The sequence below is a fragment of the Capra hircus genome, chromosome 3, assembly GCF_001704415.2.
Source record: "Capra hircus breed San Clemente chromosome 3, ASM170441v1, whole genome shotgun sequence".
Classification (NCBI taxonomy): domain Eukaryota; kingdom Metazoa; phylum Chordata; class Mammalia; order Artiodactyla; family Bovidae; genus Capra; species Capra hircus.
This window is the reverse complement of record NC_030810.1, coordinates 103,901,687-103,953,681: the sequence shown is the minus strand read 5'-3', so window position 1 is coordinate 103,953,681 and position 51,995 is coordinate 103,901,687. Positions and strand designations below refer to the sequence as shown.

The following is a 51,995-nucleotide window of genomic DNA, read 5'->3' as shown; positions in this document are numbered from 1 at the left end:
GTCGAACGTGACTGAGCACACACATATTGTTTACATATAAAGCTGAAAAGAATCATACAGTTGATATCCGTGTACTGCCATCCGGATTAAGAAATGCAAAACCATACTGTAGGGTTACTATGTTCGACCTTTGAGCTGCCTTGGACAAACTTACCCTTCCTTCCTTCTTAATTCACTCTTTCGGCTTCCGCACTGTCCCACTTTCCTCCCAGCTTCCTGGTCTCTCCTTCTCGGTCTCTTTAGTAAGTTCTTCCTCCTCAATATAGTATTTCAATGTTGAAATTGCTCCCTCGGCCACATTTTTCTCCCAAACATTCTCTCCCTATCAGCACGTACAACTGTTTACCTGACATCTCACCTTTGAGGTCTCATGTGCAGTTCAAATTCAATGTGTTCAAACCTGAACCATCCTCTTCCTCTCACTACTTCATCTCCCTCCTGTCTTCCCTTCCTCGGGGACTTTCCCACCCACCTCAACTCCTCCTTCTCTTCTCTGTCATCCAGTTCCTGACACCACTGCAGCCCAGGTGTCAAATCCGTCTGCCTCTCTGTACATTCATCACACTAGTCCACATCTGTCACGCCCCTCTGTTTTTGCTTGGAACACTTATTGCCTTCCCATCGGCACCGTGTCTATTGAGTCATCGCTGTATCCTCAGGGCATAAAACAATTTCCTGGTACAGAGTAGACACCCAATAAATATTTATTACATGAATAAACAGATGAATGTTCATGACCTTATTCAAGGAGTCTTTATTTTAATCAAAGTGGAAGAGAGAATGAAGGCCATATATGAAGAACCCACAGCTAATATCATATTTACTGTTGAAAGAAAAAAAGAAAGTGAAGATGCTCAGTCATGTCTGACTCTTTGCGACCCTGTGGACTGTAGCCTACCAGGCTCCTCCGTCCACGGGATTCTCCAGGCAAGAGTACTGGAGTGGGTTGCCATTGGTTTTCCCTAAAATCAAGAAGAAAATGAGGGTGCTCACTTTTGCCACTTCTATTCAGCTTAGTACTATGATAAGTGCTAGTCAGAGCAATTAGGCAGAGACACGGAATTAAAGACATCCAAATTGGAAAGGAGTAAGTAAATTTACCTCTGCTCACAGACCATATGTCCTTATTTGTTAAGAAAATTCTAAAGATTTCTCTCTGTCTCACACACACACACACACACACACACACACACTTATTAGAGCTAATAAATACATTCAGCAAAGTTGTAAGATTCAAACTTTACACACACGAATCAGTTGGATTTCTATATACCAGCAATGAACAATTAGAAAAGGAAAGTTTTAGAAAAACAAGTTTATTTACAATAACAAGAACAAAAGTAAAATATTTTACCGACAAGGCAAAAGGCTTGTATACTGAAAACTACAAAGCATTGCTGGAAGAAATTGAGACCTAAAAAAATGGAAATACAGCCTGTGTTCATGGATTTGAAGATTTAATACTGTTAAGAAGACAATACTACCCAAAGTGATCTACAGTTTTGATGCGATTCTTATCAAAATTCCAATGTCACTTTTTGAAGCAATAGAAAAACCCATCCTAAAATATATATGAAATCTCAAATGATCTGAATACTCAAAACAGTCTTGAAAAAAAACAAAAAAAAACATTGAAAAACTTACACTTTTTAATTTCAAAACTACTATAAAGCTATAGCAATCAAAACAGTGTGGTACTGGCAGAAGGTCAGACATACAGATCAATGAGATAGACTAGACAGCCCCAAATAAATCTTTATATCCATGGTCAACTTATTTTCTTCAGTGTTATTGAAGAGTATATAATTGATATGGTCAACTGATTTTCTGACAAGTGTGCCAAGACCATTCAACAGGGAAAGGACTGTCTTTTCAACACGTGGTACTGGGAATACTGGATATCCACATGTAAAAGAAAGAAGTCAGGGGAATTCCACAGTGGCCCAGTGGTTAGGACTCAGCACATTCACTGCCATGGCCCAGATTCAATCCCCTAGTGGGGAAGATCCCTCAAACCTCACAGTGAGAAAAAAAAAGGCTCTTACCTAACACCACATACAAAATTAATTCAATATGAAGAAAATGTACAAAAACGACTTCTCTGGTGGTTCAGTAGTCAAGACTCCACACTCCCAGTGCAGGGATCACAGACTCAAACCCTAGCCAGGGAAGATTCCACAGGCTGTGGGGAAACTAAGCCCGCGTGCTGCAACCACCGATGCCCGTGCACCCTAGAGCCCATGCTCTGAAACAGAAGAACCCAACGCCACAGCTACAGAAAGCAGCGAAGACCCAAGGCAGCAAAAAATCAACCAGTAACCAAGAAGAAGTCAGGAGGAATTCCCTGGTGGTCCAGTGGCTAGGACTCGGCACTTTCTCTGCCGTGGCCTGGGTTGCGTCCCTAGTGCGGGAACTAAGACCCTGCAAGCCTCGAGGTGTGGACAAAAAGAAAAGAAGAAGAAGAAAGAAGGACTCTTACCTAACACTATATACAAAAATTTAACTCAAAATTAAGAAAACATACAGAAAGGACTTCCCTGGAGGTCCAGTGGTTCAGAGTCTGAACTCTCACTGCAGAAGTCATGGGTTCAATCCCTGGTCAAGGTACTAAGATCCCACATGCCTCACAGTGTAGCCAAAAAAAATACAGAAAAATCTTCATGATATTGGTTTTGGATATGACATTAAAAAAAATAAGCAAACAAAAGGAAAAAAATAGGTAAATTAAACTTCATCAAAATTAAAAACCTTTGTGTATCAAAGGCCACTATCAAAAGAATGAAAAGAGAGCCCACAGAATGGGAGAAAATATTTGCATATCATATGTTTTATAAGGGATTAATATTCAGAATAGATATAGAAACTGTTACAACTCAACAACAAAAAGAAATAATCCAATTCAAAAATGGGCAAAGGGCTTATGTATACATTTCTCCAACAAGCACACCGAAAGATATTCAACACCATTGATCATAAGGTAAATGGAAATCAAAAGCACAGTGAGATACAACCTCACACCCATTAAAATGGCTACTATCAAAAAACAGAAAATAACAAGTACTGGTGAGGATGCGGAGAAACTAACGTTGAGCATTACTAGTGGAAACAGAAAATGATGCAGCCTTTGTGGAAAAGTTGGACAGGTCCTCAAAAACTAAACAAAGAGTTACCATCAGTTCAGTTCAGTCGCTCAGTCGTGTCCGACATTTGCAACCCCATGAATCGCAGCACGCCAGTCCTCCCTGTTCATCACCATCTCCCGGAGTTCACTCAGACTCACGTCCATCGAGTCCGTGATGCCATCCAGCCATCTCATCCTCTGTCGCCCCCTTCTCCTGCCCCAAATCCCTCCCAGCATCAGAGTCTTTTCCAATGAGTCAACTGTTCACATGAGGTGGCCAAAGTACTGGAGTTTCAGCTTTAGCATCATTCCTTCCAAAGAAATCCCAGGGCTGATCTCCTTCAGAATGGACTGGAGTCCAAGGGACTCTCAAGAGTCTTCTCCAACACCACAGTTCAAAAGCATCAGTTCTTCGGCGTTCAGCCTTCTTCACAGTCCAACTCTCACATCCACACATGACCACAGGAAAAACCATGGCCTTGACTAGACGGACCTTAGTATGCAAAGTAATGTCTCTGCTTTTGAATATGCTATCTAGGTTGGTCATAACTTTTCTTCCAAGGAGTAAGCGTCTTTTAATTTCATGGCTGCAGTCACCATCTGCAATGATTTTGGAGCCCCAAAAAATAAAGTCTGACACTGTTTCCACTGTTTTCCCATCTATTTCCCATGAAGTGATGGGACTGGATGCCATGATCTTCGTTTTCTGAATGTTGAGCTTTAAGCCAACTTTTTCACTCTCCTCTTTGACTTTCATCAAGAGGCTTTTTAGCTCCTCTTCACTTTCTTGGTGTCATCTGCATATCTGAGGTTATTGAAATTTCTCCCGGCAATCTTGATTCCAGCTTGTGTTTCTTCCAGTCCAGCGTTTCTCATGATGTACTCTGCATAGAAGTTAAAAGAGCAGGGTGACACTATACAGCCTTGACGTACTCCTTTCCCTATTTGGAACCAGTCTGTTGTTTCATGTCCAGTTCTAACTGTTGCTTCCTGACTTGCATATAGGTTTCTCAAGAGGCAGGTCAAGTGTTCTGGTATTCCCATCTCTTTCAGAATTTTCCACAGTTGATTGTGATCCACACAGTCAAAGGCTTTGGCATAGTCAATAAAACAGAAATAGATGTTTTCCTGGAACTCTCTTGCTTTTTCCATGATCCAGCGGATGTTGGCAATTTGATTTCTGGCTCCTCTGCCTTTTCTAAAACCAGCTTGAACGTCAGGGAGTTCACGGTTCACGTATTGCTAAAGCCTGGCTTGGAGAATTTTGAGCATTACTTTACTAGTGTGTGAGATGAGTGCAATTGTGCGGTAGTTTGAGCATTCTTTGGCATTGCCTTTCTTTGGAATTGGAATGAAAACTGACCATTTCCAGTCCTGTGGCCACTGCTGAGTTTTCCAAATGTGCTGGCATATTGAGTGCAGCACTTTCATAGCATCATCTTTCAGGATTTGAAACAGCTCAACTAGAATTCCATCACCTCCACTAGCTTTGTTCGTAGTGATGCTTTCTAAGGCCCACTTGACTTCACATTCCAAGATGTCTGGCTCTAGATTAGTGATCACATCATCATGATTATCTGGGTCGTGAAGATCTTTTTAGTACAGTTCTTCCGTGTATTCTTGCCACCTCTTCTTAATATCTTCTGCTTCTGTTAGGTCCATACCATTTCTGTCCTTTATCGAGCCCATCTTTGCATGAAATGTTCCCTTGGTATCTCTAATTTTCTTGAAGAGATCTCTAGTCTTTCCCATTCTGTTGTTTTCCTCTATTTCTTTGCATTGATCGCTGAAGAAGACTTTCTTGTCTCTTCTTGCTATCTCTGGAACTCTGCATTCAGATGCTTATATCTTTCCTTTTCTCCTTTGCTTTTCACTTCTCTTCCTTTCACAGCTATTTGTAAGGCCTCCCCAGACAGCTATTTTGCTTTTTTGCATTTCTTTTCCACGGGGATGGTCTTGATCCATGTCTCCTGTACAATGTCACGAACCTCATTCCATAGTTCATCAGGCACTCTATCTATCAGATCTAGGCCATTAAACATATTTCTCACTTCCACTGTATAATCATAAGGGATTCGATTTAGGTCATACCTGAATGGTCTAGCGGTTTTCCGTACTTTCTTCAATTTCAGTCTGAATTTGGTAATAAGGAGTTCATGATCTGAGCCACAGTCAGCTCCCAGTCTTTTTTTTTGTTGTTGACTGTATAGAACTTCTCCATCTTTGGCTGCATAGAATATAATCAATCTGATTTTGGTGTTGACCATCTGGTGATGTCCATGTGTAGAGTTACCATATGATCTGGCAATTTCACTCATTACATATCGAGAAGAACGGAAATCAGGAACTAGAACAGATATATATATACACTCATGTTCGTATATGAGTGTTTTACAATAGTCAAAAGGTGGAAGCAACCCAAATGTTCATAATTGATAAATGGATAAACAAAATGTTACAACATAGATGAACTGGACCACATTATGCTAAGTGAAAAAAGCCAGACACAAAAGGATAAACATTACAATTTCACTTACATGCTGCTGCTGCTAAGTCGCTTCAGTCTTGTCCGACTCTGTGTGACCCCACAGACGGAAGCCCACCAGGCTCCCCTGTCCCTGGGATTCTCCAGGCAAGAACACTGGACTGGGTTGCCACTTCCTTCTCCAATGCATGAAAGTGAAAAGTGAAAGGGAAGTCGCTCAGTCGTGTCCGACTCTTAGCGACCCCATGGACTGCAGCCTACCCGGCTCCTCCGTCCATGGGATTTTCCAGGCAAGAGTACTGGAGTGGGGTGCCATTGACTTACATGAAGTACCTAAAACAGGCAAGTTCACGGAGACAGAAAATAGAATAGAGGTTACCAGGGTCTAGGGGAAGGGTGGAGTGAAGAGTTGTTGTTTACTGGATGAAGAGTTCCCGTTTGGGAGGATGAAAAAGTTCTAGAAATAGACAGTGGTAACGTTTACACAATACCCTCAGTATACCTAAAGCTCAGATGGTAAAGAATCTATCCGCAGTGCAGGAAACCTGGATTCGATCCCTGGGTCAGAAAGATCCCCTGGGGAAGGGAATGGCAACCCATTCCAGTATTCTTGCTTGGAGAATTCCATGGACAGAGAAGCCTGGTGGGCTGCAGTCCATGGGGTTGCAAAGAGTCAGACACAACTGAGTCACACACGCACACGCACGCGCAGACACACACACACACACACACACACACACACACACACACATCACCTCCCTTGGAGCTCCAGCTTATTTCAGCTCACTGTGCAGATCTTAGGACCTGTCAGCCTTCAAATCACATGAAACAACTGCATATAATAAATCGCCTTATTAAAAGAGATTCTTATGGGATATAAAGAGAGATAATACACACACAGCAAATATATGCATCTATCCATATGTGGATAGCAATGTAAGTCACAGACCCTAATAGCTCCATTTCTCTGGCAAATACAGGCAGAAATGGAGTTGAGAAAAAAGTGAACATCATTAAGGGTTTGGGAGTTCCTATTCAGTATGAGGGCATCAGTTTCATAGCAGAGTTGACATTGAGATGGACCTTAAAGACAGAGATGAGAAATGGAGAAGTGAGGGAGAAGATAGAAAATATTTCAAGCAGAAGCAACAGTACAAGCATAAAGCATAGACAGGAAAATTCTGGCTGTGTTTGAAAAATAGCACATACAACATTACACTTTATAGTTCATTGCTTGCTGCCACACACCCTACTGAGTCAGCACACAGGAGCCAATTCAAAATCGGTACCCTGATATACTTGCCAAAGGGCCCACACAGCTAGGTCCCAGTTGTGAGCTCCCTTCCCCAAACTCACAGCCCCTGGAGCGGAATACAGTCTCCTCAGAACACTTCACACTCTGGCACAGGATGCCTTTTCTCCCTCAATTCCATACATATATATCTACATACTATGTTTCAGTCAAGGAAGGCTTGAGAAACCAGGAACCAGAAAGTCACCTGTGTGTAGATGACTTGGTCAACTTGAGAAAGCCAGATCCTAAACTGCCAGCAGGGAAAATCAATTTATCTCACAAAATCCTCAAAAAGCTCATCAGTTGTCAGTTCCAAGGGCTTCCCTGGCGGCTCAGAGGTTAAAGCGTCTGCCTGGAATGAGGGATACCCGGGTTTGATCCCTGCATCGGGAAGATGCCCTGGAGAAGGAAATGGCACCCCACTCCAGTACTCTTACCTGGAGAATCCCATGGAAGGAGGAGCCTGGTAGGCTACAGTCCATGGGGTCACAAAGAGTCGGACACGACCGAGTGACTTCACTTCTTCACTTCTGAAACAAGTGTGTGTGTGTCTGTTTGTGTGTGTGTGAGAGAGAGAGAGATAGAAATAGGGAAGGGGTGTGTGCTTAGTCATGTCCAACTCTTTGAGACCCCATAGACTACAGCCTGCCAAACTCCTCTGCCCATGGGATTTTCCCAGCAAGAGTACTGGAGTGGGTTGCCTTTTCCTCCTCCAGGGGATCTTCCCAACTCAGGGATCGAACCCAAGTCTCTACCATCTCCTGCATTGGCAGGCAGATTCTTTGCCACTGAGCTACCTGGGAAGACCAAGGGAGGGGTAGGTTGAAAGAGGCAGCTCTCTCATCTCCCCTTCTACCTTCTATTATGGGGTAACTGCTCTCCTTTCACTCCACAAAAGCCTGCAGGTCTATTCTCTCAATAAGCTAAAGCAGGGCCTCTGAACTGGAGGGCACCAGGCGCGTTTGAGAGCGCAGGCGTGGCTTCTGGGACTGACTGTGTGTGCACTGAAAGCTGCCCACTGAGGTCTGCCGCTCCCCGCTCCTTTCTCCAACCAGATCACGAAGGGCCAGACCAGTTCTCCCCCTGGAAGCGGACTGCTAGATTCTTCTCTGGGAAATCTGATGAGCCCGAGGAGAAAAGCCAGAGATTCAACTATTTGGGAATTCTCCCAGTAAACAGCCCACTCAGCTACCCACCACACAGAGCTTCCTTCCAGTCAGCATTTTGGTTCCTGTGTCAAATATTTCTCATCAGTTCCTCCACACCCCTCCTCTGTCCTGCCCTTTGCTTGGGGAAGCTCCCAGGTGTGGATGGGTGGGTTAGGGTTAGGGTTAGGGCCTCCCATACCCTCCAGCTTCTGGTTGACTGGGTCAAAGTGGACCCATACCATCCAGCTTCCGGTTAATTGGGTCAAAGTGGAAGTCGGAAAGACAACAGGAGGAGCAGAGTGGGGTGAGGTCGCCTCAGGCTCCCTGTGTCTCTCCACCAGACCCAGCTACTCCACTCTGCCTTTGTAAACAGCCATTGTGGAAACAAACCCTCCTGTAATTATCCTGATTTGTGTGTACCTGTGTTTACTGTTGGGACCTGACCAGTCAGGGATTACCAGACAACTGGGTAAAAAGTCTTCAACACACAAGATACAAGCAAACAACAGAAGAGAAAAACAAAAGAAAAGCAGTTGCAGAAACAGTCTGTGCAGGATAGAGAGTTTTAAAAAGAAAAGTTTCACTAATATTCTCAGAGAGACACTAAAGATATCGAGTTCATGAAACAAAAATGAAATACTATTTAAAAAGAGGAGGGACATTCAAGGATGAAAAAAGAGGTCTTTGAAAATTAAAAACATGACAGAAGAAATTAAAAACTCAGTAGAATAGTTGAAAGACAAAGAAATGTTTCAGAAATTAGAGCCAACAAACCCCAAAGGAACAGAGTATTAAAGGACAAGATAAGGAAATGAAACCATCCAAGAAGTTCACTATTTGAATAGTAAGAGAGAAAATGAGAGAATAGAGGGGAAAAAAAATTTTTTTAATAATTCAAGATTTCTCAGAATTAAAAGACATGAGTTTCTGGACTGAAAGAGCCAGGTGAGTGCCTAAAACAAGGAATGAAACTAGACCCATACAGAGGAAGCCCTGAAGACAAAGAAAGACAGACTTTCAGCAAGAGAGAAAAAGTAATTACCACAAAGAATCCATGTGCCAGTTACCAAGGTGGTGCTTCTTGGCTCCAAATCCGCTTTGCAAGAACCTGCTCAGTAATGATGGCTGGGATACTTTTAAGCATCTCTTCTTGACAGCAAGCACGTTGGAGGGACACTGGAAAAGGAAAGGACTTTTCTTGCTGGTTTTCGCAGCTGCACCATTGTTCAGAGGTGGGGAAGGACATCCTGAGACGCTCTGCCCCAGCCATGCAACAAGCCTTCACATTTGGACTCTGGGCCCTGCAGGCCCAGTGCCCCCACCCTCTACCAGCTGTGGCTCACCTGGGCCCTGAGGTGTTGCTTTCTGCCTGCCCAGCACAGCCAAATAAATATATTAAAAATAATACATATATAAAACTAAACTTATGAGCGTTTGGAGTGCCTCACAGAAATGTGGCCAATAACAGAACAGGCCTGCGGGGTTTGTAGGAGGGAGATGACAGCAGCAGAGCCTCTGGGGCCGCCTGAGCGTGGCTCAGCCGACGGCGGCTCCGTCAGGAAGCACAGGCCAACGCCTCTCCTTGTACAGAAAGGCCTGCAGTTCGGCTGCCTCAGACAGCCCGGTGAGGAGCTGCCAGTTGCTTCTCCCTTGCTTTCAGAGTCAGCCACTCACCTCTAGATGGGCTCAGCTGTGGTTTGTGACCTGCCAGGCTCAGGGGACTTTCCAATGCCTTCCTTTCCTCTCCCCACCCTCCAGCCCTCTGCCCTCAGGGTCTCCAAGTTAAACAATCAAGATGCCTCCAGGCACTACACCCCATCCCTTTCCTGGAGCTCCGCCCTGCCCAAGGTGATAGATAGGAGGGGATTAGAGAGGAGGAACACAAGAAATGAATACGGTGGAAGTTAGTCCTATTGCTGTCCTTGAACCATAGGAAAGGGCAGGGTGAGAAGAACCTTAGGAAAGGGTAGGGTGACCCCAAAGCAACTGAGTTGGGGTGTGGCAGGCTCTCCTCCAGTTTACGCCCTTCAGAGGCTCTGGCTTGTTCCCAGGAGCAGGCTGAAATGCCTTGGCAAAGGGAAGGGTGCTCCAGAAACCACCCCTGCTTTTATCTCTTGCCTTATCTCTGGCTACTTTTTCCCTGTAGTCTGGGCTACAGCCACAATAAACAGTGTTGTTGCGTTCAGGAACATTGGTTTGGCATACGTAAGTGAAGCTCCTGCCCTGGGCCCCACACATACAACACCCCTCCTTACACACACACACACACACACACACACACACACACACACACCAGGGCACAGCAAGTCCCTGGTTCAGCGAGAGGACAGACATGAGGGATGGCATCTCCCTCGTGTCTCCCACAGGAGACATCTCCTCCCTCTTGCTTTGGATGGTGCTGAGAGAGATGTGAGGCCTAGGAAAAGCCAGAGCCAGAGCCATTCTTGGAGCATTGCCCCCTGGCAACACCATCACCCAGAGAACAGGAGGACAGAAGAGCTGAAGTCCATTCACCACCACTTGGACTTTTCTGATACTCCAACTCAGGGTCAGCAAACACTAGCCTTTGGGCCACATCAGGCCCCTGATCTATTTTTATACAGCATGGGATAGATAAATCTCGTGACTGTAAAAGGGCTGGATACAAAATATCATAGACCATCTGATTCAATTTATATAACATGTAAAGCTGACCCAACTGATCAATGGTGTTGGAGGTCAGGATAGAGGTTACCTTTGGGAAGCGGGGGCAAGCGTCTGGAGCAGGGCACAAAGGAGGTTTCAGATGTGATTACATGGATGGCTCACTCATTGCAGTTGTTTCTAGATATTTGTTTGAGAAGCTTATTATAAATGGTATTTTTCTTTTTTAAAATATATTTTAGGACTTTCCTGGTGGCACAATGGATAAGAATCCACTTGCCAGAGCAGAGAACATGGGTTCAACCCCTGGTCTGAGAAGATTCGACGTGCGGTGGAGCAACTAAACCTGTGTGCCCAGCTATGAAACCCCATACACCTACAGCCTGTGTTCTGCAACAAGAGAAGACTGCAGTGAAGAGTAGCTCCTGGTCACTGCCACTAGAGAAAGCCATGTACAGCAACAGAGACCCAGTGCAACCAAAAACAATAAATAAATCAAATGCTGTAACTATAAAAAATGTTTAAAATACTTTCAGAATGGAAATATATTATTCATGGCCATGAGGTACACTAAGCGTATACCTTAAGAATATAGTTCAATGAATTTTTGCATATGTATACATTCATGGCAGCTTCCCAGGTCACACTAGTGGTAAAGAACCCAACTGCCAGTGCAGAAGACTTAAGAGATGTGGGTTCCATCCCTGGGTCAGGAAGATCCCCTGGAGAAGAAAATAACAACCCACCCCAGTATTCTTGCCTGGGAAATCCAGTGGACAGAGGAGCCTGGCGGGCTACAGTCCATGAGGTCACAAAGAGTCTGACTGAGCAACTAACACTCTCACTTTCTCTCATATATTCATAATAGCTCCACCCAGACCAAGATATAGAATACTCCTGGCATCGCAGAATGTTTTTCTCCATCCCCAGCACCACAAAGTAACCACCATTGTGAAAATGACTATTTTGGGTTCTGCTTCTTTTTTTGCCCCTGCAGTGGAAGTATGGATTCTTAACCACTGGACCACGAGGGAAGTCCCAGTTCTGCTGCTTCTGGATTTGGGCATAAATGAAGTCATACACATTGTCATCCTTTTCGTCTGGCTTAGTTTGTTCAACAGTCTCTGAGATTAATCCGCATTGTTGCGTGCACCCAGCAGCTCATTCTTCCTGTCGCATGAGCTATCTCGTTGTGTGGATGCGCACTTTGCTTACCCGTGCTGTTAATAGGCACTTAGACTGCTTTGACTTTTCGGCTACTGCGAATACAGTTGCTTTGGGCATTCTTGTACATGTCTTTTGATAAATATATGCACATTTTCCTCTCTCCTAGAAGTGAATTTTCTATTCGCAGAGTAGGCATACTTTCAGTGGGGCTTCCCTGCTGGCTCAGCAGAAAAGATTCCACCTGCAATGCAGGAGCCTCAGATTCCCTGGTTGGGGAAGATTCAGTCCCTGAGTGGAAAAGATGCCCTGGAGAAAGAAATGGCAACCCACTCCAGTATTCTTACTTGGGAATTCCCATGGACAGAGGAGACTGGCAGGCTACATACAGTCCGTGGGACTGCAAAGTATCAGACACAGACACAACTTAGCAACTAAACAACAACAAATACTTAAGCAGTTAAGTATTAAGTTAGTAAGTTTTCTGTACTAAATCTCTCTCTACTTCAAAGCCATAAAAATAGCCACTTTATTCTCTTCTAGATGCTTTATTGCCTTACCTTTTATACTTTGGCCTATGATTCATTTTGGCAAGACATCCTGGAATACGAAGTTAACTGGGCCTTAGGAAGCAATACTACGAACAAAGCTAGTGTAGGTGATGGAATTCCAGTTGCACTATTTCAAATCCTGAAAGATGATGCTGTGAAAGTGCTGCACTCAATATGCCAGCACATTTGGAAAACTCAGCAGTGGCCACAGGACTGGAAAAGGTCAGTTTTCATTCCAATCCCAAAGAAAGGCAATGCCAAAGAATGCTCAAACTACCGCACAATTACACTCATCTCACATGCTAGTAAAGTCATGCTCAAAATTCTCCAAGCCAGGCTTCAGCAATACGTGAACCATGAACTTCCAGATGTTCAAGTTGGGTTTAAAAAAGGCAGAGGAACCAGAAATCAAATTGCCAACATCTGCTGGATCATGGAAAAAGCAAGAGAGTTCCAGAAAAACATCTATTTCTGCTTTATTGACTATGCCAAAGCCTTTGACTGTGTAGATCACAACAAACTGTGGAAAATTCTTCAAGAGATGGGAATACCAGACCACCTGACCTACCTCTTGAGAAATCTGTATGCAGGTCAGGAAGTAACAGTTAGAACTGGACATGAAACAACAGACTGGTTCCAAATAGGGAAAGGAGTACGTCAAGGCTGTATATTGTCACCCTGCTTATTTAACTTCTATGCAGAGTACATCATGAGAAACACTGGGCTGGATGAAGCACAAGCTGGACACGAGATTGCCGGGAGAAATATCAATAACCTCAGATATGCAGATGACACCACTCTTATGGCAGAAAGTGAAGAGGAACTAAAAAGCCTCTTGATGAAAGTGAAAAAGGAGAGTGAAAAAGTTGGCTTAAAACTCAACATTCAGAAAACTAAGATCATAGCATCTGGTCCCATCACTTCATGGCAAATAGATGGGGAAACAGTGGAAACAGTGACAGACTTTATTTTGAGGAGCTCCAACATCACTGCAGATGGTGACTGCAGCCATGAAATTAAAAGACACTTGCTCCTTGGAAGAAAAGTTATGACCAACTTAGTATATTTAAAAGCAGAGACATTACTTTGCCAGCAAAGGTCCTTCTAGTCAAAGCTATGGTTTTCTCAGTAGTCATGTATGGATGGAGAAGGCAATGGCACCCCACTCCAGTATTCTTGCCTGCAAAATCCCATGGACGGAGGAGCCTGGTAAGCTGCAGTACATGGGGTCGCGAACAGTCGGACACTACTGAGCAGCTTCACTTTCACTTTTCACTTTTATGCACTGGAGAAGGAAATGGCAACCCACTCCAGTGTTCTTGCCTGGAGAATCCCAGGAATGGGGGAGCCTGGTGGGCTGCCATCCATGGGGTCACACAGAGTCGAACATGAGCGAAGCAACTTAGCAGCAGCAGCAGCATAAATGGATGTGAGAGTTGGACTATAAAGAAAGCTGAGTGCTGAAGAATTGACGCTTTTGAACTGTGGTGTGGGAGAAGACTCTTAAGAGTCCCTTGGACTGCAAGGAGATCCAACCAGTCCATCCTAAAGGAAGTCAGTCCTGAGTGTTCATTGGAAGGACTGATGCTGAAGCTGAAACTCCAATACTTTGGCCACCTGATGTGAAGAACTGACTCTTTTGAAAAGACCCTGATGCTGGGAAAGACTGAAGGCAGGAGAAGGGGATGACAGAAGATGAGATGTCTGGATGGCATCACCGACTCAATGGACATGAGTTTGAGTAAACTCTGGGAGTTGGCAATGGACAGGGAAGCCTGGCGTGCTGCAGTCCAGGGGGTCACAAAGACTTGGACACAACTGAGTGACTGATGATTCATTTTTAATTAATTTGTAACACCACTAAGTGAAGTGAAGTCGCTCAGTCGTGTCCGACTCTTTGCGACCCCATGGACTGCAGTCTACCACACTCCTCCGTCCATGGGATTTTCCAGGCACTAGTACTGGAGTGGGTTGCCATTTCCTTCTCCAGAGGATCTTCCCGATCCAGGGATCGAACCCAGGTCTCCCGCATTGTAGGCAGATGCTTTGCCATCTGAGCCACCAGGGAAGGTACAATTGTAACACCACTGAATTGTTCTTAATTTGATTTTTTTTCTTGCTTCTTAATTTGAATTGTACGTTTTTAAGTGGCTACAATGTTCAGTTTTATATTAATCTATTTTACCATAATTTTAAAAGTTTGAGGACATCATAAGAGCTTTGCTTTATGTGGATTATATCTAACAATATTTATCTTATTAGAAAATAAAATTAAGGACTTCCCTAGTGGTCCAGTGGTTAAGAATCTGCCTGCGTGGAGGGGGGCAGAGGTTCGATTCCTGGTTGGGAAGGATTCCACATGCCACAGGGCTACCGAGCCCGTGAGCTGCAAGTACTGAAGCCCGGGTACCCTGGAGCCCATGCTCTGAAGCAAGCGAAGCCGCCACAGTGAGAAGGCCGTGCACTGCATCCAGAGAATGCCCATGCAGCGACCAAGGCCCAGCGGAACAAAAATGAATAAACATTTTTTAGTTAAAAAAAAGAGGAAATCATTAAAAAGAAATTAAAAAAAAAAGAAAATCAGAATTTAAAACTAAGAACCCGCATGTCAATGCAGAAGACTTAACAGATGCAGGTTCGATCCCTGGGTCAAGAAGATCCCCTGAAGGAGGGCATGGCAACCCACTCCACAATTCTTGCCAGGAGAATCCCATGGACGGAGAAGCCTGGCAAACTACAGTCCATAGGGTCACAGAGTCAGACATGACTGAAGCAACTCAGCATGGTACATACTTTAGTTCATTCTAAAATAATAATACGTTAGATCTTTCCAAATGATGTATTTTATTTGGGGGTTATGTTTGTTCATTTGTTTAAAAAAAAAACAACAACACAGAAATATGAGTGGCCTTGTTTGGAATTGCCCTGCCAGTCCAATGGTTAAGACAGGGCCCTTTCACTGCCACGGCCTGGCTTCAGTCTCTGCTGGAGAAGTAAGATCCTGCAAGCCAGAGAGATGTGGCCAAAAAAAAAAAAAATGTTTGCACACCCATTGAATGGCTGCTGCTGCTGCTGCTGCTGCTCCTGCTAAGTGGCTGATGGCTGCTATCCACCCCCTAAAAAAAAAAATGGAACCTCAGAAAATAAGTTTTCTTGCAAATATAGAGAATTGGAGCCCCTGTACGCTCTGGGCAAGAATGTAAAATGGTGCAGCCACTATGGGAAACAGTATAAATGTCTCTGAAAATTAAAAATAGAACTACCATATGGTCCAGCAATCCCGCCTCTAGGTGTAAATCCAAAACAACTGGAAGCAGGATGTTGAAGGACTATTTGCACACCCGTGTCCATTGTAGCACTATTGATGATAGGCAAGAAGTGGAAACAGCCCAAACGTTCATGGATGGATGACCGGATAAACCAAGTGTGTCGTTTGCATACAATAGAATATTATTTGGCTTTTAAGTAGAAGGAAATCCTGACAGAAGCCACAGCACGAATAAACCTTGAGGACGTCACGCTAAGTGAAGTGTCCGTCATGAAAAAGACAAATATCGTATGATTCTGTTTACCTGAGGTACCTAAAGCAGTGAATTCATAGAAGCAGAAAGTAGAATGGTGGTTTGCCAGGGGCCTCTGGAAACGGGACACTGTGATTTAAGAGGTCGGAGATCCCGTGGATTCGGTTCCAGATGGCAACACAGTGAACATCGCAGTAAAGCCAGTCACACACATTTTTTCGGTTTCCCAGAGCACATAAAAAGTTATGTGTTTACATTATACTGTAGTCTATTAAGTGTGAAGCTAACATGATGTCTAAAAAAAATGTACATATCTTAGTCTAAAAATATTTTATTGCTAAAAAATATGTTAATCACTATCTGACAGCTGAGAGTTCCCACAAACCTTCAATTAACAAAAAAGTGTAATATCTGTGAATCAAATAAAGTTAAGCACAATAAAACAAAGTATGCCTGTGAAAAGGAAAGTTTGGCATTTGCAGCTATGCAACTGGAAAATGGAGGATTGTTTCACAGCCTTTTCAGATAATTGTGGGTATTCTGTTTTATATAAAATTCAACAAATGATAGCTTCTTAAAGTCTACTTGCAAAGTGGAATATGAAATCATATTAATAAAGTTTTCATATTCTTTTTGTATATTAAAACACATTGGTCTTTCTTTAAAATGAACGTTTTAAAATTTGCTTAATGTTCTCTTCTTTTTTTAATCTTGCACTTTTTTTTTTTCTGGCTGCATCCCACGCAGCATGCAAGATGTTAGTTCCCCAACCGGGGACTGAATCCTTGCCCCCTGCAGTGGAAGCATGGATTCCTAACCATTGGACCACCAGGGAAGACTCTGCTGCACCTTTTTCTTTTTTAATAATTTTGTTTACTTGTTTTTGGCTCTGCTGGGCCTTCTCCTTGCTGTGTGGCCTTTTTCTCTAGCTGTGGTGAGTGGGGAGCTGCCCGCTAGCTGTGGTGCACGGGCTTCTCATTGCCACGGCTTCTCTTGTTGCAGGACACATGTTCTAGGCACACAGGCTTCCGTAGTTGCGGCTCTTGGGCTTAGTTGCTCTGCGGGATCTTCCTGGACCAGGGATCGAACCCACGTCTCCTGCACCAGCAGACAGATTGTTTACCACTGAGCCACCAGGGTAGCCCCCCTCTTGCGCATTTAACAGGCTTTTAATCATGCAAGTTTTAGAACACTGTGCATTCGTCCTGGTGCATGCGACTCTTAGTGTGCTATTGAATTCAGTGTACCAGTATTTTGTTGTGAATTTTTGCATCTATATTCATCAGGAATACTGGCCCATAGTTTTCTTTTCTGGTCATATCCTTATCTGGCTTTGACATGAGAGTAATGCTGGCCTCAACTAATGCGTTTGGAAGTGTTTCCTCATCTTTAATTCTTTTGAAGTTTGAGAAGGACTGACATTATTACTTCTTCAAATGTTTGATAGAATTCACCAGTGAAACCATCTGACCATTTATTGTTGGGAGGTTTTTCATTACTGATTCAATCTCCTTATTTGTGATTAGTCTGTTCCAACTTCCAATTTTTTTATGACTCAGTTTTGATAGTTTGTGTATTTCTAGGAATTTATCCATTGCCTCTAGGTTGTCCAATTTGTTGATGTTTATTTGTTCAGAGTAGTCTCTTATGATCTTTTGTATTTCTGTGGTATCAGTTGTAATACTTCTTTCACTTATAATTTTATCTATTTCAGCCCTTTCTCTCTCTTTTTTATGTGCTAACCTGATGTCAGTTTGAATTCTCTACTTCTTACTTTATAATTCTAACAACCAGCCATTTATTTAATTCAAAGCTGAGCAGTTTCCCCTTCAGTTTTTACCTTCAGCAAATGTCTAAAATTTTCTTAAAGGGACAGCACATTTAAAGCACAATTTATTCCTTCTATAGGAATTCTTGAGCTCCGTTATTTTTATGTGTTTTTGTTTGTTTGCTTGCTTGCTTTGGTCACACCACATGGCTTGGGCTTGTGGGATTAGTTCCCTGAGCAAGAATGGAACTGGGGCCCCTGCAGCAAAGATCAGAAGGACTAACCACTGGTTTGCCATCACTTTTAGATGTATAGAAGTACAATACTTACTAGTTTCTATATAGTAGTCAATATAGGAGCTTCTTTTAGTTTGAGAAACATACTTTGCTCATGTGCCAGAACTCCAGGCAGGAGTGGCTGTTTGTTCCAAAGGAAAATAGCCCTTTGGATCTGCAAGCCCATCTCCATCCCCTTTTTCTTCCCAGTGGGCATGCCTACCAATGAAGAATCTCTATCTGCCCTCTGCCCGGGAGGAGGTTATTTTTATCCCTTACTCTGCAATGCGTGCAGCAGTTCCTCTCCCTAGGTGACCTAGGTGGTGACAATGCAGACTCTGTGGGTGAAGGCCAAGCTGCAGCTGCAGGAGCCTTCTTTTCAGCATTCTCCTTAATGCTTCCAGAGGCCCTGCAGAGCCTAGGTCATTGCTCTGGTCCATCAGTGGGAAAATCCCAGTCACTCATGACTGTGGCCATTCCACCTCATATGTCATCCCACCAGCCTTTGTTGCCCTCCTCTCTTCTTTCTGAGTTCTTCTTATGTCACTGTGTGATGATTTCAAGTAAAAATTTTCTTATAGAAGACAGTAATGCTAGGAAGAAAGAATAAAGAAAACCTGTGCACAGTGATTAGAGCCCATTTTCACACAACCAAAGAGTCAAGAAATGATGGGTACAAAAAGAAGGAGAAAGAAATGACAGATTGATGGATACAGAATGAGTAATCAGCTGTGGCTGGCAGGTGACACCATAGCAACTCCAGCTAAGACAAGGTAAAAAAAGAAAAAGGTAAGCAACCCTTTCATACCTTCATAGTATTTATTACATGGATAGCTGGTTAAGAGTCAGGCTCTTTTCTTATAGAACTAATTTTCTTATTTATGAATATATAATCAGTCTTTGAGTCTCTTGTCTATCATTGGCCACCGGCCAAGTAAAAGTCTAATGTCATGATACAGCATAAGCACTTTTGGATTTCTGGGTAAATTATGCTAAAATTCCACACAGTTCAAGAGTCTATGTTCCCAAAGCAGGTATTATCCTTATAACACTCTTAGACTCAGGATAGAAGGGTTACTGTTCTGGACTTATCTAGAATATCCATCTCACCACCAGCACCTGGGCCCTCCTCCAGCCTCCCCACCCAAGGCAGTGGCTTATCTGGAGCCCACGCTGACTCCTAGGCTAGAGGAAGGCTCAGGGTGGTGGTAGTGAGGGGGGTATTCTAGATGAGCCCAGAATAGTAGCCTTTCTTGCCTGTCTCTAAGAGTCATATAAAAGTAAAACCTACTTTGGGAATATAGGTCGTTGAACTGTGCGGATTTCTAGCATAATTTATCCAGAAGTCCAAATTATGCTGTATCATGGCACTAGGCTTCTACTTGTACAAGTATAGAAATTGAAAGCAAGCATTTCAAAACTTTTACTACAGTTTGACTTTGCTACAATTTCCTAGCTCCTGATGGTCCTCCATTTTCCCCTAGTGCTAGTATAATACATTGTATTGCTAGCGTCATGCTAGTAAAAATACATTGTATTTTTTACAAAAGCATCAGTTCATCCGGGATTAGAAACTTAAAAAACCAGCCATTCACCAGAAACACTATTTTAGACTCTGGCATTTTCTGCCCAGATAGCCCTGAGGCCATTTCCTCCAAGGCCTCTGCAGTCCTCTGTCTGGGGTGTCTTCACCGGGGGCAGGCCCTTCCACAAGTGGCCACAACTGGCCTCAACAGGTGGCCAGGAACCATTGTTCATAGGGGTACAGATGGACCTTGGGCTGGTGAGCTGGGCTATCCACTGTGTGCGTGCAAGCCCCATCACAGAGCAGAACGGAGAGAGGCAAGAGGGAGCCATGCGTGACAACCTGTAAACCCAAACTTGGCCTTCCAAGTTGTTATGAAGGCTAGAACACACTTCAACAGTCTGTTAGCCTGACCTCTTAAGGCCTCAGTGGACAAGTGGGTATGTGAGCCTCCATTTGTTACTTGTCCTGGGGCCCATACATAGACCCCGCAGGCCTGCCTTAGGCATCCCTGGATGGACAGCTAAGGAGTTCATTAAAGCTGCGTGCACTCTGTAAAGACGGGGTTTCCCGGATGGCTCAGTGGTAAAGAATTCACTTGCCAATGCAGGAGACACAGGAGAGGCTGGTTCCATCCTTGGGTCGGGAAGACCCCCTGGAGAAGGAAATGGCAAACCAGTCCAGTATTCTTGCCCGGGAAATCCCATGAACAGAGGAGTCTGGCGGGCTATAGTCCGCCAAGCATCAGACATGACTGAAACAGCTGAGCACGCACACTGAAGAGACAGGGAGACAGGCTCTTGCACAGCTCTGAGACAAGAGAGGAGCTGGCATATGCAGGAGTTTTTGCTAGAAAAACAAACAGCAGTCAAACATCAAAAGATTATTGCTAATCATAAAAGACAGACATCTCCAGTTAATGCTATTAGTACTTTCCTATGTATGGGAAGATGAAAGAGTCTGGGGTCACTGAAATTATTTCTTTGATATTTCTTAACTATCTAGGGCTAGTTTCCTGGTTTTATTTTTCTCATCCCATTTAGGGTATATAGCGCTGGGGCTTTACTGCAGGAGCTGATGGCTTGATAGTGGACAACATTCCTTGTTCACTGAAACAGCAGGCAAAATATTTGTGTGTGTGACAAGAGTGATCACAGTTCAAGCATTCAAAAATGGAGTCAGAAGGCCATAGAGGATCTGGTCTTAGATATGTCTCTGTACCACTGAGAATCTGAGCTTTCTTTGAACTGTAGCAGACCCAAGGACACCACCAGGACACGCAGAACACTCGCCAGCTGCAAACTTATGAACTCAAGGTCTCCTCTTGTAACTATACAACCATTCAGATCCCAACCAGTCCTTACTTAACCAGCACCCCGTGTCTTGCCAGCTTCTATTATAATTCTTGATAACTCGTGTAACTAACTGTAACCTTGTAGTTACTGCCTTTACAAACCCCTCCCACTTTGTAGTCCAGCAGGACACAATTCAAGTGCTTCTTAAATCTGTGTCTCCTGGGCTGCAGGCCTGCTGCTGCTGCTGCTGAGTCACGTCAGTCGTGTCCGACCCTGTGCGACCCCATAGACGGCAGCCCACCAGGCTCCTCCGTCCCTGGCATTCTCCAGGCAAGAACACTGGAGTGGGTTGCCATTGCCTTCTCCAATGCATGAAAGTGAAAAGTGAAAGTGAAGTCGCTCAGTCGTGTCCGACTCTTCGCGACCCCATGGACTACAGCCCACCAGGCTCCGCCGTCCATAGGATTTTCCAGGCAAGAGTACTGGAGTGGGGTGCCATTGCCTTCTCCGGCTGCAGTCCTAACAAGCCCCAAATAAACACTTTTTGATCTTTTTTTTTTGGCTGCATTGGGTCTTCGTTGCTATGTGTGGGCTTTCTCTAGTTGCAGCAACAAGGGCTACTCACCAATTTCGGTACGCGGGCTTCTTCTTGTGGTGGCTTCTTTTGTTGAGGCCCAGGGACTTAGTTGCCCTGAAGCAGGTGGGATCTTCCCAGACTAGGGGTCGAACCCATGTCTGCTGCATTGGCAAGTGGATCACCAGGGAAGTCCCAAGTTTTTATTTCAATCAGGCCTCTGTTTCCAACATTTGTGTTAACCCTCCCACAGATCAGACTTGCTGCTTTTCTAGGAGTGTCCCTTCCTCTCCAGTAGAGACCCAACCCCCGGACCCAAGCTCTTATGTTTTCTCTTCAGGCCTGAGGTTTGCCAGGCACTGCAGAAACCACTTTCTCTGCACAGTCAACCACTGGCCTTCCTCCTGCCCTACAGGTGGGGAGCCCCGGGCCACTATGAGAAACAAAAGGATGAACGGCCTCCAGCAGCTCTCCCCAGCTGGGAGCAAGTGCCTAACCGGGAGCTGTGGCACAGCTGCCCTGCACCCAGGCGTTCAGTACAAAAGCTTGCCCCAAGCTGGAGGGTGGCCGGGAAGAGAGGCACCCAGGCTTGCTCCAGATGGTGAGCGTTGCCGAGACAGTGGCTTGTGGAGGGAGTGGGGCAGAACAGTCTTTTCTTCCATCTGTACCTCTTCTTCACCTCCTGCAGGCCCTGAGTAGATCTAGGCACCCTCTCCACCTCTTCCTGGTACTTGAAGACACACAAGTCCCTGCTGGGCAGTGGGGGACAGAGAGCTGACCTTTCCCAGGATGGCTGAGACCTCCAGTTCCTGCAGTCATGGGCAGATGGAAAATTTCTGCAGAATCTTGTGCCCAGACAGACCTCAAGCTCTTGTGCTCTTGTCAGAAAGTCTCGTTTCTTAAGGGGAAACACCTCATAACTTTTTTTTTTTTAATAGATTCTAGGCCTGAGGAAATGTTTGGGAAAGACCTCCCTGTCTCAGCTCAGCCAGATGAAGGCTACACCCTCCCTGGCTGGCTCGGCAGCTGCCTCTGCAAGGCAGCTCCTAGCAACTTGCTGAGAACTGGAAAGCTTCCAGAAGGATCGGGAGAGTCAGACAGGAGGTCAGTGTCTCTTACCAGGGTCAGGACACAGTCTTTCAAGATAGGAGGATGGAGGCCCCGAGGAGAGTCTGCATTAAGCCTAGAACAGACCACATTTTCTTTCATAGGACATAGTCAGAGCCGCCCTCACCTCCCCCATCCCTAAGCTTAGGAGGTAGTGCTCCAAACCCAAACTCTCCCCCACGCAATGTAAAAGCTTGGGTTCAGGCTTCCCGACTTTGTTCTGAGAAATGAGATAAGAGGGAGAATTCAGCTCCTCCCTTCAGCTCCAGAGCCTCAGCAGCTGGTGCAGGGAATCTCCTAATACCTTATCCCTCCTCAGTGGAGACCACAGTCCAGAGTCCTGGGTCCTCACCAATGACTTCCTCCTTTGTGCTCGAAGGGGTGGTGATCATGGGACACTGCACCCACTTGCCTGTCTGACCTGAGCCCTCTGGTCTCTTCCCATTATCTCCTGCAGCACCAAGGAATGTAGTGGAAGCCAGCCTTTCTAGCAGAGACTTGTCTGTGTGTTTTGACTCCCAATCTATACGGCTCCTTGAGGGCAGAAAGCTGGCTGGTTACAGTCAGAGGGAAATAGTGGTTCAGGACATTGCAGTTTAATTCATTTCATGCTAAACATCAAGGAAGATGAGATACACAACATGGAATGCGGCGGCACCAGACCAGACATGAAGGGTTTTCTCCAGGACTCGTGAGTCTGACTTTGGTAACTGGGGAGATGGTCTGTCGTTCTGTCACTCACTGAAACGGAGGATGCAGGAGGAGGAGCAGGTGCTGCGGGTAGCAATGTTCATTTGGAGGCTGGTGGAATGTGAGGTGTGGTGGAGCATCCAAGTAGAAAGGTCCAGTGAATAGTTGAATACAGGGTCACTCTTGGGGCTGAGGAGGGAGAAGTCAGATCTGGAGGTGACCGATGGTGATGCTCCCAAATCTGTAAACCGTGGGCTTTGGATGTGGCTATTCAAGGACCTTGCACAGACCAGCAGAGCTCAGAGCCAAGATGGCGCCCTGGGAAAGAAGAACAGAGGAAGGAGGAGCTCCAGGAAAAGGGGCTGAGAAGGAACAGCCAGGGAAGCAGAAGCGAAACCAAGGATTGTTTTGTTTTGTTTTGTTTTTTAAGCCAGTGGAGTGCAGAATTTCAAAGAAAGAAGTCAACAAAGTGAAATGCTAAGGATTGCAAGTAAGATCAAACTTAGGACTGTCCACTGGACTTGGCTACATGAAGATCAAAGGTGATTTTGGGGAGAGCATTTCAGGAGTGGGTCAAGGAGGAGCTAGATGGCAGGGAGTACAGATGGAGGACGAGGACAAGGGCACAGGTCACTGCGTAGTTCACAGGGCTGCTGACGGGGGAGGGGCGGGAAAAGCTGAGCATCCTTATTTGGTAAAAAGAAGAACCATGGGTGAGGGCGGAGAAGGTAAAATAAGGAGGACAAAGGATCATGGAAGATGAGAGGATGGGGGCTGAGCGCCCCGCCTCTGTGGAGACTTGTAGGTGATGGAGAAAGCAGAAGTTATTTTCCTCTGTGAAGTAGGAGGTAGAGACATCTGCATAAGGTAGAGTGGGAGGTGGTGGGAAGGAGTTGAGGAAAGAGGTGAAAGTTAGGAATGTCATTGAAAAGAAGTGGAATGAAAGTGAGCAGATTCACAGCATTGCCTCAAAGTGTGACAGTCCTGCTGAGGTGGGAGACCATGAATTCCAAGCTCCTCTATGCAACATGGGGGTTTCCCTGTGGCTCAGACAGTAAAGAATATGCCTGAAATGTGGGAGACCTGGATTCGATCCCTGGGTCAGGAAGATCCCCTGGAGAAGGGCATGGCAACCCACTCCAGTATTCTTGCCTGGAGAATCCCAGGGACAGAGAAGCCTGGTGGGCTACAGTCCATGTTGTCACAAAGAGACACGACCAAGCAACTAACACACACACACACACACACACACACACACACACACACACGCTATGCAACATGGTCATGAGGCTTTCTCCTTCTTCATGGACAGTTTACCACATGACAGGGCAGGTTTACCGAGCATCAGAGCATTGCTGGGCAGAGCGATTTATTTTTTCAATAATCTTTTTTTTTTAAATTTTTATTATTATTTTTTAATTTTTATTTTGACTTTATTTTGCTTTGCAATACTGTATTGGTTTTGCCATACATTGACATGAATCCGCCACGGGTGTACATGAGTTCCCAATCCTGAGCCCCCCTCCCACCTCCCACCCTAGGCAGAGCGATTTAATAGCAGACCAAAGGCTCTGGGCTGGGATAAGAAGTAACAAAGGAGCTGCGTGAGCAGGAGAGATGGAGGAGTTTGTAATATGCACTGGGAGTAGAGGGTGAAAGTGGAGGAGCTGAAGGATACAGGCAGTCAAATGCCGGATTGTGACCTTTCAGAAGCGACCCTCCCAATGACAGTGGGGCACCCATGGGAGCGTGCTGGTTTGTGGAGAGGAGGTTAACACCCTCAGAAGTGAGCAAGCCAAGGGAGGACAAAGCTAGGGCATCAGATTTCTCAGACACTGGGGCGATGGTGGGAGAAGGGAGAAGATAGTAGGCCAGGCACCCGAGTCCTCAGTGAGTGCAGGGAAGGAAAACAGGAAATCCAGGAGAACAGATGGATTATCTGAGTGAATGGGAGAAAAGATGTCTGGAAGCAGACCCGGCCTCTCAGATATGCATAATGGGAACTTGGGAGAGGGGAGACCTCATTTGCAGGGGAGAACATTCTTGAATAGCACTTTGAAACTTCTCCTAAAGATCAGCAGTGGAGGTGGGGGTGGAGACACTGAGGATTGGTCACAGCGGGAGGGGGCATCAGCCCTTTGGTCGGGGTGAAAGGTGGCAGAACAGGAAAGTTGGGCGCCTAGCCAGCCTCAAGGGATTAAGGCTGGTTTCTGTGTCCTGGGGGTTGGGGATTGAGGCCAGATGCCACTACTTGCTGTCTGAGGCTCAGGGGTCCAGAAAAACCCTGGTGAGAGGCTGACTGGTACCTAGACAGGCTCTTCCTGTGTGGAGGCAGGCACCAGCTTGTATCTCTGGGCGGTCGTGTGCTATTCCCCGCTGGACTATTCCTCTTTAAGAGGAAAACTGATTTTATCTCCACGTCTTTGCTCCAAGCTTAAGCACCTACTTGTAAATCTCTATTTTTCTCAGCCAGCCGTGCCTCATGGTTTGGTCTTATCTCCCCATCAGGGATGGAACCCAAGCCCCCTGCAGTGGAAGTGCTGGGCCCTAACCACCGGACTGCCAGGGAATTCCTAGAAATCTGTTTTTGAGAAGGAAGAAGGGGATGAAGAGGACTGTCGCAACAGAGAAGCCTGGTTAGAGAAGAGGAAAGGTTGGGGCAGGCGTGTTGATGGGCATCAGAATCCAGCACGGGTCTCGAGCTCCCTGGATTCCTCACCCATCTCCCTCGCTGGAAGAAAGCTCACCTTATCTGCTAACCTTAAATTCCTGCAGTCTTCGTCTCTAATACTTAGGCTCATTAATCTTTACTTCTGTGAAAAGCCAGGAAGATGGGAGGCTATGAAGCCTGTGCCAGCGGGAATGGCACGGGGTGGGAATAAAAAAACAAAAAATTTACTCAGTACTTTTCCTTACGTGTACCCGCCTTTCTGGTGTGTTAGGAATGAGAGTTTGGCTTCTGTTTGGAAAAGCAAACAGTCAAGGTCCTAAGTACCCAGCCATCAGCTGAACACAAAGTCCCTGTGACCTGCCTCGGTTCCGCCCATTGCCCCACCTTCCAGCTGAGGTGTGCAAATGGAGAGGTCTACCCTGCCTGTCAGACTCGGTTTTCTTCACTCCGGTCCACATATACCCAGCCAATTCTGTAAGAAAAGTTTTCTGTCTTAACTTTTACCACCAATCTTGGTAAGGCATCAGAAAAGAGACAAACCACACACTTTTTTCAGAAATCAAGATTTTATAAAAAGGCATTTTTCTCTTATATCCATAAAATGATATAATTTTTCCAAGTATAGAAATGTGTCATAAATTATACAGAATGTTCCTTAATTACAGCTCAATGCAACTTGGTACTTTCCTCCCTCCCTAAAAAACGAGAGAGAACCAAAAAAATAATATATATAACTGTATATATATATATATATTTATATTTATATAATATAGACAAACCAAATATGAAAAAAAATCATTTCCTCTTTGGTATAAAAATCAGACTCTCACCTTGAGAGACACACAAACAGACATGATGTTGAATTTGTAAACCGTGTGGCCAAAAGGAATTTCCCTGTCAAGCTTTCCCCACCTCCAGCCCCTGCCCACCCCACCCGCCTCACTGGAACACCTCCAATTCCCATGGGACGACCACATCCCTCACTCCCAGCTCCACACCATTCCTGAGTAACCCCCTCCACTACCGAAGACATGGAAAAAGTTCTGCCCAAGGATGACTTGGTGGCAACTAACTTGGGCGACACCTAACTTGGGGAAGAGCTTCGTAGGTGTGGATCATGGAAAGACTGACGCGCCTCGGCTCCGCTGTCATTGAGCACCCCCTGCCGGAAGCCGGGCCTGGAGCGGGTGGGACCGCTGTTGCCGGGAGCAGCAGAGCTTGGCTTCCCTGCAGCCTCAGCTCACAGGGCTCAGCTTCCCATTCCGGGCGCCGCCTTAGGTGCCGGCAACACCGACGAGGAGGGAGGACAGTCAGAATGGACTCGGCCCATGAACGTGGGTCTAAATTTGACATTAAAGAAAATGTTTTCAGGATTACTTATCACACCCAGCTTTCGGTCACTGAGGACGGGCCGTTCTCCCGGGCTCCAGTCCGGTACCAGCAGGACTTATGGAATCCAGGAGTTAGTTGTGGGGGCGGGGGAGTGGGGGAGAGGCAGCACTTCACTCTCAAGGTGAGGAAGGAGACGGGACCCAATGCCCCCGGTATATCCTCCCAACAGCCTCTGGCTGATGGGCAGCTCCCTCCCAGGTCGGCCTCTTGGTCCCGCAAGGACACCAGCTGCTGGAGGGCTTCTCCCAAACCGCTCCCCTCCCAGCCAGGCCGGGGCACCTTCCCCAAGAGAGTTAAGACACCAACACAACATAAAAGTCACATAAAGGCCGCCTCCACTTGCCAAAAAAAAAAAGACAGAACCAAACTGGACACAGACATAAATCAAGGAGAGACACACACACTGTGAGGGGCCCAGGGCCCCAGCAGGTCTCTGGCTTCCCGGCATGATACATTCTTGTGTAATTCAGGAACAGGGGCTCTGGGGCCCCTCTGGGGATCGGGAGTAAAAAAATACAGAGATTATAGTCTCCCTGTGGGCTCCCAGGCAGGACAGGGGCAGACACAATCTCTCACAGGTTTTCTACTGCTTTTGGGTCCACATTTGAGCCCCCAGTGGGGGCTGGTGGCCAATGCCCCAGCCCCACTCTGCCCTTGGGGCCCTCCCCCTCCACCCTCCCAGCTGCTCGGAGGGCCCTGGGCTGGGGATGCCCCAGCCGCTCCTAGCAGGACCAGTAGGACAGAGTCTACCAGGAGAGAAGGGATGAGGACCTAGGCAAGAAATGAGGACCCACAGCTTGGAGACAGACGCTGTCCTCTCGGCGGCCGGCCAGCCCCACATGAGCTGGCTGATCGCCGGCGCGCAGCGTCCGCCTTCTGGCCTTCAGCCCTTGAGGGGCTTGTCGGCCCCTCCGCTGGGGCTGCTGGCGCTGTCACTCTTCTTCCTGCGGAGGCTCTCAATCCAGCTGGAGCTGGAGCGGGTGGTGAAGCTGGAGAGCGCCAGGGAGCTGAGCCGCATGTTCTTGCCAGACATGATGAGTTCCCCGAAGCCCTCCTGGTGGGAGAAGGCGTAGCCAGAGCGCCGGGACCCCGTGCGGCCCACCCGCCTCATGCAGCGGTGTTGGGCCTTCTGCTTCTTCCTCACCAGCTGGGTGTAGCGGACCTGGCAGGAGCGGGGCAGCATGAGGGGAGGAGCCTTTGTCAGCGCGCGAGCACCAGACACTACCTCGGAGAAGGGACCCAGAGCACCGGGGACTGGGCAGGCACAGGGACCACCACCCACACACTTAACGGAAACTGCAGCAGTGTTTGCACACGCCACCTCCGACCCCCACAGCAGACAGCCCGGCCTCTCACCGTGTCCGAGAGATCCGGCTTCAGGTTCAGCCGGAGAAACCGAAAGGCGACCACAGGCATGATGCAGACAACCGTGGTGAGCACGATGGTTAGCCACACAGTCGGCTGGGCCAGGGTGTTCTGGGCGTTACCTGGGAGAGGAGGAGCCGGGCGCTTCAGGGGCACAGAGCAGGCGTAAGGGCAGCCCCTCAGAGCTCCCCATTTCTTTTTCTGGCAGCCCCACTTTCCCAGTCTCAAAACTTAAGTCATCTCTGGCCTCTCTTTCTGCTCCCCAAATGTTTATCTCCAAATTGGATTCCAGCTCCAAACTCTACCCAAGACTTCAGATCTGCTTTTGTTTTTGTGGGGTTTTTCTGGCTGTGCTGCACAGCATACAGGGTCTTAGTTCCCCAACCAGGGATGGAATCCACACCCCCTGCAGTGGAAGTTCAGAGTCTTAACCACTGGACCATCAGGGATATCCCCAGACCTGTTTTTTTTAAACTGCCTTAACCTGACATCTCTGTTCATCTCAGCTTCACACAGCTGAAAGTGAACTACTGTTTCCTCTGTTCGCAATTTGCTCCACATCTTCCCTGCCTCAGGAGATGCTACCACCCACTAGGTTGCTCCTAGGAAAAGCTCTGAAGTCAACCTGGTTCCTGCCCCAGCCATCTCAGGCCCCCATCCAATCTGTCAGCTCCATTTCCAAAATACCTACGGGATTCCACCACTTTTACTCTACTCTAAGCCGCCACCATTCTCACCTGCTACATTGCTGCTACAGCCTTCTGGCTAGTCTCCCCAGGTTTCCACCTTTGTCCTCTTTTTTAAATTTATTTGGCTGTGCCGAATCTTAGTTGGGGCATGCAGCATCTAGTTCCCTGATCAGGGTAGAACCCGAGCCCCCCACATTGGGAGCTCAGAGTCTTAGCCACTAGACCACCAGGGAAGTCTCTGTGCTCCACCTTTTATCGTCCACAAAACAGTAAGAGTGAGCCTTTAAAAACATAAAGCAGTTTATGACATTTCCCTGCTCAACACCCTCTAAAATCCAAAGTTCTGGGCTTCCCTGGTGGCTCAGTGGTAAAGAATCTGCTTGCCAGTGCAGGAGATATGGGTTTGATCCCTGCTCCAGGAAGATCCCACACGCCTCGGAGCAACTAAGCGCACGTGCCCTATGCTCTACAGACTGGGAGCCCGTGCTCTCCAAGAAGAGGAGCCGCCACAGTGAGAAGCCGGTGCACTGCAACTGGACGGCAGCCTCCACTCTCTACAACTAGAGAAAGCCCATGAGCAGCAACGAAGACCCAGCACACCAAAAACAAATAAAAATCACAAGTGAAAAAAACCCCTAAGTTCTTAGCCTTGGCCTATAAAAGACCTGGACTGATTTTCATCCCTAACCTTCCGCCTCAGCCCTACCTTCCAACCTCATCTGCTCCACGCCTCCAGCCCCTCTGCCACTCATGACCTCTCTGCAATCCCTCAAATAAGATTTCTGTATCACTGTTCCTCTTCTTGTACCAGTCCTTCCCAGAGAGGCCAGGTGCTGGGTCAGATACACCTAGAGTCCCATGGCACCATCATCCAGAATACGTGACACGTAAGGAGTGTTGAATAAATGCCTACCTTCCCTGTTAGTCCCAGAATGACTGTGATCCTTCACTGACTCAAGGGAAAGCCAGAGGGACTCACCCACAAACCGAAATTGGTTTGGAAACATGTCGAAGAGCCCATTGCTGTGCATGGCAAAGAGGATGGCAAAGTAAACTGCCAGGCTGCCCCAGATGAAGAAGTGGTTGATAGCTGTCCAGTAGCCAGTATCCAGTCCAATCTGCAAAAAGCAGTCATCACAAGCAGAAGGAGCATCCCCCCCAAACCCTGTCCCCCTCCCAGGAACAGAACTGTAGTGCCCAGGGCACCCCAGGGACAGGAGGCTCACTCACTCTGGGAGCGGGGGCAGCTCCCGGACCACCTCCTACCTGCACACTGACCACGATGACCAGTGAAGTGGCCACGGTGACCGCAAAGGACTGGTAGTCAGCTAGCTGGGTGCCATCATCCCGGGTGGCTTCAGCAAACACCCCATAGGGGATGAAGAACATGAGCACGGACGTGTAGATGCCCTGGGCGATGCAGATGAAGAACTCCCGCTTGTTGAAGAGGAGATTCAGCTGGCCTGGCTCGTATAACTTAGGGTACTCCATGCTCCGCTGCTCTGGGACATCCTGTGTGCAGAGGGCCAGCGGCACAGGAGGCTTAGAAGCTGCCCAACTCGGGGCGGGGGGGGGTGGGGGACAAGGGCAGACTTTGTCCCTGCCTCCTTTTTCTAAATTCTTTGGCAGCTAGACTCAACCTCAAGCCAACTGCCCCAAGTCAATGTCTGTTCAGCAACCCAGGGAAGTTAAGGTCAGCAGTGGCCGAGAGGGAGGCCCAGTCAGCTGCCCAGCTCACGGAACTGCCTTCCCAGGGACCACAGCCAGTGAGCACAAGAGCCACATGCCCACCACTACTGGGAGACACCCTTGCAGCAATGCCCCTCTTCCCAACACACTCAGGCACCCAACTCCCCCATACCTGATCGAAGACCCCCATGGCCAGGACTGGGAGGGAGGTGTACACGATATTATAAAGGGTGATGAAATACTGGTCATAGACTGTCTGCAAAGAGAACAGGGAGCAAGAAAAGGTGAACATGCAGTCTCTCTTTACTACAAATCAGGCGGAGGAAGACAGCCAACGTGGCACGGATGGAGGCCTGAGGAATTTTCTGGAACTTGCTCTCCACGCCTTCAACAAGCCTTTTTTTTTTTTTAATGCATGCATCAGACAACAGCTAGATCCTAAGGGGACCAAGCAACAAACAGGACAGACACAATCTCCGTCCTTAAGGAGCTTCAGGACAGGCATGCCAGGGGACTGGGAAACTCGTCACCTGGGCTGAGAAGCCGCAGAAGAAGCCAAACCAGAAGTGGACCATGGTGAAAGCGAAGTTCTTGTAGAAGAAATAGCAGAGGAACTTGCACATGCGCAGGTAAGACCAGCGTCCATGCACCAGCAGGAGGCGCTGCAGGAACTTGAACTGGGAGAAGGAGTAGTCAGAGGCCAGCACCGCCTGGATCCCTTCCTGCCCGCTGATGCCCACACCAATGTGAGCCGCTGCAGAGACAAGACGATGGGAAGATGAAGACGCCGCACGCTTCAGAGTCGCACGACGTTCCGGCCCGCCCTTTCCGTCATCACCCCTCCCTGGGTCTCTCTCCCTGCCCGAGGGCCCAGCCGCCACACCTGCACAATCCACACTCACTTTTGATCATGCTGACGTCGTTGGCTCCATCCCCGATGGCCAGGGTCACAGCCTTCTTGTACTTCTTAACCAGTTCCACCACCTGTGCCTTCTGCAAGGGAGTCACCCGGCAGCAGATGACAGCTTTGCAGGCACAGGCCGTCTCCAGAAACTCCAGCTCCATGTCTGCCTCTAACGCGTGGGCCTGGAACACAGAGAGCACTGAGCAAACTCCATGTGCTCCAGGAGAGACCTGGGGATCAACTCCTTTTAAGACCACAGCCCCAGTGAAGTCCAGGGAATGGGAACAAGGTAAGATATAATAGCCGCTCTCTGAAAAGATCCTGCCCAAGCTAAGGGTGGCGACACTCACCAGGCTGTGCCCGTTGATAACCAGGGCATACTCCCCAGCCACAGCTTCCAGGACAGAGGTGAGCCTGGAAGAAGAAAGTTTCTCCTGATAGGTGAAGCCATTGCCCACAGCACGGGACGAATCCATCATCTTCTCCCGGGCTTTCCTGTGAAGGGGAAACGAGACCATGGTCGGCCAGGACAGGAGCAGGATTCAAGCCCAATCAGCAAACCTGCGTGTGATCCCCAGGTATGGTGCAGAGCATCCAGGTCTGCTTACCTGAGCTCCTCCCGCACTTCCAAGACCGTGTGGCCAGTGACGATGAACACCTCTGTCATGTCGTCCGTCAGCATCTTGCAGGAATAGCCAATGTTCACGGCCGTCTCTACCAAGAAAAAGCGCAGGCGCTCTGGACGGGCCCCTGACGAAGCCGGTGCACTTGCCAGCCCGGTGTTCCAGGCTTGCCAGGACCCCGCAGTGCTGTATGCAGGTGCAGTCTCCTCTGCCCTACAGGCCTCTCACCTTGCTTGTCTCCAGTCAGCACCCAGATCTTGATGTTGGCCAGCGTCAGGAGGGCAATGGTCTCCGGAACCCCTTGCTGAAGCTTGTCCTCAATGGCTGTGGCACCCAGCAGCTGAAAATAACCACAAGCGCTCCTAGCACAAGAGTCCAGGCCCAGGCCCTCCTCACCCACCCTCGGCCCACTCTGCAGACCATACCATCATGTCGCTCTCGACCTCCTCGTAGACGCTGGCCAGCCGGTCGTCCCGGCTGTCCTGGGCCAGGCTGGCTTGGAGCCGTCTGCCGGCCCACTCCTCGTAGTATTCTTCATCCAGATCCTTGTAGGCCAGGACCAGGGTTCTCAGCCCTTCGCCCGCATACTCCTGAAAGAGGAAGAAGCCAGAGAGTCGGCCCCAGTCTCCCACCACCTCACTGAGAGCAGCAGAACCACAGGGACCCCTTCCTCATGCCTACATTCAGATGGTCGGTGGTGGTGTTTAGCAGCTCTTGGGTAGAATGATGGAGTCTGTCCAGCAAGATGGTGTCAGCCCCTTTGCAGTAGAGTCTTATTTTCCCCTCTGGATTCCGCACTGTCAGTGGGACAGGGGGAAAATGTCCCAGGAAAGAATGGGATATTCAGATAGGTAAAGGCCCTGAATTGCAACACACCAAGGTCACCCAGTACACCTCACCCACCCCAGGACTGCATGCTGCCCCCGAATGCCTCCGGCAGCCCGATCCCGGCCTCACCTATGACCGACATCCGTTTGCGGATATTGTTGAAGTCCAGGATGGCCAGCAGCTGGTAGGTGATGGCGGTGCCCATCTCATGGACAGTGATGGTTTTGGGGGTACGAGAGCGGAATACGAAGCCAAAGTTCCTGGCTGCGGTGACCAAGGCCCCCTCGTCCGGAGACTGGGCTTTGTAGTAGAGCTCCCCTGGGCACGGAGGAGGGACACACGTGGTGTCAGCAGCCCCGCTCTCAGCCACCAGCCGCGTGTTCCTGCCCAGGAAACCCCAGGTGGCCAGGCCACAGGCAGAGCACGGCTCAAGCCCGAGAGTCCATCGGGCAGGGAAGTGCAGGCCAGCCCCTGGGCTCACCTCCGCTCTTCTCCTCCGACATGACGGTGTGGCACAAGGAGAGGAGGCGGAAGAACTCGTGGGCGTGGGGGTCCCCCGTCTTGACAGCCTCCAAGAGAGCGGGGTCCCAAAACAAGAACTTCTTGTCAGCCAGAGGATTAAAGGAGAAGTCGACGGGCTCAGGCCTCTGGAGCAGGTAAGAGGACCATCAGGAAAGGGTGGGTCCCCAGGCTGCTTCCCGGGGAGGGGTGGGGCGGTCCCCACCAGGATCCTGTCCACTGCCAACCTCAAGATTCCCACCCGTGCCACCAAGTCTTCCTTACTACACCCATCTCCTCCGACCAGCTTCCACGCCCTAGCCAGGCAACACGTCACCCCCGACTATGCCAACCCTGGCCAGGCACCCTGTGTTTAACTAGCACCGAGAACCAGTATGGAGGCTGGACCTTACCTCTCCCAATTCAGCTTTGTGTCCCAGGACATCGAACACGTCACCTACACACGGCCAGGACAGAAGGAGGAGCAGTGTCAGAGCAGGGGGAGGGGCTGCCAGCACAGAACCCGCGGGCACCTGGGACCCGCGACCCTTGTGGCTGAGTGAACATCACCCAGATTCAACACGGCTGACTAGAAAGATAGGAGGCACAGGCACCCTGGGTCTTCACGATGCCAGGACTCAAAAGCCACGGCACTCTCGGCTCTCCATCCCCACCCCCTTCCGGCTCTCCCCAGAGGGCAGCTCCAACGCCACACCCATGCCCCCGGGGCCCCAGGCCCCTCGGCTCTTAGGCCTGTGCACCAGACAAAGCCTCACACGCTGGCCTCCAAGCCTAGGTTAGTACAGAAAGCAGTTAGGAGAGGGGCTCACTTGGCATAAAAGACCCCACGCACCCTGTCCCCAAGCCATCCCAGCAGCTCAGCCACTAGGCCACTGCAGTGGGGCCACACTGGGAAGGCCACAGTCACATTCCAGAGACTCACAGGGGCCCTGGGCAGCAACACGGGGAGAGGCTAGCACTCCGCCAGGGCTGACAAGGTCCCACCTGGCCCGGGGTGCCCAGCGGCCAGCGTCCTGGGCTTCTGTTCAAACAGCCAAGGAGCGGCCCCACTGCCTGGAGCTGAGAGGCGGTGCAGGCACCAGCAGAGGAGAGGGGGGAGCACCGTCAGGATCTGCCTCCTGATCTGGGTGCAGAGCAGACCCTCTCAAGGCCCCACAGACCCCAGTAGGAAAAGGAAAGCCCAGATGTGGAGCCCAGCGTGGGAGCCCCAGCAGCACGGTCCTCCCCGCCCTCGTCCCCAGTGGTGCGGCCGTACCATAGCTGCGGCCCGTCCTCGGCCCCAGTGGTGCGGCCATACCGTAGCTTCGGCCCGCCCTCGGCCCCAGTGGTGCGGCCACACCGTAGCTGCGGCCCGCCCTCGTCCCCAGTGGTGCGGCCATACCGTAGCTGCGGCCCGCCCTCGTCCCCAGTGGTGCGCATACCGTAGCTGCGGCCATTGATGGAGCACTTGTTGAAGACCATGATGTTCTGGGTGAGGGTGCCCGTCTTGTCGGAGAAGATGTACTCCACCTGGCCCAGCTCCTCATTCAGGGTGGTGGTGCGGGCCTCAGCAGGCGTCCGCTTCTTCATGCAGAACATCTTCTTGTCCCAGTTGATGAAGTAGCTGTGGCCCAGGCGGATGACCTCCACGCTGCGCAGGGGACAGGAGGTGAGGCTGAGGGCAGGGAGGGGAGCAGGGCCCCACCCCCATGGGCCTTCGCTGCAGGCCCTCCACCTGGGGAGAGACGAGAACGGAGCGGAGCGGACACCTGGGCAGGGGAGGATGGCAAGGAGCGCCTGAAGGTGGAACCTGCCACGCCCGGCCGGCAAAGGGGGTCCCCGACCCCGACCCTCCGATGCCCTCCAGACAAAAAGGGACAAAGGGCCTGGGCAGGCGGGACAGACGGCACAGGCAGAGGAGGAGGGACTGCGGACAAGGCACTCGACCAGTTCTTACCTCTGGGCTAATAATACAGAAACCATGCAGAGAAAACAAGAGAAAGTGCAAGAGGGAAGGAGGAGAAAAAAAAGAGAGAGAGATAATGAGGGTGCTGCGCGGGCCACAGCATCACACACGCCCTGCAGGGAGAGGAAACCGAGGCAGCCCTGGAGCCCCCACCTCGCTGCCCGAGCCCAAGCTGCCCAGCTCTGGGCTGCACAAGCCAACTCGGGGCGCTCAGGGAGCACGCGGGGCAGACTGAGATGCTGACTCCAGGAGGCGATGGGGCCTCAAGAGTCCGGGGAACAACCCCCATCTACACCAGCGTGGGGCTCTCCTAAGGTCGGTTCACATCATCCTCTTTACAAGGCAATGCCTTCCGGGATCTGGACTGTCAGCATCTCAGAAACGGCCCCATGTCTGGGTCCTGCCAGCCAAGCAATGGGGCCACATCCGGAACCCTGCTTCCCACCTGACTGGGACTGCTGTCAGGATCCCCTTACCAGGCCAAAACTGAGCCAGCTGGAAATGCCTTCGTGGCCTATGCCCCACTCAGCTGATCAAGCGTCCCCTCCCTGCCCTCCTCCCCAAATACACACACTGTAACCTGAGGAGACTTAGAAACTTTCTCAGGCAGCTACCATGGGCTTCACGTGAACTTGAATACAAAACACAGACAGCAAAGTCCAAAGATGGAAAAAAAAATTCAGATTGGAAACAAGAAAAGATTTAAATAGCAACAAAGAACCAGAGTCGCAGACAATGATGGACATGCTACCACCTGATATTTGTACAGTAATTAAAATTTTTTAAAATAGTTTTTTGACCATGTCACTCAGCATGTGGGATCTTAGTTTTCCCAATTGACCAGAGATCAAACCTGTACCCCCTGGACTAGAAGCACTGGGTCTTAACCACTGGACCTCCAGGGAAGTCCCAGTAAAAATGAAATTACATTTTAATTTTAAAAATGTATTTTTCAATCTATCATACCAAGATGTTCCTATGAAGAGGCTGGAACTTGTCCCATTTTACGTGAGAAAACCGAGGCCCTAAGTGACTGTGGATTTGCCTGAGGTCAGGTGGCTCCTGAGGGGGCAGGACTAAACCCCAAGCCTTCTGAGTCTCCTCCTAATACTTCACAGAAACCCCGCTGTCCACCCTCAGCACAGAGATTCCTTATCTCCTGCCCACTGTCAGCAGCACTAGGACTCGGGTGCAAGTGGGAGATCCAAGGAGACTATCTGGGCAATCTGTGAACAAGAGAAAACATCAGGGAAGAGTTCTGAGCATCCCTCTAATGTCCTCAGCAATGTCACAGGTTGGGATCCTGGTGTTTCAGTGGTTAGGACTCTGAGCTGTCACCGTCGAGGGCCGGGGTTTGATCCCCGGACGGGGATCTAAGATGCCACAAGCCGCACAGCCAAAAAAATAACAACAATAAAGTCTACAATGTGATCAATTTAAACAAAGGCACAGGTTCTCTTGTCTCAAGTGCAAGGCACTAAATGCAAAGAGATCTCTTCTGGCCATTCGTTCTTCTCCAGCATTCCCCTTTCCTCGCTTCACTCCCTGTTAACAGCTTCTTTCCCAAAAAAACCCTAGACGTCCTCTTACTCCCAGTTATGCTATATGCCACTGCCAGCCAACATTTCCTAAAGCATTCTTTAGATTTTTTTTTTTTAAAGAATCTTTTAATGGTTTCCTGAGTGAATGTCCACTGGCAAAGATCCAAGCTCCTTCACAACAGGGAACATGCTTATGTTCCCAGCTCTCTGTCTCATAGGCCCCCACTCAGGGTCCATGCTCCTGCCAAACTGTCCCAGGACGAACCATTCTGAGGTCCCTATCTCCGTGCCTTTGTGTCCAGCCCTCTCCTCCAGGCTCACCTTCACCCCTCCCAGCCACCACTCAAAGTCCCGTTCAACAGCCACCTCTTCAGAGATGTCCTCCCTGATTAACTGCATGGGGAGTAGCGCGCTTCCCATCTTCATGGCACTCTGTGCCTCTGGGGTATCTCAGAGGGATGCACAGGCATCCTACACTGTCTGCACCTCTCCTCCGGCACCTGTCTGCTGCTCCTGAAGGCAGAGGATATGTTATGCATCAACTGCATCCCCTCGCTTCACACGCGAGCATGACACTGAAGGCAGGTAGGATGACTGTTAACAGCACTAGTTCCCACTTTGCTTCATAATGTATTTAGATTTAGCTCCCTCTACTAGACTGAAGCTCCTGGAGGGAAGGAAATCCATTCTTAGCACATCTTTGTGCCACCGCACCTAGCCTGCTTCTTTGCACAGTCAGCATGCGATAAGTATGTGCTATATAAATCAACATGATTTTTGCTCTAATACAATCCAAAGTGCCAAGAAAACTGCAGTGAAGTCTGCTTTGCCCACGAAGATAAACAGATAACATGTTCACAGCACAGGAAGGAGAGGACCCCAAGTTCCCTCTCGAGGATTTCACCTTCACGGAAGAGAAAAGTCTGCCAAGGGACCACCTGAGCTCCCTGGAGAGACCCCGGCGCAGAGAGACAGCATACCTGACATAGAGCGATATGGGCACGACGGTGTTGAGGATGATGATGTAGGACCAGAAGGAGAGGAAGCCAGAGAAGAAGGCACTGTCCACCGCCTCGTCCCAGGGCAGGTAGACCTGGAAGCGCATCCCCACCTCATGTTCCCAGATGGCATTGCCAATGGCCAGGATCACCCCCATGCAGACCAGGAATCCAAAAATCTGCAGAGGAATGAAAAGCGGAGGCTAAGCTGCAAAACCAAGGAAGCCCTGAGGAAGTCCTCAAAACCAAGTGAATCCCTGAAGGTTACCATCAGTACCCAGAGCCCTCAAAGCCTCAGGTATCTTTAAAATGGTCATATGCTCTAGTGGGAAGCATCCAGAACTGATGATCACCCGGCACATGGCCTTCTCTTGCAATGCTTTTCTCAACTGTGTTCTGAGAAGCTGAAAGGGTTGTGTAGTATCCATTCTGATATTCTAGAACCCTCAGGAGACATCAAAGGTGGTAAGGGTCAAGATAAGTTACTTTCAACATACCAAAGAAGCCTACTGGAAATCACCCATTTACCAGAGCTAAGTCTCTACAAGCCAACAAAAATACCATGTTTCTGTAATGTTCATTATCTCATACAGGTTGCCAAAAAGTAAAAAAAAATTTTTTTTGGCCGTACCACGCAGCCAATGGGACCTTAGTTTCCTGCCCCCAGCAGTGGAACTGTGGATTCCTGACCACTGGATCAGCTGAAGAAGCAGCGTAAGAAAGCTTTCGAAAGAAAAAAGTTGAGACCACTGCGTGATTTCAGACATCTATCTTCCAAGCTGCCTCCACTCCAGATGCTTTGAAGCAAAGCAGAAACCATCCTGATGCCCAAGGACCACCAGGGGGCGATAAGAGCCTTGGCCTGATAGCCTCTCAGACTGGGTTTCTGCAAACCCTTTAAGGGAGGAAACTGTCTCACAGGAGGCTGGCCCCAGCCTTTGCAAGCTGGCATGTGGGGGGGCAGGCAGCAGGCAGTGGGGGCGCAAGAAGGGGAGCGGAGCTCAACAAGGAGCTCAGGTTTCTAGCAAAACAAGAGAAGGATTCAGGAACTGCCAACAACTAAAACAGAAACTTTTCCCTTGGGATCCTTTGCTCTTGGAAGTCAGGGGAAAAGACCCTGTTCTCCATCATCCAAATGGAAATTTTTCTTTTAATTCCCTCTCCATCCCCATGAAAGCTGCCTTGTCCCTGGCAAAAGCAAACAGAAAGTCACATGCTAGACTAAGTCACCATCGTAACTGGAATCCAGAGAACGGAAGATTTGTTTTAACTTTAAGTTGTTCATTCATACATGTTCCAAAGGTTTTTTAAATAACATCTTCCAAATCCAAAAGGAGCCTGAAATAAACACTGCCTTTGAGTGGCTGACCTGCCAGTGGCTTTAAAGTTAAAACCTGAAGACTGACTACTGACCAGGGAGGAGAGATGGGAGTAACAGGACCCGCCCAAGGATAACTAGAAGGGCAGAGGCAGGAACCGTTTGTGGGAAGCCTTACCCAGAGCACCAGTGTGTTCATTAGGCGATCAATACTTGTTCTCTTGAATTTTGTCCTGCCACTGTTCTGCATCAGCTTAGTGTCAGGACCTAGAAAGGCATGGGAAGGGCTGGGAAAGCCAAACAACCAATCTGCCTCTAGGCTTCTGCCCAGGCATCCAGTCTATAGGACATCAGGGTGGAAGAGAGACACTGGCTGGATGAGAGGCTCGGCTCCAGGACCCACTCCAGTCTCTTCCCATGTTCCTGAAGGCCAGCAGAGGCACCACTCCTGCCCTTCTCTCTTGGGGCCCGAGGAGGCTCACCTGCAAAGATGACCAGCCCGAAACACCACTCGGTGTTTCGCAGCACGCAGCCCCGCAGCAGCATGTTCTGGTTGCTCAGGGGGAACTTGTTCTCCTTCCAGTAGAGGGTTCCGCTGAATTTGTCTAGCTTGTTGTTGGGAGGTTCGCAAATCACTTCACCTAAAGGGAAGACAGGAGTGCACCTGCTTGAGGTGTGGTCTGTAGCTTGACCATGAGACAACAGCACAGAAAAACCAGCTGCGGTGAGAGGGGGTTATGATGCGGGCCCATCCGCATACCGCTGGCGCAACTTTCTGGGGAAGCAAGGAGGCGGCACTAATTTCTATTAAAAGCACACATACCCTCGGCCCCAGTAATCCCACTTTGGGGACTCATTCTACAGAGGTAATAGCATAGCTTGCAAGAATTTTATTGAAGCATTATTTGAACAGCAAAAGACTGAGCTGAACAAATTACAAAGCCTCAATTCTACGAAACATTATATAGTTATGAAAAAGAATGGTATAAATTTCTTTACATAGAGATGTGATAAGATACTTAAGATGAATTTAAGTAAGTACAGAAACACTGGTTGAAGAGATTTCAGTACAGTATGATCCCACTGATTTACGCTCACATAAACAGAGGGAAAAGTGTGGATGAATACACACTACACTGCCAGTTAACCTGACAACCCTGAGGAGGCTAGAGTTGGAGGGCAGGAGAGCTTTTTCTTTTATATGCTACATGCTTCTTGTTAGAAGAAGCATGTATAAGAAATAAGAATAAGCTGAATTTCTCTCAACATGTATAGCAAAGAGGCAGCTGGCAGCCATGAGCTCTTGAAATGACCATCAATTCAAAAGCTAAGTGATAGCCCCTCAGCATTCCTGAATCCCTCGGCACCTCCCCAACCACCCAAAAGAGTCCAGGGAGCTGCAGAGTCACAGCAAAAAGAAGCCAAAGAGAGAAGGCACAATTTAGATCCCGAAACCCAAGACATCTCCTCTGCCTGAAAGCTGCTTCTCCAGGACTACTTACCATCAAACTTGGCAAGCTTACTGATGTCTCCCAATTCCGAGGTGACTGGAATCGCCTGCCGCACTTTCATGTTGGTCTCTCTGGAAGGAGAGTGTCCCTGAGTCCTGATTCCCTTCCTTTCCTTTAGATTCTACCTGGGGACACCTGACCAAGGAGCATCACCACCCTCAGGCATTATTGGGTAGGTAACACTTCTACACACCCAAAGCCTGTTCCAAAAGGTACAGACTCCAGACCTGGGGACCGCTTTCAGAAACAAGCCTGCTAGCCCACAGGAGGAAGGAGCAGACACTGAGCATGCAACTCACCCATCAAGTTCTGCTGTCTCTATGTAACACAGCCCATGGGGCTCGCTGCTGGAAAGGAGGAGGAGATCCGCCTAGAAAGAAAACCTAATGAGAAGGCCAAAGACCCAAACCTCCACCCCGAAGGACTCTCTGATGATCCCTCCTTCCACTAAACACTCTTGGTCTGCTTAGTCCTGAGCACATGAATGACCAGAAAGGAGGCATAATATATGACACAGAAGCTTCCCACTCAAGAAAGTTTCCTCCCATGAGTGTTTAAGAGGCAACTGTCAACAGGAAAGACACATTCCTTTCTGCCCCCCCCCAAAAAAAAGGGGGGTGGGGAGAGCCCTGTAGGCCTAGAGGGGCACCTGCCCCTTACCGCCACAAACTGGTTGTTTTCTAGCTTGATAATATCACCAACACAGACGTTCATCCACTGCTCCTGCTGGAGGCTGAGGCAAGAAGACAGAGCAAAGGCCGTCAGTAATTAGAGAAGTTCCCAGGGGACCCTTTTCCTTCCCAAGGCCCTCAGTCTTCAACAAGCACTCACATTCCGTTGATCAGCACCTGAGACTGACGGTTATTCACTTGGTTATCGCTCTTGTGGCGGAACTGAAGAGAGGAAAGCAAGGTAAGCCATCTTCTCCTGCGCCAAGGGACTTAGCTGATCAGCGGGAAGCAGAACATGCTGGGTGCCACCATGTATACACCTGTTCACGGGTCTACTCCCTCCCTGACTCCCCCACCCTACTCTCGGCCAAGATTCCACAGACCTAGTGGACCAGGTTAGGGATGGTAAGGACACTGAGGAACTCTGCTAAGTGGAGGAGGGCGAGCTGCGGGGCCGGGGTGGGGTGGGGATGGAGGGTGGGGGAACAGTGTAAGAAGGAAAGCAGCTCACATAGTCATCAGTGGCATCTTTAACAGCTGTGATGGTGAGGACAAGAACCAAAGGCACAATGGTGGTGAACCAGGACAGGGAAGAGATCTGCGGGATCAACTGGAAAAAAAGGACCGAGAACGCATGCCTCTGAGGTCCTGTCCTCGGTTCCCCCAGACTTTTCTCCTCCTTGACCTTAGTCTGCTTTGTGAATTAATTACAAAGGGTTTGATTTTACCAGAGGTCGCTTACCTGCAGAATGAGAAGGAACAGGAAGTAGGTATTGGCCACTTCCTGGAACTGCTCAAAGAGGTTGACAGGCAGGAAGGTGAGAATATTGTACTTGGAGGTCTTGATGCAGTTACTCTGTAGTGGGGGGAAGAGAAGATCGTGAGGCGCCCTCCAATGCCAACCCAGAACCAGATTGAGGCTGCCCTCTCCACCTACACTTTCCAAACCTCTGCCCCTAAAAGCCAGGAGGTATAAGAGGGGGAAAAAGGAGGAGAGAAGAGAGTCTCATGGGGTCAATGGTCTCATGGGATCCCGCTTCACTGACAGGTCAGGGCATGAAAAATTCAGCAGAGCAGCAGATGACAAGTGGCAAAGAGGCTGCCTTCCCCTCCCCCAAGCACCCTCCCAGCAGTCAGCCCTCCACCCCGACCCAGGACGGACAGGATGCACCTGTCCTTCCTTCCCGACCCAGGAAGAGGGCACAGGTGGTCTGGGGCCTCTCACCGCATACTGGAATTTCTCATTGTATTCTCGGTCATTGGCCCGCGCCCTCCTTTCTTCTTCTGCAAGAGAATGATGCTGCAGTCAGGAGCAGACTGAGGCCCAGCCCAGCACCTTGTCAGGCCCACCCCACTCTGTGGGTTTTCCACTGAGGGCCCCAGGTTCCTTCCATGGCACACAGTTTTAAGGAGTTTAGTGGCACACCTGAGGTGTCACTGAATTCTTCCCTCTAGTCCACCTCTCACCACCGGCCTGACCACTGGGCTCTGCAGGTGCGACACTCACAGGACAGGATGCCTTTCTCCTTTCCTCACCAACAACCGTCAAGCTCTCCCACTGGGGGCACCGGTTTCTCGCCCCCATCCCTTTAATTAACGCTGTAGGAATTAACGGTCCTAGGAATCTCCAGAATAGCAGCTGAAGACACTAAGCGTCCCCTCACAGCTCCAGCCCTGGTACTGCCCTCCTCCTAACCCAGTGGGTGGGGTGGGTGGCAAGACGGAGGGTCACGGTGCCCTGGAACTGCTTTGCGGCAGCATCCCAGCCCCACGTGCAGTCCCCCCTACAGACGCCTCTGCTTGTCACATGTCACCAGCAGCGGCTTCTGACTGGCCCACGATGACATCATCTTATTTCAAAGCTCGTCTTCAAGTAGGAGAGGGGGTGGTCAGGGATATGGGTCATGCAGACTGAGACAGAGATGAAAGAGGGAAGAATGGGATGTAGTTGAAGCAGTCGCTCTCTCACCATAACCTTTCTTGTGCTGTCTGCACGTATTTCCCCTAAAACAACACATCTGTCACTAACCAAGTGACTAACGAACTAAACCTATTCTGAACACCCACAGATCTGGGACTGCAGGCACCAAGTTCAGGTCCCAGAACACAGAGGTGTCCTAGGAAGGGTCCTAGATGGGTTCTCCAGCCCAACTCCGGTGGTCATGACCACAGGCTGAAAAACGGGGTACCCTGGTTAGGCAGTAAACATCATGACAAACCCGACTTGGACTATCAAGCAGCATTCCAGACGCCTTCCCTCACTCTCCCCAGCAGCCTGCAGAGCGCACTGCAGCAGCAAAACCTCAGACCACAGCATCCTCTGCCTGACCAGAGTGCTCTCTCTCCGCCTGGTCACTTTACTCCCAAAACTTCCCCAAAGGGGACCGTCAGGCTGAGTCGCCTGCGCAGTCAACGACGAGCATGCAAAGAGAGAGGTAGAGACCAGACCCTTCGGAGCCAGGATCTCTGGGTCTGCAGAGGATATGGGAACGTTGTGGGGAGGCCCGGAGACAAGCGAATGGGGGGCGGGGGGGACTAAGGGCTCAGGAGAGTTGCCAGTAGCTGCCTCCCGTTACCTGTCCCCCAGGAGGGCTTCTTTCTGCTCCAGGAGGGGGGCGCCCCGGCCCGGGCCCACTTCTCGGGCATCTCCTTGGGGACCGTCATGACCCCAGTTTGAGCGGGGGAAGGGCGGGCTGTCTGTCGGTCTGTCCTCGGCCTCAGCGGCTCCGACGGGGCGGCCCCCCGGGGAGGCACAGGAGCTGCGGCCGCTCAGAGGGGAGCCCCGGCCGTCGGGCGCGCGCCCCACCTGCAGCCCCGGCCATCCCCGCGGCCGCCCGCACCCGGCGACGCCGCGCGCTCAGATGCGCCGCCGCCGCCCCCGACGCCCCCCGCGGACGCAGGCGCGCGCTGAGTGGCCCGGGACTCTGCGCGCACGCCCCAGGCTCCGCCCCCACCCGCTCCCCCGACTGCAGGGGCAGCCGCCTGCCAGCGCGCCGCGTAGGCGAAAGCCAGCACCGAGCCCCGCCTCCCTCCGCCGGGCCAATGCGCGTGAGGGGACTGCCAGCGTTGTCCAGGGCAACCGTTTTCATCCCACTGCCTCCCATCCCCACCCCCGCCCGCAAGAAAACAAGAAGGACCGGGATGGTTGGGAAAATGAGGGGAGGAGATGAAGTGTGAGGACAGAGAGGTGACGGCGGGAACACAGCACCCTGGACTCCCCAAAACAGAGAATAGGCGCTCCAGGTGCCCCGAGATAAAAGTCTGTGTGTTTGGGGGTGAAGGGCAAGTCCTCAGCACGCTCCTGGGGGGAAAACCAGCTTAGAGAATCAAGGGGAAGAATTATGGTTTCCTAAGGCTTCCCCCAGGATGGATAGGGGCTGCAATCTACCCTCCTTCAGACCCATTACCTGTCGTCCGTCCTCCTCCCTGTGCTCCCTGAGCCATAAAAACACCCACTCCAGATGGTCCCAGGGATTCCCCCTGACCCCCACCTTCTGACTGTCTTACCTGGGGGGCGCTTTTTTGCACACAGTGCCATCTCACCCAGCAAGGTCCCAGCAATCCCATGGGAGACCCTGCAGAAGGTGACAAGTACGTGAGGTCAGGAAGCTGAGGGTAACCCTTCATTCCCCTTTTCAGACTCCTCCCCAGTTCCGATCCTGTCCCTCTCCAGCCTTTCCCACTAAGTCCACACCAACTCTCTGCTCTCACTGCCCCCATAGGTCCCTGAAAAAGAGGGGACTTCCCCACCTCCTCCCCCAATGCCTCTGCCTTGGATAACATGGAGGCACACACACTTTATAAAAACCAAGACCTGCAGGGAAAGGAAGGGCACAAAGAGAAGAGGCCAGATATGGACAGGAGGGGCACAGCTCCAAAAGTAGCCACCCCAGGGAGCATGGATGCCTTGGGTGCTCTCCTGGTGGCAATGAGTGGGTGCCTGTGTTTACTGGAAAGCAGAATTTCCACCAAGGGGTGGGGCTGAGGGAACATGAGCCAGGAAACACCTGGCAGAGCATCAGGAAACGGTGGGCAGGCACCACCCTTCTCAAAAAGCTTATGATCTTCCCACTCCCCTCCTCCCCATTACTAAGGCTTCCATTATCACCTCCTCTAGGGGAGTTCACTGTAGAGGCATGGCCTTCACTTCCTGCACACACAGTCTCCAAACCACTTCCTCTCAGTCTGGGACAGCTGCCCTTCTGGACCAACAAAGGGGTCTTCTCAACCCTGATGGAGAGGCATCCCTCTCTCTCTCTTCCACCCCAAGCCTAGTCTAGTCAGTATGGCACTGGGTTGCAAACTCAGGGAACATCAGATGGATTTCTGCTTCTTTCTATCTCCCCATGTTCTTCCTTTCACCTAAAAAAGGTGAAAGGCCTGGCCTGTAAGACACAGTCACAGAGCCTCATCCTAGCCTGACCCAAAGGAAACTGCCAGCCAGGTCCTGGGTCCTCTAGTCACCTCCTCTTTCTTTGTCTGGGTGGAGCGCCTTCCTCCCCTTTGGTTCCCCTGTCTCCAGCCTCCTGGGAACACTCCTCCAGCCTGTCAGACCCAAGAGATACTAATTGTCTGTCTGCCCAACCTCTATAATTACACACTCTGGGCAAGGCCGTCATCCACGCCAGTTCTTCGTTCACTAAGCTGGACTCCCTTCCTGAACCCCAATCAGGTAATACTTCTCTGACTCTCCCCAACTCTGGCAACCAAGGGTGCCTGGCTCAGGAAGAAAAACCTCTTCCAAGATGCCAAGCCCTCCTACAGGGCCCCCAGCCAGGGTCTCCACCCAGTCTACAGTATGAGTCATAGGAGGTGGGGCATGAAGGGAGAGGTTAAAAGAGAGGATGCAAGGGTGGGCATCACAAGTTCCACAGCCAGCCCCGCCCTCATCTAGAAGCACTGTCAGCCCCAAGATCTGGGTTTGAATCCTAAGAAAGAGTTAATGAAGGAGCGGCAAGGCTCTCAGGAGTCAGAAGCCTGGACACCAACCAGGAAAGTTGTTTTACCTCGGAGACCCTGGGGAGACTGAAAGCTGGCTTGGCCCTAGACTTCACCCCCTCTGGGGGGCCATAATAGGAAGGAAAGGGAGGAGGGAGACCTGGGAACAGGGACCCTCTCTCACTTCTCCTTCCCAGTCTCACACAGCCTAGGTTTTCTGAACCCAGGCCCATTAGCCACGTCGCTCTGCCCCGTCACCCTGCCCCAGCCCCCTCTGCAGCCACATTTGGGATAAAAATAGCCAGCTCTGGGAAGAAGGCAGTGCTCCATGGAGGAAAACCGGCTCCTCCTTTAGGCCTGGCCCCTGCTCCCCTCCAGCCCAAACCCAGAAAGCCTGACCCCTTGTTTCAGAGGAAGCTGGCAAGGGATATTTATGGGCAGGTTAGGGAAACAGAAGGGAAGGGAATCCAGGACCCCCAGCTCACTTGCCACCGACACCTGGCCGCTTTCCATCGTCAAGGACAGAACCCGGGACTTACTCCCAGCTCCGAACTCCCAGCGCTACCACCTCTCCTTAAACCTCGGTTTCCTCACGCACAGAGACCTCCACCTTACAGAGACAAAGCCTGCTATTCCCTAACTCCCTTCTACAGGCGCTCAAACCTGCGGACCCCGAGTACGCTCCTCACCCCCAAAACTCTCTGGGCGGTGCTGAGCTCCTGCTCGGCACCCCCGCGCCCCTTCGATGGTCTCCCGCGCCCCGCCAGCACCCCACCCTCCCGTCCTGCGGACGGCCTCCCGAATCTCCCCCACTCTCAGGCACCCAACACCACCTTCCCTCCAGTCGTCCAGTCCCTCACCTCCGTCTCACGGCAGCTCCGACTCCCCATTCCCTCCCGATCCTCCCCGGCCACTCCAACCCCGAGTCCGCAGCCGCATCTCCGCCTGCCCTCCCGGCCCCGCGCTCCCGGGCTGCTGCCCCCGCCTCACCTCAGCGCTCAGCGCTCGGCGCCCGCCCCGGCGGCCCCGTCCTGCCCATGCCGGGGGCTGGGGCGGGGGGCGCTCGGCTCACCTCCCCGCGGGCTCCCGCCCCCCCCAGCTGCAGCCCCTCTCCCCCCGGGGCCTCGGCCCGCTACTTTGTGTCAGTTTCGGCCACGGCGGGGCGGAAGTGACGGAGGTGGCGGGAGAGGGCGGGGGGCGGGAGGGGGTTTTGGGGAGGGGTGAGGAAGGGGGAAGGCGGGAGCCGCCATTTTTGTGCGGGGCAGGGGGAGGGTCTTAACCCCGGGGATGCTCAGCGCTGCGAGGCCGCGATCCCCGCCCCACCCACTCCCGGACGCATCCATCCCCGGTCCAAAAAAAAAAAAAAGTCTGGAGGCAAGATCGCTCTGAGATTTTTTATTTTTAGTTTGAAAAATGGGAAACAGAAGAAGGCTGCTTCTCTGCTAAAAGAGATCTCTCTTCGTCGGGGAGGTGTGTGAGAGTTGAGGAAGCGCTGAACGACGAGAATTTTCCTCCGCGCCAGCTGGCCTTTACTCCTACTCTTTCCGCTCGGGGCCCTCTGCCGCTTCGCCTTCTCTCCTCGCCCTGGCTCATCTCTTCTCACTGTAGTGCGCCCTTTCCTTGAATGACACAGCTCGGAATGTCTAGGTATGGGGTCGTGCCTCAGTTTCTCCATCTTGCTCTCGCAGTCTCCAGCCACTTGACTGGTTGTGTTCTTCTGGCGGCCCTCCCTTTCCCGTCCCCCTCCGCCCCACGCCTCCTTGGTGGAGGCGGTTTCCCTACCACCACCCCTAATTACTATCTGCGGGGTGGCTGAATCTGGGCGAGGCGCCCCAGTCAGCGTAAAGGCGGACGGCCTGAGGCTACGACAGCTGGGAGTCAGGCAGTGGGGGCCAAGCTTTGGAAGAAGTCCCCTGGATTAAGCCCTGCACAGGATGGTCGGCTCCCACCATCCTGCAGATTCCCGAAGCCTTCCCAATCCGGTTTCCATGGTGCGCACCCTCTGGCGGCTACTTGGAGGAACTACGTTCTTGGAAGTCCAGGGTCCGAAAACCTGCGTGGGCGAGGAGGGGGATGAGCAGCCTGAGTCTGGTACCTGAGCCTCCTCGTTCTTCCTGTCCAGGCATCCTCCCCAGTTTAGGAAGAGGAGGTGCCTAGATGAGTACACGGAGAAGCTGCCCAGGGCCTGACGTATTAATAAAGAGAAAGAACATCTTGTCCCTCTTCAGTGTCCACGAGGAAGGTGAGGACTGTCCTGTCAGAGTCGCAGCTTACTCTCCTGCAGCTGAGTTGCGGCCGGACTTCCCGAGCCTGAGGCTTCCTGTTGGGCACACTCTAGATCCTGAGATGGCTCTGAGTCCTCAGGATGGTGCTGTGCCACCTGGGATGTGGCAGCTGGGATGTGGCTGTGCCAAGCATGCCCCCCACTAGAGGGCCCACCACAGGAACCCACCACCAACCATTGCCAGCACTGCCAGATAAGAACAGAAGGGAGGTATCAGGGTGAGTCCCTTAGCCTTCCCTCTGAAGAACAGAGGGTATTCAGAAAACTCCCTAAAGCAGTTCCTGGGGTGAGAGACACCAGGAAGTGTTGTGGCACCAAAGCATAGCACCCAGAGAGGAGGAGACCCCAGGAGAGCTTGATCTTTAGGGATTATCTCATACATGCATTTTGTCTAACACAACCTCTAAATCTTACTGTTTCAATGAAAAGGGTAGAAGGGGAGAAAGGGGACAAGACATAAAGGGAGATCTGGGGCTTAGAGGAGGCTCAAACTGTCCTGAGATGCCAAGAGAACTATTTAAAAGGAGAGAGCTGGAGAGCCAGGGTCAGAGCCCTTAGCAAGGGGTGGGAGTGGAAGGACAGCACCAGGGAAGGCTACCTGAAGACTTCAGGGCCCCAGCCAGCTATGTAGGCGAAAAGCCGTGGGCTGAGGTCCTGGGCAGGTTGATTGGGAGCTCACAGTTGGCACCCATGGATAGCGTGATGGCCAGGATCAGTAACCCCACTACCACAGGCTCCAGACCTGCAGGCGCTCCCTTGTTCCATGTGTCCAGGATGGCCTTCCCCACCATCAGCATCCAGGTGCCCAGAACCTTGGAGTCGACAGAGGCAGGGGGCCTCCCATTAGCTGCCAGTTGCACCACCTGCCCTATCTCACCCAAACACTCCAGGCTGCCACCCCATGGCATCTGACTTTGTCCAACTCAGGCAGCTGGGGAAGGTGAGATGCAATGATAAAGCCAGCCGCACAACCCACCCAGACCCTAAACAGCAGGCCGAGCTTCCAGGGGGAAAAAGGTTGTGGCTTTCCTGGGTCACCCTCTTATACCTACGTGATCCAGGAAGCCATTGCTCAGAGACAGATAGGGGACAGGGTAGGTGGCAAAGATGGAAGCCGTCTCCTTGGGACCAGTCACTGTCCGGCTCCCACCTGTGTAGTTCTGTAGGGCATCTGTAGGGTAGGGCACACCCAGGATTTCCATCTTTGCTCATTCAAAACTGCTCTGCGGTGTCGTTAACCATACACAGGTGCCCCCAACCTTGTTCTCTGTTACCGTCATAGAGAGCGTAGGGGACTCCAGAGGCACAGAACACAGACAGCAACTGCACCAAGGAGTAAATGAGAAACCTGGCCCAGGGGAGGTGTCCCCGGAGGCGCATGGGCAGGGAGAAGGCTGGATCTTCAAGGATTAAGAAAAGAAAACCAATATCCATTAAGTGTCTATCAGGCACTGTCACCAGTAACACTGCTATTCCTCCCCACAACTCTTAAGTCAAATGTTGCTATTCTCATCACATGCGTTAGGAAGTTGAGGCTGAAGGAGGTTAAGCGACTTGTTAAGGTCATGCAGTGAAGCCAAGTTCAAACCTGGATCTGTCTGCTCTTTCTATTCCAGTACTTGATGCAATGTGAGTCTGAGGAACAAGCTGGTGAGGTCTTAAGCAAGGATGAACCCCAGAGGGCTTAGGTAGGAGACACAAGATGAGTTTACTCATTTACTCATGATGCCTTGCCATAGAGCTCTGTCTACCTGAGCGGAGGATTAATGTGAAGTGGAAGGGCGAGATATAGAAAGAGAAGGGACTGGACTGGGCCAGAGGCATATCTCAGTCCAGGACACTGGTCAAGCTCAAGGAGATAATGTCTGTGAGTCACCAAGGGATCCTTTGCACTATTACCAAACTCAAGTGCACATCCTGCCCTGTCTGATGACCAGACCTCACCCTCCTCACCTGAGACATTACCACTCACATAGGTGGCTAGCATAACGCCCGGAGAGCCAGCCAGAAACACAGTAAAGAAGTTTCCCTTGGTTCCTCCACGGGTGACAGCCTGGGCCGAAGACCCCTGTATGAGGAGCTGGTGGAGAAAAGAAAGATGAGGAAGAGGGAACCAAGGATAGGGAGCCTGGGAGACCCTGGGAGAGAGAGACTGGGAAGAGAGGGGATGGCCAAGATTGATGAACAGACTTGAGGGATCAGCAAGAGAAAACAGAAAGGGGAAAGAGAAAAGAGGGGAGAAACAGAGGGAGAGTAAGGGGAGCGAAGGAGGGTAAGAGATGGAAAGTGACAGGAATAAAAATGGGAAGTTAGGAGAGGCAAGAGGAGCAAGAGCAGGAAAAAGAGGCTGCTGGAGGCGTTATCTTCCTAGTGCACCCAGAGGAAGAGGTAAGGACCCTAGGAGGAGCCCAGCTCCCTCTTTCCTCCACCTCGATTAGACCACCTACCATGAGCACAGACACAGCCAGAAACTCCGCCAGGCACTGCCGGGCCAGGAGGCTGCGGATCTGGAGCCGGTCCTTGACTTCAACCGGAGACTGAATGGAGACCGAAGTGGGGACACCCTGTCCCTGGTCACCACTCTCCATCTGCGTAGACACACTGTTGCTACCCAGCTCCTGCCTGTCAGGGGCAAAGATAGGGAAAAGACTAAAACCAATTAGCTCAGTTACTGACCAGCAGCTGATGTCTGTCTGTGCGTGAGTGGAAGCTCAGGAGGAGGATGTGGGCAGACTGCGCACAGCCAGAGTCTGGCGTTTGCCCAGTCTCTGTCTCCTGTCTCAGCCCCAGGCCTCCCAGGAGTCAGGAGCCCCCCCTTGTGCTGACAGGCTGCGGGGAGTAGCCTCCTTCGTGGGCATTAGTTCTCTTGGTCCTCAAACCAGCTGTGGAAAGTGGTAGTAGGGTGCTCCCACTCTACGACTGTACTGAGGATGGGCACGCACTGTCCT

General features: G+C 50.2%; 2 protein-coding genes across 3 annotated transcripts; both read right to left on the bottom strand.

Annotated features, from left to right (window-relative positions):
* ATP8B2 (ATPase phospholipid transporting 8B2) lies at window positions 26,380-47,914 on the bottom strand. Of its 2 annotated transcripts, XM_018046191.1 has the most exons (28): window positions 47,754-47,914; window positions 45,333-45,400; window positions 43,051-43,109; window positions 42,568-42,681; window positions 42,337-42,435; window positions 41,986-42,047; window positions 41,815-41,887; window positions 41,454-41,524; window positions 41,146-41,225; window positions 40,126-40,284; window positions 39,822-39,910; window positions 38,308-38,504; window positions 35,263-35,471; window positions 34,234-34,277; window positions 33,804-33,969; window positions 33,452-33,640; window positions 33,176-33,291; window positions 32,920-33,084; window positions 32,723-32,834; window positions 32,480-32,585; window positions 32,222-32,366; window positions 31,870-32,053; window positions 31,498-31,721; window positions 31,140-31,223; window positions 30,545-30,790; window positions 30,258-30,396; window positions 28,581-28,711; window positions 26,380-28,386 (listed from the first exon to the last, which is right to left on the bottom strand). In XM_018046191.1, the coding sequence occupies exons 2-28, from the start codon at window positions 45,361-45,363 to the stop codon at window positions 28,108-28,110; spliced, it is 3,573 nt and encodes a 1,190-aa protein (XP_017901680.1). In that variant the 5' UTR covers window positions 45,364-45,400; window positions 47,754-47,914; the 3' UTR covers window positions 26,380-28,107. The 2 variants fall into 2 exon arrangements, with proteins under 2 accessions (XP_017901680.1, XP_017901679.1); XM_018046190.1 differs by lacking the exons at window positions 45,333-45,400; window positions 47,754-47,914 and adding an exon at window positions 44,402-44,663.
* Window positions 49,021-51,635, bottom strand: AQP10 (aquaporin 10). The gene is given in 8 exon segments (XM_005677552.2): window positions 49,021-49,152; window positions 49,155-49,233; window positions 49,646-49,712; window positions 49,715-49,859; window positions 50,100-50,218; window positions 50,322-50,447; window positions 51,001-51,127; window positions 51,495-51,635. Coding segments are annotated over 8 exon segments (936 nt in total).

Excerpts from the sequence above, each read along its gene's own strand:
- ATP8B2 (XM_018046190.1), bottom strand. The coding sequence starts at position 44,489 with ATGACGGTCCCCAAGGAGATGCCCGAGAAGTGGGCCCGGGCCGGGGCG. Across the intron at positions 42,048-42,336 it reads AAGATGCCACTGATGACTAT|TTCCGCCACAAGAGCGATAA; the intron begins GTGAGCTGCTTT and ends TCCTCTCTTCAG. Across the intron at positions 32,054-32,221 it reads TTATCAACGGGCACAGCCTG|GCCCACGCGTTAGAGGCAGA; the intron begins GTGAGTGTCGCC and ends TCTGTGTTCCAG.